The sequence below is a fragment of the Dryas octopetala genome, chromosome 1 (genome assembly GCF_963921425.1).
Source record: "Dryas octopetala chromosome 1, drDryOcto1.1, whole genome shotgun sequence".
Taxonomy (NCBI): Eukaryota; Viridiplantae; Streptophyta; class Magnoliopsida; order Rosales; family Rosaceae; genus Dryas; species Dryas octopetala.
Window position 1 is genome coordinate 15353150 of NC_141366.1, and position 69209 is coordinate 15422358.

A 69209-nucleotide genomic window follows, 5' to 3' on the forward strand; every position below is an offset into this window, starting at 1 on the left:
AACAAACAAACAAAAATTAAAAGACAATAGATTATGATGCATTTCAATATTTATATTAAAATGTAATTAAAATATATGTCCAATTTAAAAAGAAAATTCAAAATATTAATTTAAATAACATTTAGAACCATACCATCTCATACCATTACCATAAAAAAAATCTAGAAAAGAAGGAAAAAAAGAAAAGAAAGAAAGATGCAATTTAGCAAGTTTTTCATTGCTAGATTATGTATGTTAAGAAATAAATTATGTATGATATATATTGTGTATGTTTAATGGTATATATTATATATTATAACATACATATTATATAAGAGAAATAAATGTCACTATGAATGTATAATAGGCTTAATAGCACATATCTTAGAGGTGGGGGATTAATCTTTGGAGCTCATTCAACATTGTTAGAATAAATGTTATTAGTAGATACATGTTACTCACATATATATATATATATATATATCATGTTTGAAATTTTGAAAATAATAAGCTTAAATATTTAGTAATTAATAATTACAATTTGTGGGATATTCCAGTTGGAATAACTGTAGAATTGCTCCACATCTTCAATTCCCCTCCCTAATAAAAAAAAAATAGTAATTACATGTACGGAAAATGTGGGTGCATGTTTGTGTTACCAACTTACCATTTATGTTATTATAATACACATATATTTATAATGTACATATGTTTATATTAATAGTATTAGTCATCTTTTTTAAAATATATGTTATATGTATCATACTAAATAAATGATAAAATATATAATATGGAATAAATTGGCATAATTTTGGAAATATTGGATCGAAATGCCTTCGGAACATTTCGGAATTTTTTGGATCGGAATTCGGATCGGAATCAGAATCAGAATTTACATAAACAATCCAATTCCAATCCAATTTTTTTCGGAATTTTCGAATTTCGGCATTTTCGGATTCGGCAATTTCGGATTCGGAATAAAATTGGAAATTTTCGGATAGGAATCAGTCGGATTCGGATTTTCCAATCCAAATCACACCCCTACTTGGTCCAATTAATGGTTCCTATATTGGACATATTGGTATTATTATCAACTTAACTATTTAAGTTTACATGCGTAAAACATAAAATCTAATACATCTCTATTTATCAATTAGGTGTAAGATTTTATCTCAAAAAACTTCAATATAACTTAAAAAAATATTTTACTTAATATATCAAACGATAAACAATCACTTATTATACGTGGAACAATTACATTTTATCCTCAATCACTAACAAGGCGGAGCTAGGCAATCATAATTCTCGAAAAAAATTCTCATTTTTTTTCAGCTGACAACCAGCTTTTCCCTGCTTTCTGCGTGTAGGGAAAGTAGGTGGAAATCAAGGACAATGAGAAACTTCCTAGCTAGCAAGCTGCAACTTCAAAGTTCAATTACTTTATGTTTGTGGATAAACCCACACCAATCCAGTAGCCAACCAGGGCCGGACACGTGGCTGGTCAGACCTGACTTCAATGTTTGACTTCCCAGTGGTCAGACTTTGACCTCCACATCATCACTGCTCAGCACTTCCTCCGCCAGCTCAGGTCGGATCTCCATGCCGAGTCCTCCATGCTCGGTCCGAGCCGAACCGATGATCTTCCAAGGGATTGAGTGTTCATCTTTCCATGGTCATCCCGGTTCGGCTCGGCTCGGCACAGATATAATCTTCTTTCGAGTTCTGGCGTCGACCAGTCAGGGCTCGGAGGGACCCCAATCTACTGGACCGGCTCGATCTGGAATCCCATGCCCGATCCGATCACATATGGACTTCATGTATACGCATAAAAACATGCGTTCGGTTCGGCTCGGCATCCCGCCGCCACTCCGAGGAAGATCACGTTGAGACGAAACCGCCACACTTAAATGCACCTGACACAAATCCTCTGACAGATGGAATATCCAGCCTGCATCCATGACTATTGGGGTAGTTTGTCTGAACCTTCCAACCTTGCATTTAATGGAGCATTCAATGCAGCATTGAATACTGAGGAGATGAGTAGCTGTGCATGCAACTGGTTCTGACCAAGCGCGTGGGTCTCTGGCAACCATTCATTCATATGCAGGTAACTTACTCATCAAGTCTTCCTAGCCTATATAAGGCACCATATATGCACAAATGGGGGGATCAATCCATAAATCTAGCTATCAACTACTCACCAGACAAACACTTACTAAAATTTCCACTCACCCAAGAGCATACCCCACTTGCTGAGAATAAACCCATAACATTTGCCTTGTTCTTCTTATTCTCCCAAGTTCTTCCTTTGTTCTTCCTCACCTACCATCAAACACCATCACTGACTTCATCATCGGAGCGTGTTTGGCTGGTACCACACCGGTCCGTCTCCTTTGATCTTGTTTCTCTTGCAGGAAGATCTCAATCAACATCCACATCATCGTCCAGCAAGGCTTCGGATCAGCCAAGTCACCATCTCTAAGTTGTTGCATCTACCTCACGAGAATTTGCATCAACACTTTACATATAATATATCATGTCCCAAACTCGCACTCGGCATTTCTACAGTCAATTGCAAATACTTTTTGTTAAATTGATATCATGCTCTAATGGGGTGCATGATTAATTAACCAAATGAGCCCACCCACCAAACCATTGCTTGTCAGCTAGCCATCCTTAGTTTTTACTTTTTAGAATAGGGTTTAAACTTTTCTTTTTGGTGAAAAAAATGAGGTTCAAACTCTAAAGCTTGTTCATTGTATTGTATCACATTGGGTTTTTTTTTTTTTTTTTTCTCTGTTCAAAGAAAATTAGAAATGAACAACATCCAGCACCTAAATTATCAAAGTGGATCAATTAAGGGCAAAACTAGGAGTGCATTGTAGCCTTGTAGCTAGGTGGACATGTTATCAACCACATTCCCCTGAATAGAAAAAACCATCCATAAATAGGATTAAGAGTAAATGATTCTATTGCTCCAACAAGCCTCCAACACTTTGGCTGTTTTAATATTGGAATTCATGTGTTTTGACCCGACAAAATGAATATTAAGCTGAAGTGATCGATGAGAGGCAGAATCTCCCTTGCTTAATTTCAGCAAAACATCAACAAGTCTTTTTAGCTGGATATAATCATATATGCACTCGCACCGAGCATTTTTTCTACAATTAATTGTGAATACTTTTTCAAATAAGTAATGTTAGGGAGATCATCTTAAAATTTGTCCATTTAAAGAATGACACTGAAGACCTCCATTGTGTGGCACGTAATAGTATTTCTTACCAATCAAAGGTTATGCTATTGCTAGGTTTCGGCAAGGCTCCACTTAAGGCTTGCTTTAATTTATATAGCTAAAGGTATCGATCAGCTATAGCTGTACACGAAAGCAATTATATGTCAGCTTAATTCTCTCACTTAAATTTCTGTGTTGATGCAAATTTCCGTAAGAGAGATGCAACAACTTAGAAATGGTGACCTGGCTGATCCGAAGTCTTGTTGGATGATGACGTGAGATCTTCCTGTAAGAGAAACAAGATCAAAGGAGATGGACCGGTGTGGTACCAGCCAAACACGCTCCGATGATGAAGTCAGTGATGTGTGTTTGATGGTGTTTGAAAAAAGATGAGAAAGAACAGATGATGAACTTGGGAGAATGGGAAGAATAAGGTAAATGTTCTGGGTTTATTCTCAACAAGTTGGGTGTGCTCTTGGGTAAGTGAAGGCCTTTTGTGTAAGTGTTTGTCTGGTGAGAGATTGATAGATAGTTGATTTTGCACATATAAGCTGGTATATATATAAGCAAAGGAGATTGTGATGAGTAAGTTACCTGCATGTGGTTGGCTGGTTGAGAAAGATCCACGCGTTCGGTCGTGAACAGTGGCATGCACAGCTACCCACCTCCCTTGCATTCAATGCTGCATTGAATGCAAGTATGGAAGATTCAGGTGAACTGCCTCAGTAGTCATGAATGTGAGCTGGGAAGTCCCATTTGTCAAAAGATCTTGTTAGGTGCATTTAAGTGTGGCGGTTCGTCCCAACGTGATCTTTCTTGGAATGGCGGCGGGGAGCCGAGCCGACCCGAACGCATGTCTTTATGTGTATACATGAAGTCTATGTGTGATCGGATCGGACATGGAATTCCTAACCGAGCCGATCCAGTAGATAGAGATCCTTCCGAGTCATAACTGGTTGACGCTGGAACTCAAAAGGATATTCCCTCCGTGCCGAGCCGAGCCGAACCGGGACGACCGTGGAAAGATGAACACTCAATCTTTTGAAGAATCATCGGTTCGGATCGGAGGGCACGAAGGACTCGGCGTTGCGATCCGATCTGAGCTGATAGAGGAAGTGCCGAGCTGTGTGATGATGTGGAGGTCAAAATTTGACTACTAAGAAGTCAAACACCAAAGTTAGATCTGACCGGCCACGTGTCCAGCCATGGTTGACTATTGGATCGGTGTGGGTTTATCCACAAACATTCTGCTTTTAGTGAAAGTAGGTATATATTTGGAAAAACGTACAATATATGACAAGTTCGTAGCAATTAATTAAGCAGCACTTCTCGATGATCGTTTTCCATGCTTGATCAATAATTTTCTCTGTGGAAACTGGAAAGTGGAAAGGGAATTTCAACTTTGCATTATTGCACCCAACTGAGTGGAAATCATGACCCAGAAAGAGAAATGACTACAAAAAGCCAGAAAGAGAAATGACGGAAATTAACGATCCCAATAAAATTAAGAATCCTAGCTAGCTCTATTCATTCGGAACACCCCTAATACAAAAGAATCCTTATTAATTTGCACGTTACATAGACTAAAAGAAAGAGATACATCATGGCAAAAAATATATATGATCACGGTTTTATGTGCCTAATGTATTTTTTTTTTTTTTACTTAATAAGTTATATGATAAGAAAGATAAACACAATAAACCATCAAATAATGATATAAATTTTTACTCTAAGTACTGGGTCTGATGTTCATGTGAAACCATCAATTAATTGCAATTATTTTGGGTTGGTTGGTTCAAACTTCAATCCAAGTCATTATCCGAATTGGACTTAAACAAAAAAACAAAAAACCTTTATTAAAGCGGATCTTATCGCATTCGCATCTATCCAAAAGGAAAAGAAAAAGACTTGACCAAAAAAATAAGGTGACTTTTATTGTTAGTGTGGAAGAATTATGTTTGGGAATTGGGGCATGTCTTGGTCCAATTAATGGTCCCTATATTGGACAGATATTATTATCAACTTAAAATCTAATACATCTACTTACCAAATTACCAATTAGGTGTAAAATTTTATCTCAAAAAATTTCAATATAACTTAAAGAATATTTTAATTACTTAATATATCAAACGATAAACAATCACTTAATAGTTATTATACGTGGAGCAATTACATTTTAATATTTTATCCTCGAGCACTAACAAGGCGGAGCTAGGCAATCAACTTCTCGAAAACATTTCTCACTTTTTTTCAGCTGACAAGCTTTTCTCTGCTTAATTTGTGTCTAGGGAAAGTAGGTGGAAATCAAGGACAATGAGAAACTACCTAGCTAGCAAGCTGCATCTTCAAAGTTCAATTACTTTACAATTTTACATATAATAATCATGTCCCAAACTCGCACTCAGCAATATTTCTACAATCAATTGCAAATACTTTTTCTTGAATATGATGCTCAAAGTGCGGTACGTGCATGATTAATTAACCAAATGCACCCACCTACCAAACCATTTCTTGTCAGCTAGCTATTCTTAGTTTTTACTTTTTAGAATAAGGTTTAAACTTTTCTTTTTGGTAAAAAAAATGAGGTTCAAACTCTAAAGCTTGTTCATTGTATTGTATCACATTGGGTTTTTTTTTTTTTTTTTCGCTGTTCAAAGAAAATTAGAAAAGAACAACATCCAACACCTAATTGAATTATCAAATTGGACTCAGTTAAGGGCAAAACTAGGAGTGCATTGTAGTCAGGTTGATATGTTGTCAACCACATGCCCCTGAATAGCAAAACCATCCATAAATAGGATTAATATTGGAATTCATGTGTTTTGACCCGAAAAAATGAATATTATGCTGAAGCTGAAGTGATCGATGAGTGGCAGAATTTCTCTTGCTTAATTTCAGCAAAACATCAACTAATCATATACGCACTCGCACCGAGCATTTCTTTCTACAATTAATTGTGAATATTTTTTCAAATAAGTAATGTTAGGGAGATTATCTTAAAATTTGTCCATTTAAAGAACGACACTGAAGACCTCCATTGTGTGCCACGTAATTTGTTTTCCCTTTTGTTTTAGAGCCATTTACAGGCCGGTCCAATTCTTTTAGGGCCAGTTTGGTATTGCTGTGTGAAAAAACAGCTGTAAGGTAAAACAGCTGTGAAGTAAAGTCAGCTGTAAAGTAAAGCAGGTGAGTGTTTGGTAAAGTATGTTTTCAAAAGTGCTGTGAGTGCAAAAAACAGTATCAAAATGTTTGGTAAATGTTAATGTAAAAGTGTTGTGACTGTGTATAATTACTAAAATAGATATGATACTAAAAGTGTCTTTCACTTATTTGTTTGGTAAAAATAAAATGTTTTTTACTTGTTTTTTAAATTTTTGGCTACAAATTTTTATTAGCATTAATTTTTCTAAGAATAAAATTATTAAATAAGTATGTGTATTATTTTTGTAGGTATATTATAATTTAAATCGTGCAAATAAAATATCATAATTAATTATCACAATATAAAATATAACTAACAATGGACATATTTTTTAATTTAAAATAAACAAATTAAAAATATAGAAATTAATGAGGATATTATGGGTAAAATAAAATATTCATTGTTGCTGTGATTCACTGCAACTTTCAAAAGCACCTAGAAACCTGCTTTCTGTTTTTGTTGTGGGGAGTTGAGAATTGTAGGAAAAATCAGTTTTTAATTTTTTTACGAAACACCAAAACTGCTGTAGGTGATTGAGAATTGTCATCCACAGCAGCTTTTAGGTCTTCCACCGCAATCCCAAACGGGCCCTTAGACTAATACCTTAATGCTTTTTAATTTTTGACTGAGATCCAAAAATATTGTTAAGATGTTTTTAATTTAAAAAATGTCTAATATTATCCTAAAATTAATAATATTTAAATTTTAATATTATCTTAGTTTTATATTATATTAATATTATAATATTAGTATATTATCATATTATCATATTATCCTAAAATTAATTGTGGAATTTAAATTATATTAATCTAATAAAAATGCATCAGTCTAAAAAATAAAAAATAATCAAATAAGGAAAAAAAAATTTTATGGATACATTTCAATTGTACCAATCGATCAATGATTTGTTGGCATTTATGTTATGGTTTAGCTTCGAAATTTTGGACTCTGCTCAAAATCTCAAAGCTAAACTCTAACATAACGCATCCACAAAGCTCATTGTATACCCTAATGGTGTGTTTGGATGAAGAAAAAAAATTTGGAATTTAAATAAAACTCAGCATTTAAGAAACTACATACTCTAATTTCCTTGTTTGGGTCCATAAATACAGAATTTTGTAAATTCTATGTGGAAAAAAACTTGAGATTTGAAGGCTGTAAATTCCAAGTTTAAATTTCATCTAAATTAGTGTCATTTTCAAAATTCCAATTTTTATAAAAAAGAAAAAGTCGTGTCCACCCATCATTTTGCTAATTAATTATAATACCACCACCACTACCACCATGCCGCTGCTACCACCACCACCACCACCGTCACCACCACTGCCACCGCCACCCCCACTGCCACCACCGCCGCCACCATCACCATCACCACCACAACCACCGACACCACCTCCGTCGCCACCACCACCACCACGGTCGCCACCACCACCTCTGCCACCACTACCACCGCCACCACCACCACCACCGACACTGCCACCACCACTACCACCGCCGCTGCCACCACAACCGACACCACCTGCGCCGCCACCACTGCCACCACCGTCACCACCACTGACACCATCACCACCACCACCGACACTGACACCGTCGCCACCATCTCCATCTCCATCACCAATGTCATCACCACCACCATCGTCGTCGCCGTCGTCACCACCATCACCACCACCGCTAATGTTGCCATTGCCGCCACCTCCAATACCCCAATTTTTGCCGCCACCATTTCTCCCACCGCCCATGGGACATCACCCCTACTACTATCGTCAACTCACCACAAGCATAATTTTTATTGTTGCCACCATCACCATCACTCTTTTATAAAACTACTATAAATTTTATATTTAAATTTCATTATGATTACATTTATCCAAACAAGAGAATTTACAAATTCTAGAATTTTAAATCACGTCATTTTTAATTCCGTCATTTGTGAATTCCTTAGTAGTTTCAAACTACTTCATCCAAACGCACCATAAGAGGGGATTAGGTGAAAAGATGAAGATTTACCCTTAAAATTCGATGAAGGAAGCAGCATGGCCGAGTGATCGGCAGCTGAAACCGAGCGTTCAAATCAGGTGCGCACCTAATCGAATATGTATATATATATATATATACCAACTTAGGTATTAGTACAATTGAAATGTACCTATATATATATTTATATAAACCTAGGTATTGGTACAATTGAAATGTACCTATATATACTTTTTTTTTACGTTTTTAATTATTTTCAATTTTGTGGGTTAATGCATTTTTGTGATATTTGTATAATTTAAACGGATATTATCTTTTATTATTTTAAATTATAAAACATAAAAACTAGATAATCTTGAATATTTTAATTAAAAAATGTAAAAATTAAAAATGTCCTAAGGAATATTATCTTTCATAATTTTTAAATTAATTCATATTAATTCTCTTAATTTTAAGAGATATTATGAGTCAAAATTTTAACAAGTTCATTTTTACGGAGGTCCAAGCCCAAAGAAAAGCAAATAACTACCCAGCAATAGATCTGGGTCAGGGGGAAGTAAACATACAACCCAATTTCAGCATGAGCCAATAAGACGTCAGCCCATCAACCACTCCATTTGTTCACGAAAAATGTGCTTTCAACTTGCAGTTCCAATTTCTATCTAACAATAGCGGGAAACTACTCAAACTTCTCCAGTCTAACAACTCAACAATAATGATAGAATAATGATATTCTATTCAAATTTATTCATCAAATAATCTATCAATACATCGGATGATAACATTTAGGTAATCAAATTTAGTGAGTATAGTGCTCAAAATCAAGAATGGAAGCATGAAAGGAAAATTTCTGCCAAATCGTCATTTTTGTGACATACAGCTATTTTGTTATTCTTAAATTTCTACCATTAAGGTATAAATTTTGTACTATTGAATATCATTGTATAGCATATACCAAAAATGAACTCCTATAAAAATGTATATTAACTAGTTTTATTTGCCAAAAATGTTGACCTTAACAAAATCCAACATAATTGCATACTCTCCCATAGCCTTCTCAAGCACACCATTTCTCAATAACTGAGGGAAGAACAGCCAATTGCCAGTCACACCCAAGAACACCAACGTCAATGATCTCGAAACTGCTCTGGGCGACCGCCACCTTCCGGCGGCTGCCTTCTTCACCTCCGCCTCAATTCCCATGCACACCCCTTGCACGACAAAGAACCACGTCACCTCCCACGTGGGTGGCACGCGCGTGAGATAATAATAAAGCAGCTCGTGCATTAAACCCGAGACCACAAAAGTGGAGATCACGGCAGGGAGTTTGGCCCATCGAGGCCCAAGTATACTCATAGATATGCGGTGCACGGGGTCGTATGTGGTGGGCCGTAGAATTTTTGAGACCATGAGGTTCCAGCGACGGCCCCAAAAGTCTTGAAGTGAGGTGGAAAGGTAAGGCGCCCTGAACTGTGGCTCCAGCCCAAACCCAAAGATGGCTCGCGCTGGGATTGCACTCAGGGCTAGCACAATTTCTAAAGCAAGGTACATGTGACAACAGTACAAGGCTAAGATCACGAATGGGTGTAAATATGGTCTATACTCATATGTGCCTATCACCACAGCCAAAAGGAAGACCTTCATGGCAAACAAAGTTGACTTTTTAGGCCCTTTTGTGACACTTCTACCAATTGGGTGCACAGATGTTCTGGATTTTTGGGTGGTTTGGTGAGATGGGATTGAGTCATTTTGTGATTTTAGAGGTGGGTTTTGTTTGATTTTGATGGGAAGGCAAGCTATGAAAATGAAATGAGAAAGTGATATTGGTGGGTGTGGTGATAAAGGACCATGGCCAAAGGAGAAGAGGAGGAGCTTGAAGATGCCAAGCCAAACTAGAAATAAGGCAGTGGATGCACCGAGATGGAATGAATGGAGATTCAAGGGGAGGATGATGAAGAGGTAGAAGATGGGGAGGAGAGAGATGAACCTCACCATTCCCTTTGGGACCAATCTTGCTACTATGTAGTAACAATAACATAGAGATGTGATTGTTAGGATCCATACCTTGATGAAGTTGTTGATTTCACCATCATCCATTTCTTGATCTCCTTTTTCCCTTTTCTGTTTTTTGATATATGCTGGCTTCCCTAGCTTAAAGATACATGCATGTTGAAGTTGTATTAGTTTATAGCTTTTCTTCAGCAATGTTGTGCCTTTGGCTTAGATGGTAAACCTTGTCGGTTGGGCTTTAAGGTTAGAGATACCCATGGGGAGCTTGTAATTGTTCTCTTGTTTGGCTTAAGAACTCTAGATGGTTAGTGCATGTGCCAAAGTCAAATTAAGTTACCATTTTTTAATAACATTGTTGAGCCAACAATATCAATCCAAGGACTTCAAAGAAACTTGTCAATCGCAAATTTTTGTATGCTCTTTATAATATGTCATCTTAGCTATATTTTCTAATTGTTCCATTTTTTCATCATTGTTCATAGTGATTTGAGAGTTTATCCCGACAAAAGTATTGAAGAAATTAAGAAAGCTGTACTAGATTGTGTGCAATAAGTCCAAGAATCGGATACAAACCTATTAACCCGTTCGTCTATACAATATTGGATATTTTCAATTGGAATTAAAATAAATTTTTCACTCTCCTCTTCCTCTCCCCCACATATAGCTTGGGAAGGAAATTAATGAAAATACCCACCTTCCACGTACTAACAGGATCACTGAATAATTAACCACAGAGGACCACCTATTAGGAAATCGGTTTTAAACCCTTATCAAGTTATCAATCAGATTTTTCATTAAAAGAAAAGAAAATTAAGACGAATGCATGAAAAGCACACAAACAGAAACAAAGATGACACGCGAGAACAAATTAAGCAGTACAGTTTCAGAAGTTTCACTTCTTAAAGCATCTAAAGTAGTAAAGTGGCATTAGCTAAGACATTGCAAAAGATTTTCTACAATACAACAGTAGCAGCATCCATAACTCTATACACAGATAAGGCCAAACCTACAGGTAATGTAGCCACATTTACTCAAAGCAACATCCAAAAGATATTTCATGTTACAAGAATTATAAATTACTTCACAAAGATACGAATATACATAGTTACCATATCTCCATCTTTTAAAGACCAGATAAATTATAAATGGTAAAACTGTCAAAAAGAGAGGCAAAATTGAATAATTATGTAAATTCAGAGATTAATTGGCCAAACAATATACGAAAGAGGGCCGGAGTACTTAAAACCAACACAACAGAGTCTAATTTCCAGAGTCTGTATCCTCAATCAGCTTTTATTTCATAGCATAATCAAGTTCCATGGTAGTAATACCACAACCACAACTCCACAAGACACATGGAATTCCATATATGCAACAGCTACCCCCCATTTGTGAAATAACTAGTCCCCATGTCTAAACACAGATGCAAAAAGATAATCTGTATTTAGAGACATTTCTTTTTCATTGTCATTAAGACTGGCGTGCAGCAGTTTGTTGAATTTAGAGGCATGTTTTAGGGATTCTGAGTGTAGCTTGCATGCCCTTAGTTTAGAGGGAATCTTTGTACTTTTGTCTAAATGGTGGACCTCTTGTCCAAGATTGGACATCATTTTGTAACTTATTCACTTTGTTTCATATAAAAAAAATAATAAATAAAAAAATCCAAAAGTCCATGCAGTGATATCATCATCTTTATTCACTATTGAAACCAAAACAAACCATGCAATTCTTGCAACGTCAAGATTTTCTAAAGCATATGTGATCGATCCATATCAACATATATGAGTGGGCTGGACATGTCCATATCAGAATAAGAGCTATAATTTTGAAATAGCTGAGACTTGAATACAATCAGATTACCTGTTCTAGTTTTTCCACCTTCATGCGGCGCATTCTGTCCATATGTATCAGAATAAGAAAAACACTTTCAGCTTGTTCTGCATCAAAGTAAATCAATAACCTTAATGGGAACCAAGAGCACATAACTGTACGTTTTCTAATGAACCATTAATACAAAAATTACATGAAAGTAAAAAGAGGAACCAAACCCCAACCAAGGAAAAAAAGGTAACAAAGGAAAATTAAGACCAAAAGGCAAAAGATTGATAAACAGATACTATAGCTCACCGTGCATAAAAGTAGAAGTGTACTCTATTCCTGAGGCACAGTAAACCAGATGGACGAAGCCAGAGCCGGCCCTGAGCAAGGGCCAGGGCGACCGCTCAGGGCCCACTTTCAAGGGGATCCAATTTTTTTTGATATATTTATATATATGTATTATAAAATAAAAAGTAAATAAATTTAAGGTTATAATTTGTTTAGTAAACTATTCATAACCCCCTGTTTAGAGCTTAATTAATTCAAAACCTCCACCCTTAATAAAACTAATTCAAAATCCCCTATTAGTCATTAAAACTCTCCCAAAACCCCCTAGTCAACTAACACCCAACTAGATTTGACCCCTTTTATTTTAATTTTTCGATTTTAACCCTAGGATTTAATCTGATTCATTTCTCACTCTGCCTCACTCACTCACTCTCTCTCTCTCTCTCTCTCTCTCTCTCTCTCTCTCTCTCTCTCTCTCTCTCTCTCTCTCATTCTCATTTTCTCTGCGTGTTCTCTGTCACCGATGCGTTCTCCGTCGTCTAGCGACGGTTGCCGGCGAGACCGGTCCCATCCTTCTTGCCTCGCCTCTCTCTTCCTTCTGGTGCACTCTACTAGCCGTGAAAGCCAACGAAGACGGTGGATCGAGCCCAGGCAGAACGAGCTCCCTTGCCGGCGATTCGCCGTCGCCTTCACTGACACCGAGAGGTTGATCGGAGATGCTGCTAAGAACCATGGATAGCTTCGGTAAGATTTGAACTCCTCCTCGCTTATTTATCTTTCAGTAGCTTGTAGATATGTATTTATGCATATTTTGGAGGGAATCAGATTACATACTAGCTAGCATACATGATTTAAGAAGATGACTTTTGGACTCTTCAGAGAAGTTCTCAGTGAATTTCTATTTTAGAAGATTATGCTGTAATGTTAGTGGATCGATTTTCTTCCCTATTCTTCTATTTAGAAAAAAAAAAAAAAAAAAAAAAAGTCCCCCCCAAAGGTGCAGATATTGGGTGGGTTGGTGTACACAAATGATGGACTCTAAACAAGTAGACCACATAAAGGCATTATATTTTTCTGTTTGTAGCTGAATAAAGTGGTATTATTCTGTGTTGTGATGTGTGTATCCTGGTGGACTTCTTGTCCACTATGTATGCACTTAAAAGAGAATTAATAAAATTGTTCTCTTATAAAAACAAAAAACAGATCTTAACTTGTGAAGAGGCGTAGAATAATCTTGAAATCATTTATGGAATGACAAGTTCAAAAATTTATTGCTCACTATTTAAGCAAAGTGTGATTTTAATTGATTAAACAGTTTCAGTGCGTGAAACAGTTTCAGTTCGTGAAACATGAGTTTTAGATGAATTTTAAATAAAATTATGGTTCTAAAATATGATGAATCAAATTTGCAGGTAGAAACAGATCGAGGCAGTGGCCACTGTCTTGTACTCGTCCCGTGTGAGGTGATCGGACGACGTTGTCTAGGTGTAATTGTTTTTTAATTAAGGTGTAATTGCATTTTAATGAATGTGTAATTGTTTTTTAATTAATGTGTAATTGCATTTTAATCAAGGTGTAATTGTTTCATCACTTAATTCAGTTTCAGTAAGTGGATTCATAACTGAATTCTTCAATTGAGTGTAACTGAATTTCTGAAATTCAGTTTCAGTATAATTGAATTCTTGAAATTCAGTTTCAGTGTAACTGAATTCTTGAAATTCAATTTCAGTGTTTGATTTTAGTTTTAACGAAATATTGAGTTTTAGCAAAAACTTCAATTCCAGAAAAAAAAAAAAAAAAAAAAAAAAAAAAAAAACAGCTTCACCAAAATTCAGTTACAGTGACGTCAGCGTGCATCAGCACGTGTCAGCATGTGTCAGCGCACGTCAACGCACATCCGAAGGGTAGGGGTTGGGCTTCCAGCTGTCCTGTGGACTTGCTTGGATGCGGTAATGGCTAGGTTCTAATGGCATACATGTAAACTAATGTAATTAATAAGCCTAAATTATTAGTAGGCTTATTATTGGGTGCTTCTGGTGTGTTTGATTAAGGGTGGGTGCGGCAACAAAGTTTTCTCTATAAATGGGTGCTACAAATTACGGACTATAATTTGTTCTGACCCAGTAAAGTGTCTAAGCTTATTTCTAAGAAGTCCAAGTTTGTAAGAGGCCCGAACGGAATTTATAATAACTAAAGTAATAATTAAATTTAGTTTTAGACTTTTAATTCTTTAGTGAACAGCTTAACGTCAAAAGGGATTTTTTTATATTAAACGAATAAGGTTTTTTTTTTTTTTTTCTCTCTCTCTCCCTCCCGACTCTCTCGACTCTCAATTACTTTCTCTTCCTCAGTTGAAGTTCCTCCATAAATCATAATCCATTTGATTCGATTTTCAATTCTCAAGGCTTCAGCTTGGCGCTCTGGGTTTCTCTTAATCTCTTCCTTAGTCCTCATATCCTCCCTATTGTCTCCAAAGAAATTAAAGTTTGCAGTATAAAGAAAAAAATTCAAAAGGTAATTTTTTTAGTTTTTGTATTTTCTCCTTCTAATTTATGTTATGTCTTATTAGACTATCATATCAATTAGTTGTTTAGTCATTAATTTTTATTTAATTGTGATTCTTTGTTTGATTCTTGAAGATTTTAGATTTTGTTTGGCTTAATCAGAGTCAATTTTAGGATTTTTTAGTGTTTCTTCTTGAGTTTAGTTGTACTTGTGGTTGGATATATTTTATAAATTTTTTTTCTTTGTGTACAAAAGGGCCCATTTTATATTTTTACCCGGTACCTCTAAAAAATTAGGACTGACACTGGATAAAGCTCTGTGTTGAAATGAGGTGGAGAGGTAAAGCTCCTCGAACTGTGGGTCCAGTTCAAACCCGAAAAATTGCTCGAGCTGGGATTGCACTCAGGGCTAGCAGGAGCTGCATGACTTGTAAACCAAGGCACATGTGGCAACAGGCCAAGATCACGTATGTGCGCAAATGTGGTCTATACTCATGTGTGCGAATGACCACAGCCAAAAGCAAGGCTTTTATGGCCAACACCATCGACTTATTAGGCACTTAGTTTTTTGACAGTTTGACGAAGGGGGTGCATCGGTATTATAGGTATTTGGTTAGTTTGGTGAAAGAGATTGTGCGAAAGTGATTTCATCTATAGTCCACGAACTTATTAGTACAATGACTAATATACTCCGGGCCCCAATGAATTTTTAAACTCTAAATGATGGTCGAGAGAAAATCAGGCTGGAGGAATGGTAAAAATTAAATGGGCTCTTTAGAGTTGACGTATGAAGTTGATTTTATGTAGCTACATATAATCCACCGTTATGCAAGTTTGTTTTGTCTCATAATGAAGTTTTCTTTTGGCCTGATCGCATAGTAAAGGTAAATACTCTCTGTAAATGCACAAAGACCACTAAATAATTACAACAGCGCACCACTTATTAAGCGATATTTGTTAAATACGCATCAACTAGATTTTTCATTAAAAAAAAAGAAAAGACGAATATATAAAAAGCACCATGAACAGAAACAAACATGGCAGGGAAGAACAAAGCAGTAGAGTCTTAGATGTTTCACTTCTTGAAGCAACTATAGCAATTAAAGTGGCATGAGGTAACACATTGCAAAAGATTTTGTACAATACAGCAGCAGCAGCATCCATTACTCTATACACAGATAAACCAAAACCTACAGGTAATGCAGCCACATCTACTCATTCAGCCAACCTGCAGAATTCTGGTTTGAGTAGCTTTGGTAAGGACCAGAAGCAAAACCCATGGGGCCACCAGCCCCACCAGGAGGGTAAACTGGTCGGGGTGCCCTGGGATCAAAAAAGCTACTGCTACTGAACCTGTGCGGGTCATATCCTGAAGCAGGTTCCGATCCCAAGGCACTTATCCTTGGGCGATTCGTTTCATCCAACCGAGGTGCATATCGCTCCATAGCTGATGTGTTCATTCTGTAAGATAATCCAGCTGTCAGAAAACCATGGCCATAAGTAGATGAAAAGGATCCAATCTGGCCATGTGCAGAATCCTGGCGCATTGGATAAGTACTTCTTAAAAATTCAGGATCCTGAGGCCCAAAAAGGCGAACCTGTGAGCGTATGTCAGACTCCCTCCTATTTTGCTCTTCTATCTCATTTGAATATGGTCTGCAACCAAGGCTATCTGACCTCTCTCTCATGCGACCCATAAAAGGATCCTCCAAGTTTGTAGCTCCATAACCAGAACCAGGACTGGCACCACTTGACCATCTATGGGCCACACTCGAATAAGGCTCATCACTGCTCAAGTTGAAGCTTCTGCCTGTGTCATCAGGAGTTCCTAACTGCATACTTGAACCAGAATTGCTGGGCTCAGAGTGCTCATTTCCTTTTTCACCACACTCATCACGTAGAAGCATGCCCTTGTGTATCTCACTAGCAGAAACCCTTCCACCTTCTAGTTTGTTGTCTGGTGAAATCTGAACCGACCCTCTTCCATGCTTTGGTTTGCCACCACGCCGCAGCCTCCCTGACTTCTTATTAACCTGGTTCTTTCCACGGTCAGGAGTCTCATGGCATCCTCCGTCACCATTCCTCTTAGAGGAGCTCTCTTTATGCCCCTCGGTCGCAATGGCCCCACCTACGAGATCTTCGGGACCACCAATCTGTATGGGATGGTCATCCATCAGCAGGGAAGTTTCACCATAATGATCCTTATCACCTACTGAAATATCACCAATTAAGGATTCAGAATTATTTTCTGCCATAGACCCTTGTAGAGTAGAAACGTGACCATGATTTTGAGCTATAGCCTTGTGCTTGGCAGAAAAATCAGGACGACTCCAAAGATAGAGTGGAGGTGTTTTCACATTCCACTGATCCAATTGTTTGTCATTCTCATCAACAGATCCAGGGAGATAAAATGACTGAAACGAGACAAAAGGAAGAGGCCACCATTAAACTCACATCCTAAGATATAAATTCAGATAATTAAGATTCAGCTAATAGGGGACTGACAAATACATCTCACTATACCTTTCCTGACAAAAGCTGGTCATCCTCCCAAATCAGATCATAAGGTGACTTCTTTTCATTTAACCTGATGTAAGGCATAAATGTAACAAACTATATTACAAATTCAAGTACAATTTAACAAAAGCAACGAGCACATTGCACAGGCATGCACTCATGTGCATGTGTAGGTGAGAGAGAAAATGAGAGATGAACAACTGAAAGCAGCTACCTTTGTGTTTCTGGAGGACCAATAAGAATAAGGATCTTTGGGGAAAACTCAAGAGCCTTATCAATAAACTTGTTTACCAAACCAGCTTTAATTCCAAAAGGAGGGTTCAGCCCCATGATCTGCTCAAGAAGAAAAATTAGAGAACAATAAGACAATTTCCATAGGGCTTCAGGCACCCAATCATCTTGATACTAAAATAAAACAAGCCCCAACTTCTTACCAATCGTTTCCCATTTGGTAACTCCTTTGGTTGAACAGTCATCCAATCTCTCTGCTCAAAATTGAAATCATTCTGCCAAATGAAAATGTACATAAAAAGATAACGTTTTCGGATAATAAGCCTGTAAATTAGGAGACAATGGCCTACAACCCAACATTGAATGTAACATATGAAATCATAGGAGACAAAATTAACCATAATAACTTTTGGAAGCCAAAATGACAATGAACAGAATCAAGAACCAGGTCAGGAGGGAAAAAAAAAAAAACAAGAATCAAGATGAAAGGGAATGAAACCGATAAAACAGCATGTTTGGAACAACAATCAAAATGGTGGGGAATGAAACGGCATGTTTTGCCAGCTAATGTTGATGTGGGGGACCCGGTGGCCAAGTAGGGGTCACTAATAAGTGTAGTATGAAGGGCAAGCAGTTAGTATATTTGAAACGTCTGTAATCACTACTTTTCCAGAAGGGAAAAAAACGTTTTTGGTCCTTGTGTTTTACTCCGAAAACAGATTTGCTCCCTATGGTTTCATAACTCCACATTTGGTCCCTGTGTTTTATGTTATTTGGCATATTTGCAATATGAGGACAATTTTAACAAGCTCAAATTTTCGATTTTTGTTTGAAATCAAATCGAAGATTACATACATGATTTTTTGTCATTTTTTGAGTAAACAAGTTATTAGTTAATTTGAAAAAAAAATAAAAAATTCATGTTGGTTGCAAAATGTCCTAAAATTGCAAACAATATAAAACACAAGGATCAAATGCGGAGTTTTGAAAAATCAGGGACCAAAATTGATTTTTTCCCTTTCCAGAATTAACAAATTTCCTATTCAGCATTACTAATTGTGTTGCCTTTAATCTTTAGACATTTCCCATATTGTCCTTAAGAAATCTAGGCTCTGACGATGTTTGGAGAATCAGCAGTTTCACTGTGCATCCTTAACTGAAACATTTTCTACTTGCACCATATCCCATATGCAACTGTGTTAAAACACGTGTCAGTGTTGATCACAGTGGCCTATGCAACCATGTTCACATATCATTGATGATATGACATACGGGATTGAGCAATATAAGAACTTAAATTAATGAATATTACCTTTGCTTGAATAAGGTCATAGTTTTTATACAAGCACTTCTTCCCTGCCTCTTCAAGCTTTCTCTTCATTATGATACTGAAATCATTAGCACCACAACAGAAGTCCACTATCTGTTCATTGGAACCATAAGTGATCATGTACTCAAAAAATTTTTGATGAGGAGGTACTCAACATTAAAAAAAAGTATATATATAAGCTTAAAAAAACCCAAGACCACTAGCAATTATAAACAACATCCTAAGCTCATGATCCAATGTTGATCATTGATATCCCATTTAATATGAAAGCACAACCGCCAGCATTTCTCTTTTCACAATATATGCCTACATCCTATGCATATAATATTTACTTACAACACAAAAACAACCTTCCAAAAAGTTAACTTGCTTATGACTTATGTGGTAAAAAAATGTATAGCACCATGAACTGTGCAAGTCAAACAAAAGTTCATAAATTATCATGATAACTTTTTCAACAATAAATATTTCTAAGGAAGAATAAAAATACTTGTATTTTTTCAAAAACTGTTGCTATGTAGTCAGAATGCCAACTATAGAACACATCTTTAGTTGAGTTGTCTAAGTGAGAGAACAGTCAAATACTTCAGGTTCTACGAAGATTCTAAAAAAGGAATACACACTCAGGCAAATGAGAAATTATGCATGTGGCACTAACATCTGCTTGCAACTTGGACCCATTTAATTGATTCAGATCATTAAATATCAGGAAAACATACAAGAATATCATTTGATGATCTGCTTAACTCAAAGCAACGTCCAAAAGATATTTCTGGTTACAAGATATAGAGTACATCCTTACCATATCTCCCTCTTCTACATACCAATGAAGCCTATCAGCAATCTGCACATTCAGAAATATGCTTTTAGCATTCTCCAAGGCTTCATGGAGTTCATAATACAAGCTCAAGTTTAGTAAAGAGAACATATGCAGTGAGATGGTAAAATCATATGAAAGAGGGAAGTAAAATTATATAAAAGAGGGAAGCAAAACTGAATAATTATATAAATATAAGTGATTAATTGGTCAAGCAATATACAAAAAAGGAGGAGAGTGTAATACAAAATCCACACCACTACCAAGAAGATACTTTGCAACTCTAATTTCCAGTGTCCGTATCCTCAAATCATGTTTTACTTTATGGCAGGTACATGATATTCATACCATAACCACAGGACACATGAAATTCCACACGAACAACAGCAATCCCCCATTTGTGAAATAACTAATCCCCAGGTCTAATGACAGATGCAAAAATATTATTTATTTGTCAATCAACGCAAGATTACAAAATAATTTTATTCTATTTGGTTTTATTTAATAGAATTTACACCATAATATTATTGCTTTATTTGCAATAATTAGGGGCTTTAGTTAACATTATTATTTTAGGAATTTTATAATTATTAGAAATTTTATTAATTTATGATTTTGTTTAAGAAACATATAATTATTAGCTCAAACCATATTTAGAAATATTATTAAAATGGATTGCCTATATAATGTAAAAAGGTTTCAGACTTTGGCAACTAAATACAATTAAAGAATTGAGCTTATGCTAAGTCTTTGTCCATCTTCTTCTTGTTCAACTTCTCTACATCAATGTCTCCCAACAAATGAACTATATCACAAACACAAGAATTTTGGCATTTGATTCCCCTATCACTCTTTAAATACAATAATGTGGAATAGAGTACTTTGACATTGTTTTGTAACTTATTGACCCTGTTTACTAATAGTCGTTTCATATCAAAAACAAAAAAAAAAACAAATCCAAAAGTCCATGCATTGATATCATCATCTTTATCACTATTGAAACCAAAACACAACCATGCAATTTTTTACAATGTCAAGATCCTCTTAAGCATAATGAATGGGCTGGAAATGTTCATAAATGCATTTGTCCTCTACAAAAATCAATTTCATTAAAAGAAATATGAAAGCCAAGATAATAAGATAACAAAAAAAAAAAGTCAATGAAAATTAAAGTGCAATATAATTTTGAAATAGCTGAGACTTGAACGCAATCAGATTACCTGTTCTAGTTTTTCCAACTTTGTAAAATGGCGACCAAAGGATGTGTACCGCATTCCGTGCAAGAAAGGTGCAAGATATACTTTCAGCTTGTTCTGCATCAAAGTAAATCAATAACCTTAATCAGAAACAATTAAACATACTCGTTTTCTTATGAAACAAGGGAGCAAAACAGTTTTCTAATGAACCAATAATACAAATGTTACATGCAAGTAAGATGAAGTACAATCCAACCAAGAAAAAGAGGTAACAAAGAGAATTAAGACCAAAAGATTGACAAACAAACACTATCCCTATGATCATTGGCTCAGGTGGACTACTTTTCCGATAATTGAAAGAAACAAGAGTTTGAGAAGTGCTAAGGATGTTGGCAGCCCAGAACATTGAAGCATTAGATTGAGTTTTAAGGGGAGAGAGAGAGAGAGAGAGGAAATAGGTCTTAGTATAGACTATAGAGTGGGAGCATGCAGGATGCTACAAATAGCTCGTCATTAGATATTTCATATCTCAGGCAAACATGATCACAAACTTAAACTTGGATTGAGCTTGACAAATTTAAATCAAACAAAGATTGAGCACTAAGATACTCAGCTTAACTCGGCTCATTTGCACCCCTATACCCAAGCCACAACCCAAGCATAAGCAGAACAACTAAGAGAATAGGCAACAAGCTGAGATATGCAGGTCTAGCATGTCAGCCGCATAGACCAATAAGCATCAATATAGGATATCTACAAATTTTTATGAAGAATATCAATATGACTAATCTTTTCCTAACCACTAAACTTGAGAAAAGTTATAGGATAATGAAACAAGAATAGGAAACCACCTTCCACTTATAAATCTGATTAAGAATCTCAGGTGCACAAACAGCCTCTGCATCTTCAGTACTGTACCCTTCCTCTAGTTTCCATAATGCCGTTCGAACAGCCTAATATACATAGATGACAACACAAAATGCATGATAAGAGAATCTTTTTTTTTTTTTATATATATATATTGGAAGCAAGAAACTTGCATTAATAAGGGAAAAGAGTACAATCAAAAGTGGCCCAGAAGTCCACAAAAGAAACTACCCTCAACCTACAAAAACACGACACAAAAGCTGACAAGCAAGGAAAGAAACCCCACAAACACAAAATTATGAGAACTTATTACAAAATCATAATAATCATAGTCCAAAATAACAGTTGAAATTGTCAATAATGTACCTCGATTGAGCCTTCCACCTTTCCCAGTGTAATGTTCCTGTCCACGGCATTTCTGGACGAGGCATGAGTCGATGAGGCTTTGTGCTTTCGTATAACCTCTTCCATAGTTAATGAAGATGCAGCATCTTTCATTAAAGCCAATAATCTGAATTGCAAGGAATAAATCAGAGGACTATACACAAAATCATGATTGTATGAAACCATGATAGGTCCCTTGTAAAGTTATCCAAAAAAAAAAATGTGTCAAATTAAGGGTGTAATAATATATATATGTCAAATGAGGAGTGTAATAATATAACAGTAGAAATGAAAAAAAAAAAATTTTGTCAGAACAGTAGAAATAGAATTGGTAAATAGTATGTAGTGAAATAGAGTTACCTCCTCTCTGTAGCAGCATCTAAAGAAGGTGGTGTACCGCTCAACGTTTTTGAGGCAGGCTTCACTATTCCAGACTTAAGTTCACCATCAGTTGTACCCTGCTTCCAAGATTTCACTTGCTCAGACTCCTTCTTATAGGTAAACAGCTTCTCACCTAATGAGGTCTTTTTTTCCTCAGCCATGGAAGTCTTAACTTCCTTTTTCGCATTATTTACCTTCACCTTTCCTGATATATCTAACCGAGAAGGTACTTTTCCACTACTTCTGCTACCAACCACTTTGGCAGCAGATGACTTCAGCTTCTGTTTAGATATTGCAGGTGCAATTTTCCCCCTATACAATTCTTCCGAGGAAAGATTTCTCTTCTTTGTCACAATTTTCTCTCTGTCTACAAGGGGATCTGACACACGTTTTCTCTTCTTCTCTTCAAAACTGGTCTTCTTTTTGACAACAGTAGTCTTCTTTTCTTCAACATCAGGGAATTTTACGTGGTCCCTTATTGGAGTTCCAATTTTTTGATCTATCTCATGTTTCCTGATCAGAAGAAAAAGAAGATGCATTCAGCAAAATTATAGCCAACAAAATAATGAACATAGGCAGGTCGTAGAAACTAATACTTACATGCAATATATTAGTATACGGTTAGGTAAAAGACCTTCCCAAGCTCTTATTACTATATTTTCATCCTCTATGTCTTCCTCCTCAACATCTTCCTCTGTTTTTTCAAAAACAATCTCCCTGGTACAAGCAATTCAACCATCAACCATCAACCATCTAACAGATAAAGGATCATGATCTCATAACAGCATGTTGAAAGGAAAAGAAAATTAAAGACAATTAAGAGTACCTTGGCAAGCATTTCCTGTGGTAGGATTTAGGACAACGCCTGCACACAGCAAACCGCAACTGAGGATCCTTCTTATTTTCTCCTTGTTTACAAACGCAGCACTTGTGAATTGGACAGGTAAAAGATTCCCCCATAGAAATTTTTTTCTCAAGTTCTTCCGCAGAAACTCCATTGTCTTGATAAATTAGTTTTGCAATACACCGTGGATGGTAAAATTGACCACAGGTTGCAGAAACACAAGGGAAGACCTAAAAGATGTTGGTAAGAGTTTGTTAATGATGACAATATTGATGATAACAATATGAAAGGCCGAAAGGAACATACTAACAATTTCTGACAGATATAAAAATAAAATAAAAAAGTTGACCATTCATACCACCAAACAATATAAAAGAAGAAACCCCACAAAAACGCCAGACCATTGGCAAAAGAAATTCAAATTTGATACTAAAACCAAATTTAACCAATAGTTTCTAGGATGCCGCAGCAGCTATTTGAAATGATTGTTACCTTGGGTTGGTTCCCCATTTCTGTGCATCGTTGGAAATCAAAGTTATGAGCTCAAGCATTACAGAGGTGCACAGGGATGACCATTCTTTGGGTACTATGGATACATAGAAATGCAAAGATTTCCAAGTAACTGAATGGGATTTGGTATAGAATTTCCGTTTTTAGCTTCTCGTCAGGTTTCCATTTCCAAGAAGTTTGAAGGAGCAAAGAAGCACCACATTTTTTATTTTATTTAATCAACAACTTTCGTCCATGAGATTTGAACTCAGGACCTCCCTCCTCCCACCCAGAAGACTGGGTGCCACTAGACCAAATGGTCATTGGCTAAAGGAGCACCACATTCTTCATTTATGGTAACTGAGCTCCTATTCCTAAAAGGCTGGTCTTACATTATTCATCCTGTATGGCTGAAGTTTGATATTTTTGTTTTCTTCCGGTTCATGTAAGGACAACTTGTCCTTCTATGTGTTTCACCTTCTCTTTATTAAAATTTTGCTTCTTATCCAGGAAAAAGAAAGGTCAAAAAACAAATTTAACCTAAGAAATAAATGAATAGAGAACTAAGTGACCAAAATGTATGAACTGAGATTTTTATCAGCACCAGGGCAATAATGAACAAAGAATAAAACATAACATAATATAAGAAACTAAAAGAATGCCTAGAAGATATTGGGTCGACTACAAGCACACTAATTAGATGATGTAGGTCATGTGGAAGACAACATCTCAATAAGCAATTCCAAGGAGAGCACACAGGAAGTCTAATCATAGAGGAAAGAGCAGAGTGCAAGACCATGAGCAAGAAGACCTAATACACTAGAAAATGATTCCAAGCAGATCATTTCTGAATAACTCATCATGTTCCACACCAAAAAAACAAAAATTTACAACACCCTTCCTATAAATAAAAAGAACCAAAATAACAGAACTGTACTTCAGTATTGCTTCTTTGAAAAAGGGAATAAAGTAGAATAACTACCAAAAGTAGAAAACCCTAGTTATGAAATTACAAAACTCCTTCATATTAGAGTAAGACTTGCTAAAAATAATCAAGTGGGCACTGCATAGAGCTATATATAAAAATCATTCTACCTCAGCACCTGACGATTTATCAGATGATCCTAACTTCCCACAAGCGCAGCACTGATGCTGTTTATACTCACAGTTCTTGCAGAAAAATTTTTGTATCGCCTGCCAAGTTAAAAACATAAATTAAAATAATAATAATAATACTAATAATAACAATAGCAAAAAGACACAATAAAAAAAGAAAAACAGGAATTCCAACAAAAGTAAATAACAGGAGCGTACATCTACTTCATCACGGGTAAAGCCAAGAGATTCACAGATAGATTCCTCGCCATCCTCTACAGTTGCATGAAAGGACCTTAGGCATCTCCCTTCACAACTGTATTAGAGAACAAAACTATTTAAACCATAAATTCTAATAAATGAATTTCTTTAAAGAATGCCGAGATTGTCAAAATTATCATAGGAATTAGCCAAAACAAGAGCATACCACAAAAGCTCGCCACCATTATCACAAAAAGCACAAACAGAATCAAAAAGGTTATCATCGTCATTGGACTCATCTTCATCATCAATCGCATAATCTTCCACATCATCATCAATCACATAATCTTCCATATCATCAACTATAAATCCGGGCTTTGTTGTAGCTGGTATGTCCTGAAAAAAATCCAACAAGGTCAATAGCTCAAAACACTAGGAAAATAGATGAAAAATTGAAGAAATAATTTACAGAACCTAAGGATAAAAGGGTATTATGAAAAAGGTAAACAGATAGCAGGAGAGTATGACCTCATCAGGTAATTTCCTCTTTGTGGGCTTCTCTTTGAGAAAGTTGAGTAAAAACTGTTCAAATCACAAAACTGTCAATAATTAACTGTGCATAAGCATAAAGATAGTGTCTATATTTCATGCAGAAAGCTTAAGTTATATGATATTGTCTTCAAAAAATTACATATAAATCAGCATAATAGCCAGTGGATCAGATAACAGGAAATAACAAGAGTGAAAATAAAACCAAGTGAAAGAACAACAATTAAAGAGAAAACTTGAATCTTAATAAAATTAACATAACAAAAATAAATAAAACAATTTGCCCCTGTAAGGTTCATATATTCAATTAAAGAATAACCAAGTACTTATAGCCTAATATGTTAGCAAAAGGATTCAGAAATGTATAATTTTTTTATCTTTAGGACTTATGTAAAACAACAAGAAGAAACTCCTGGGGAGTAGGATGGCACAGTTGTCATTTTCCGGCTCCAAATTTAAATTAATTATTAAAAACCTAATCTGAAGAATGCCAACCATGAGCACTTCAAGAAAAAGGCATATTTTTCAATGGAATAAACAATAACATAGTGTGCCACATCAACTAATAACCGAATAGAATTTCTTTAATCAAACAATTTGATATGATCTGACATTAATGAGAAGTTTCCCACAGCTAATCTCAGGTTACAATCCATACACATTCGTTCAGGATGGAAAAACTTGCAATGGAACTAGGAAATTAATTACCATAATAAATGCATAAGAGCATTTAAGAAAAATCAGGTACAGCACAATTGTAGTGATCTTTCTGGTAGTGGTTCTAAGCAATTTTGAAGGGCATGGCCCACATACTATGCATCCAACTGGAGGGTGGTGTCTAATGTAAACTAGGTACAGTAATGTGAATTTGAATTTCATCCCAGACATGCTTTGGAAATTAGGAATTAGGACAAAAATTTATTTTCAATAAACAGAAGCCCAACAGAACACTCTGGATGATAAAGTTGAGAAAAAAAAACTCTGGAACATCTCTTAGATAATGATATGAAGTGCTAGAAAGAATGATAAGGAGCCAGACAAACCTTGGACTTTGCCAAGGCATCATCGCATTTACTAGCTTCTCTAATTAGAGGCATGTGATCCACCAGGTCATTCTGAGAAGGCCTGACCTCATACAAGCTGTAAATTGAATGAAACTATAAGACTTTGCGCTAAGAAAACTAGCAAAATAGAAGTAAGAGATTATTAAAACTTCGGAAGATACCTGAAAACTTTAGATAAGTGATCCCACAAAGATTTGCTGGATGTTTCAGGATTTCTCTTCACATAATGAAGGTAGTGCACCGTTATCAAGATTGACCTTATTATGCCCTCATCAAAGCTCTTCCTCGGTTTCTGAAGCTTGATCCAATGATTTTCCTTGGAGAGCACCGATATCTCGGGGTTTCTATTGGAAAGGTCAAACTTCCATGCGATAACCTTCTTATATATTGTCTGAAGCCCATTATCAGACTTTCCATGCAGGAATATCTGTGCTTTCTCGCCATCCTGTTTCCTACCCTCACTCCATTGAATTGGTAAAACATGAAACGAAATAGGTTCGCTCTTGTCATCTACAAAATCGTAGTCTGAAACGGAATGTGGCAGAGCCTCGGCCTCATCATCAGACGATGCCATATCCTTCTTCAACTCACACCGTTAATCTCCACCAAAGGATGAACTCTGCAGTAACAATAGTATGAGCAATCCATGAATATCACACATTTATATGGCATCAACCAAACAACACCTTTGCTGTATTGGACAAGTTCTATTTATTTAAAAAATTAAAAGTTTAGCTGAGAATAACTATACAATGTATCAGTGAATTTTCAAACTTTTACTAAGAAACCAAGACAAATTAGACAATGCGTAATCCCCAGTTTGATTTCTCAGAAACCAAACAAATGCCTAGGGTTTCGAATATTACATATTCAAAACGAATTTTATTTCAAAGAAAAATAAAATATTAAAAATACGAAAGCAAAAAGAAACAGGCAATTGAGCAATGTCTACCTGACCAGATTCGCAGAAAACCCTAGCTATTCCCTAAAGTGCTTTGTTTCTCGATCGATGAGAATCAGCAAACAATAAGGGGTTCGGGCGGTTGATTTAACTTTCATTCCTTAATTTGCTTCGAAATTCGAAGATATATGTTGCAAACTTGCGATGTGGTTCAGGAATGACTCACCGCCTGGCGAGTGGCGCCTAGTCGAATGTACCTGTTTTATGTGGGTCGTTCGAGTCGTTCGCGCTTTAGCGGGCTTTTATAATACTACATGTCGTTAATACACATCATAGGAGTGGGACCAACACGTACACTTGGGGAGTTGGGGTTCTTTTTAGTTGTACAGAACTCAGAAGTGTACAACTATGAGTTCAAAGTGCAAGGACAAGATCAATGTCGATCTTCTCGAACTCTTGATTCTTAAGAAAATTTATCTTCTTCTAAAGTTACAAGTGTTTAAAAAAGCTTGTGTGAGAATTATACCAATTGAATAAATGACAAATTTTTAGTGGGTCGTCTTGACACTCAGCATGATGAAGTTGCAAGTAACTTGTTGATGCAAAAATCTGTAAGAGAGATGTAACAACTTAAGGTGAATGATCTGGCTGATTGAAAGCCTTGTTGGATGTTGATTTGAGATTGTCAAGATTTGTTGAATTGCTGGTTGAAGTTGATGAGATCTTCCTGCACGAACACAAGATCAAAGGAGAAGGACCGGTATGGTACCAGCCAAATATGCTCCGATGATGAAGTCAGTGAAGTGTATATGAAGGAGTTTGAGTAAAAACAAGGAAGAACAAATGATGAACTTGAGAGAATATGGAAGAACAATGCAAGATTTTCTGGGATATTCTCAGCTGGTTGTATGTATTTAGGTGAGTTTTTGTGAGCAAATTATGTGTTTTTTCTTTGTGCATACAAGTGAGTTTATATAGACAAAGGAAGTTGTGAAGGTTAAGTTACCTGCATGAGGGTGAATGGTTGAGAAGTGGTCACGGGTTCGGCCATGAATAGTAGCATGCACAGCTACCTATCTCTTTTACATTTAATGTTGCATTCAATGCAAGTATAGAAGATCAAATGAGATGCCCTAATAGTCATGGCTGTGAGTTGGGATGTCTCATCTGTTAGAGAGTTATGTCAGAGATATTCGAATAAGGCGGTTCGTCCTGACTCCAATTTTCTAAAACAACGGTGGTATCCGAGCCGATCTGATCATAGATTTTGTATACACAGGTATGAAACATATCCACGTTCAGATCGGTCATAGATGAACTGGTTCAGACGGGTCCAACGCATAGTGTAACGACCATCATTCGACGGCAATTTGTTGGTCACTGGATCTTTCTGAAAAGATGATCACTAGGCGCCGAACCGAACTGGGATATCCAAGAAAAGATGAACACTCAATTTCTTAGAAAATCCTAAGATCGGCTCGGATCGGATTTAGGGGATCCATTGAGATGAGCCGATCCGAACCGACAATGAATGCGTTGCCGAGCTGGTATGATGACATGAAGGTCCAAGTTTGACCCATTTGACCGTTGAAAAGTCAAAGTTTGAAATTGAATCTGACCAGCCACGTATCGATCCATGATTGGTTGTTAAGTCCATGTGGATTTATCCACAAACATAACTCTTTATACAAATTTTTTTTTTTCTTAAAAAAAAGGCCAAATATGTTTTGTTAGAGTGACATGATTGACAAATCAAACACTCCATTAGATAACTTGCATCCTCATGACCAATAAAAAAAAAAAAAAAAAAAAAAAAGATAACTTAGCACCCTCAATATTATTCCTAAGGTATCCCTAATACATTAGTTCAACCACTTCAATGATGATCATCTCACCCCATTTATTGTTAATTCCATATGTTCTTTATCCAATAAAAGCCCAACCCTAAACACTCATCAAAATTTAAATACATCTTACAAGCTCCTACTTCTCCTTCTTTGTCATTAATCATATGTATAATTATTTCATGGTTCTTGATTCACCATAAGAGAGGAACATTTTCATGGGTGTTTCATCCCAAAGTGTGGAACCTTTACTTCATGTTCCACCCAAAGAGTGAAATATGTCACCATTGTTCGTCTTTTCAAATGAAACATTTCATGAGTGTTTCGCCCTAATTGACCAAACAAGACTCGCACTCCTGGAAAAAAAAAATTGCAAAAAAAATGATGGAAAATGGCTATTCTATACTTACCTTTTTCATGAGAGACATCTCCAACATTCTCTTCCTTTCTTTCACGCTAAAAAACAATATAATAAAACAGGATTGACGACTATATTACAACATTAAAGATGATGAATTTAAGGCTTGGTGGGCTTAGGTGGATGCAAAGAGGTCCAAGTAGTGTTTTTAATCCAGCGTTCATGGATGCAATATTTTACAGCTTCCCATTAGGCCTCAAAATGGCCCAAGACCAGCCCGGGCCTATGGCACCCCACTTTACGAGCACCAACCAGATTTTTCAGCAAGCATACAACGGGACAACACATAAGAGCATACCATAAAAAATTGCCACAGAACACAACACAGTATTACCCACTTAATGAAGAAACTAAAGCAGTAAAGTAAAAATAACGTAACGAGAACATCCTGCAGTACAAACACTGGGATGTCATATAAATACATCTAATAGTAGATGATTTATACCCTAGTAATGGAAGGTGAACCCGTCAACATTCAAGAGTTAAAACAATATCTACATGACATGCAGTGTTTGTATTGTACAATTTTTCAAATGTAGCATAATTGTAAAAGACCTTTTATAATACAGCACAGCATCCTTTAGCCTATATATGCACAGATAGTGAAAAATCTACAAGTGGCAACGCAATTACTCATCCAGCCAACCTGCTGAATTATGGAGTGAAAAGTCCAGGCGAGGACCAGGAGCAAAACCCATGGAGCTACGAGGGTAACCTGCTCTGGGGACATACCTGCTTATACTAAGCTTTATTTGGACAGAACTGTTTATACTAAGCTTGGGCGGCTTAGATCCTAAAGCACTCAGCTTTGAGTGTTCCAATTCATTCAATGGAGGAGGTGTAGATGCCAGCTGCACGGCTGATGTGGTCATTCTTAAAGATGAGTCAGCTGCCGAATCTGGATGGCCATAAGTAGATGATAGTGACAAATCAGGATCTTGCTGTTCAAGATGGCAAACCTGTGTGCATATGTCAGAATCCCTCCTAAGTTTCTCGTTCAGACTGGCACCACTCGACCGCCTATGGAACACACTCAAACAAGGCTCACTACTGCCTGTGTCATCAACACTAGCAGTTCCAAACTGCATACCAGACTTGCTGGGCTCAGAATGCTGATTAGCATGGTCATCACACTCATTAAGTGAAGGCAATTCCTTGTGTATCTCACTAGCAGAAAGCTTTGCACCATCTTGTTTGCTCACTGGTGAAATCTCAACCATTACTCTTCTGTGCCTTTTCTTGCCACCACGCTGCAGCTTCCCTGATGTCTTAATTCCCTGGTTGTTCCCATCGCCAGAACTCTCATGGCGTTCTCCATCACCATTGCTCTTTCTATGTCCCTCCATTGTAACTACCTCACCTACAAGGGAGTACAAAGGGCAACCCAAAATAATAAGATTCAAGAGCTGAACAAAACCAGATTACCTGTTCTAGTTTCTCCTCCTTTATAAAATGGCAACCAAAGGTTTAGCGCATACCATGGAGAAAAGGAGCAAGATATAATTTCAGTTTGTTCTGCATCAAAGTAAGTCAATAACATTAAAGGCAAATCAGAGAACATAATATTATGAACTATTAGTACAAATGTTACAAGCAAGTGAAAGAAGCTAACTACAGAAAATGAAGACCACAAGATTGAAAAATATTACACAAGCGCGTACACATGCACATGCTCATGAACAATCACACGCACCTGAACTAGCACCCCATCCACACAGACACTAACACAAAAACTTTATATTTCTAAAACTTAAAATGTTTTCAAATATTGTGTAGTGAGTATGTCGGTAAGTGTGTATAAAATGACCAAATAGGAGTTCCATTTCACATTTTAGACCGAATACCGATGCATTAAACCAACTAAGACTAATCCTAGCACCCAGTGCATCAGGCATAGGAGCACACGCTATTCCTGTACCCCTGCCACAATCCCAAACATACCCTGAACAAATAAAAGAATAGGCAATAGAATGAGAAACATATGTCTAGTATACGAGGCACATAGACCAACAAAGCTTTTACAACGAATCTAGAATTTAATACCCAGAATATCAAGATGAATAGTGTTTTCCCAAGCACTAAACTTAAGATACATGTAGGATCATGGGACAAGAATAGGCAACCACCTTCCACTTAAGAATCTGGCCAAGAACCTCAGGCTCACAAACACTCTCTGCATCTTCATTACTGTACCCTTTCTCTAGTTTCAGTAATGCTGTTCGAATAGCCTAAATATACAGAAATGGCATCACAAATCCCATGATACGAGAAATTATTCCAAAATAACAGTAATAACAGAATGAAATAAGACTTGAACTTTTCAATACATGTACCTCAATCGAGCCTCTAACCTTTCTAAGTGAAATTTTCTTGTCCACAACATTTTTTGATGAGTATGCATGAGTTGATGGAACTTTGTGCTTTTGTGTAACATCTTTCAAAGTTATTGAAGATGCAGCATCTTTCACTAAAGCCAATAACCTGTATTACAAAAAATCTAACTTAGACCCAGAAAAAACCTACAATGATATTAAAAACCTCCAATCATGACTGTTATGCAGCCATGATAAATCCTTCTAATCCAAAAAAAAAAAAAGATATAAAATGAAGGGTGTAATAATATGCAAATTTAAGTATAATTGGAGAAGTGAAATAGATTTACCTCCTCTCAGTATCAGCATCAGGTGTATTTGGATTTCCCAGCTTCACTTGCTCAGACCCCTTCATGAAAGCAAAAGGCTTGTCAGTTGTCACCCAGTGAGATATTATTTTCTTTAGACATGGAAGTGTTAAGATCTTTTTTCAATACATTATTTACTTTTTCCCTGCTTCTGTCACCATCCTCTTTTGCAGATGAAGATAGCATCTGCTTCTGCTTGGTTATTGAAGGAGGAGTTCTTCGCCTATATAATTCTTCCAAGGAAATCTTTTTCTTCTTAGACACCACTTTCTCCCTCTCTACAAGAGACTCTGATGTCTTTTTTCTCTTCTCTTCAACAATAGCCTTTAGCAATTCAACAATAGTCTTTTTCTCTTCAACAATAGTCTTTTTCCCTTCTACCATAGTCTTTTTCTCTTTAAGGTTAGGGAATTTTATGTGGTCTCTCATTCTAGTGTCAATCTCATGTTTTCTGGTCAGAAGAAAAGGCAAAAAGCATTCAGCAAAATTACAGGCAACAAAGTAATACATAAAAGCAACCCATGAAATCAATAATACTTACGTGCAATATATTAGTATACGGTTAGGTAATAAACCCTCCCACGCTCTTGTTATTAATCCTCCTCTTCTCTCTCCTCCTTTCTTTTCAAAAGCAATCTCCCTGATACAAGCAATTCAAGCATCAGCCATCTAGACACTACACATAAAGAATGATTATCTCATAACCGCATATTAAAAAGAAAACAAAATAGAATACCATTAAGAGTACCTTGGCAAGCATTTCCTGTGGTACGATTTAGGACAACGCATGCACACAGCAAACTGCAACTCATGATCCTTCTTATTCTCTCCTTGTTTACAAACAAAGCACTTATGAATTGGACATGTAAAAGATTCCCCCATAGCAATCTTTTTCTCAAGTTGTTCGGCAGAAATTCTAATATCTTGATAAAGTAGTTTTGCAACACAACGTGGATGGTAAAATCGACCACAGATGGTAGAAACACAGGGAACAACCTAAAAGAAATATTAATGCAAACCAAACATACAAATTATACAACTAATAATACTTATGATTAAAATATGGAAAAGCCATAAAAGAACACACTGAATACTTCTGAATTATATAAAAGGAAAATTGACTAGTTTTCAAAATAAAAAAAGAAACATGAAAAAGGCGGATCTTTTACAGAAGAAGAAATTCAAGTTTCTTAGTAAAGTGAAATTCAATCAGATCTGCTATAGCTACTCGATCTTAATCAAATGGCTTTGGATTTGTCTCCACAAATAAATGTGTAGAGAACTCTAAAGTGACCAAAAAGCGTGATTGAAATTTTGATCAGCAGCAGAGTGATGCACTAAAGGGAATGTTAGGAAAATAGGATATTCCAGATCAAACAGAACGAAAATCAACAGAATGAATCACACACACACACACACACATATATATACTTACATTAGGAAACGATTACTTCATTAAACAAGTAAGAAGGACAAGTAGTCCACTATTACAACAGAACTAAAAGAAACGACATTCTATAAAGAGCCAAATTCCAATTTATCCTTCCTACTACGAAACTATCACAGCAAGCATAAGCCAAACAACAATAATCAAAAGACTACAGGTCCCAAATCACCGTGATAAAGAGCCTAAATTCCAATTTATCCTTCCTACTACGAAACTATCACAGCAAGCATAAGCCAAACAACAATAATCAAAAGACTACAGGTCCCAAATCACCGTGAAGAGTAAAACAGGAATATCAATAAATTCTGCAGCTATTCATGCCCACAAAGAAGCCCAAAACAGGGCTCTACCGACAATGAAATCACCTCCTCCTCATCTTTGAAAATTCTGGCATTTCTTTCTAACCAAATCACCCAAAAGATAGCAAAAACACAACATCTCCAAAAAACTTTTGCCTCGATACCTCCACCAAAGGCACAATGTTTCTCCCCAAGTAGATACAAGATGCTGGAACAACCCAGCTCAATCTTGCCTCCTCAAATAGCTTATGCCACAATCTATTTTTGCTATTGGGCAATGGACAAATAAATTATTGATATCCTCTGCTCCACTTTTAAACATAATACACCATGCGGCAAACGACACACACACTGAGCCTCCTACGTTGAACATTATCACAAGGGAATTAGGTACCTTAGCCTTTCAAATTAATTGGAATGGACTGAAAAGGGGCAAACACAGTTCACCACTCAACCAAAAATTTGCAAAGAAAGGTTTTAAAATATTCTAATTGTCATGCCCTTCTACCGACCCGCACCAAATTCAAAAAACATTTTCAATCAAGGACAACAAAAAAATAAAGCTCGTTAATTTCTGAGGCCTATAGGTTTCTTTGGAAGTTACAGTTTCCAACACATTGGGGACTAGGATGAAATTGACACATTGGCAACTGAAACATTTTGAGAAGACGATATTCTATAGTGACATGGAAAGAAACACAATGGAAAGGCCTCAATCCAAACATTTTTTTAGAAGAATATCTTTCTAAAATCTAATTATCTCCCCACTCCCTCCATATGCAGGTTTTGAGAAAAGGATTGAATTACCTGTGAGATATATCTCCACGGGCTTCTGCAAGAACCTGTCAGTACCACATTGGAATCCTACCAGTTAGCATCAAGTTCATTTCTATTATCTACTTTGAATAACAATCTGCTATATGAACCCCCTTTCCAAAGGAAATCTCCACATATACTTCTAACAGAGCCACATTCCTTTTAATCAGATTCCCAACTACTAAACCTTCTTTTTCCTTTGATCTTGAAACTAATTCCCACTTCACCAAATGCTCAATTTTTCCTTCACCTTTGCCCTCCCACCCAAAATCCCTCATACGCTTCTCAATTCTTTTAGCCACCTGACTTGGAATTTTAGAAAGAGACAGAAAACAAGTAGGTAAACTCAGCAAAACCGGCTGCACTAAAATCTCTGCCGCTCTGGGGTTTCATCCCAAAGGAAGACCCAAATACTTTAAAGGCATTACCCCCACATGACACCCAATTCTATTTGCCAACACCTCCAACTTACCCTCATGAGAGTTGATCCCTGCAACTGAAATTTTACTCGTGCTAACTTTCAATCCTGATAAAGAACTAAAAGTATCCACCACTAACACTAAATTAATGAACTACTCATCCCAATGAAAACAATAAACAAATAATGTGTCATCTGCGGAAAGTAAGTGAGTTATCCCGATTCCTTCCCTTCACACCAATGCATCTTTTACCATTGATAACCATTAGAACACTCCACCAGCCTGCTTAAGCATCAACCACCAAAGTGAACATGAAGGGTGATAATGGGTCTCCTTGTCTAAGACCCCTAGACCAAAGAAGCCCCAAATTTCCCCTGTGGCCTACCATTGATCATCACTGAGAAATTAACCGAACTTAAACAACCTCATATCCACTTCTCCACCTCACACCAAAACTTTTTGCCTCTTACCAAAAAATGCAAAAAACCTGAATAACCATTAACAGAAAGAATAAAATATAATAAAATGAACTTTAAGAAATGTCAACCAGAAACAATGCCCAGAAGATGAAATGGGCACAAAACACAATGAAATTAAAGATGTAGGTCCGGTGAAAGCCAACATCACAATAAGTAGATCCAAGGAAAGAATAAGGGAGTTCTACTCAAAGAGGAAACAGCAGGAGGAAGACTATGAGGTAGCAGACCAAACACTAAATGATTCCTATTGCCAGAATATCTTGTTATCAGCTTGTTATCGCCAGAATCCCCAGTCCCATAAAACAGCAACAAAAATAATAATTTTTAATTCAAAATATTGCTTCTTTAAAATGGGAAAAAGTTAAGTCTGAAATTACAACACTTTTATTGGTTATGACTTGTTAAAACTAATCAAGTGGTACTTCATACAGCTATTTATAACAAAAATCGAAAATCAACATACCAGAATTTAAACAGTAGTTCAGTTTCTTATGGAAAACTCATACCTCTGCACCTGAAGATTTATCAGAGGATCCTAACTTCCCACAAGCAAAGCATTGATGCTTTTTATATTCACAGTTCTTGCAGAAAAAATTTGGTGTTGCCTACCAAGTTCAAAACATTTATATATATTGTATAATTAGTGATGATGATAATGATGATATAACAATGAAATGACAAAAAGAAAGAAAGAAATATAATTTACAAGATAAATATATAACAGGAGCATACATCTACTTCATCCTGGGTAAAGCCAAGTGATTTGCAATTGGATCCCACAGCATGCTTTACAGTTGCATGAAAGGACCTTAGGCATCCCCCTTCACAACTGCATTGGATCACAAATAGCATTCACACCATAAATTCTGAGAATAAGGTACATTAAAGAATCTCTGAGATTGGCATCATTATCATATGAATTAGTCAACACAAGAGCATACCACAAGAGGTTGCCACCATCATCACATAAAGCACAGACAGAGCTAAACAGATTGTCGATGTCATCGTACTTATCTTCTGCATCATCAACCATTAATCTGAGTTTTTTTGCAGCTTGAATGTCCTGAAAATCCAATAGTTCACAGGCTCAAAATATTATAATTTGAAAATAAAAGGAAAAATAAATAATAGAACTCAAGTGTGCCAAAGAAAAGAAAACAGGTAGGCAGGAGAATATGACCTCATCAGATAGTTTCCTCTTTGTGGGCTTCTCTTCAAGAAATTTGACTAAAAACTGTTCAAATCACGTGTTATCAATGTAGTTAATTGTGCATAAACAGAAAGATAGTGTCTATATGGATCAGATGACAGAAAATAACAACCAAGTGAAGATAAAAAAAGCAAGTGAAACAAAAACAAGTGAAGAGAAAGTATGTATCCTAATAAAGATCACATAATGGAAAACTCAGTTCATGCCAGTAAGGTTCAGACGTTCATTAAAGAATAAGCAGGTACTTAGAGCTCCATATGTTAACATAAAGGTTTGGAAATCTATAATTCCTGACCCTTGGAGGATTTTATAAAAATTAAAAAATATATTTAAAAACAAAAAAAACAAAACCCATTGGAGAGTAGGACGAAACAGTTATGATTTGGCTGCTCCTATAATTTCTAATGTTTTATTAGAAACTTAAATCTGAAGAGTAGCAACCATAAGAACTACAAACACTGAAATGATGTACTGTGCCCTCTACCAATCACTGCAGTATAATTGCTCTACTTAAACAATTTGATATGATCTGGCCTTGATAAGTTTCCCACACCTTATCTCAGGCCACAATCCATATGTACGCAAGCAGAATGGCAAAAATTTCAGTGGAACTCTGCAATTAATATAAAAAAAATGCATAAGAGCATTTTCAAAAACAAAAATCAGGTACAGGCTGTACAGCACAATGTTTGTAGTATAGTTACTTTGCATCTAACTGGAGGGGGTGGTGTCAACAAAATATTCACCCGGGACATGCTTTAGGCATTAAGAATTATGACCAAACATTCGTTTGCAATCAACAGATGTCAACAAAATACTCAGGATAATAAATTACCTGGAAAATAGATAACGGTCTGATGTGCTAACAAGAATGACTAATTACATGTTACATTAAAATGTTAAGAAAAGAAGCTAGACAAAAAACCTGGGATCTCGCTAAGGCATTGTCCCGTTTAACAGACTCCCTGATTAGAGGCTTGTGATCCACCAGGTCATTCACGGAAGGCCTGACCCCATACAACCTGCAAATTAATAGAGTGAAGCTGTCAAACTCCGTGCTAAGAAAAAAACACAAGTAACCCACAATGTTTAAAGCTTTGCAAAGCTACCTGAAAACTTTAGTAAGGTGAACCCACAAAGATTTGTGGGATGTTTCAGGGTTTCTCTTCACATAATGCAGGCAGTGCACTGACACCAAGATTGACCGAATCGTGCCCTCGAAGCTCTTCCTCGGCTTCTCAAGCTTGATCCAACTATTGTCGTTGGAGACAACCAATATCTCTGGGTCCACTACATTGGAGAGGTCAAACCTCCATGCAACAACATGCTTGTATATTTCCTGAAGGCCATTATCAGCAGTTCCACGCAGAAAAACCCTTTCTTGCTTGCCACTTTCTCTCTCATCCTCACTCCATTGAAGTGGCAGAACATGGAAAGAGATGGGTTCGTCCCTGTCATCTACAAAATGGTAGTTCGACACAGAAAGTGGCAGGGCCTCGGCCTCATCGTCTGACGATGCCATACTCACAGTCACACTGCATAAATTTACGCCTAAACATGAAATTTAAAAAAAAAAATGTGAAAAACACTCTGATCGAGCAATCCATGAAATTCACCAATCTATACGGCATGCATCTATAAATTATAAAAATTTTCAATTTTTTTTTTTTTTTTTTAAAAGCAATGAACAATGTGTACCTATAATCGAATTCACAGAAAAAACCCTAGCTTTGCCCTCACACGCTTCGTTTGGCGATCGATGAAAATCGCATGGGTAATACAGAAGGACTGGCCAAGTGTATCTGTTCATGTGCCGCGAAATTTTTATATTTGTACGTTGCGGTCCGGTTCAGTAGTGACTAGTGACTTAGTGAGAGAAAGGAAAATATAATAAAAATATATATATTTTATTGGATTTTTTTTTTAAAAGTCCAGTTGATGAAATTGCCACCGTTACAGTCCTACAATAACTATTTAAATTGTAAAAATACCATATAAATTAACATGGTGTGACAGTGGAAAATGACAATGATTGCCACTAGTGACAGACTGACAGTGGCAATTTTCCTACTTTCAGAAGAAAAAAAAAAAAAAACTCACTAAAAGCTCGGCGCCAAAAATATTGAATAAAATATAACGTGAGCTTTATTTGTACAAAATGAACTTATTCATCATTCCAATTTTTTAAGTAAATTTTTAATCATTAAATACTGTAAAATAAACTTTAATTTATCATATTTTATCTTGCTCATTTTAATGCCCTTATAACTATTTTAACCTTCACCTCTCAAAATACACATTTTTGACCTTTTCAGTAAGAATGGCAATGGGATGGATATCATGATATCAGGATATGTGTATATATATATATATATATATATATATATAGGCCCTATTAGGTGTGAAATATCACATTTAAACTTATTTGTTAGATTTCTAATAAGGCTCACTTCATATAATATTTAAACAATCCGAACCGTTTATTTTTTAAGTCTATATTCAAAAATCATCTTTGCAAAAAGATTAAGCAAATCGGAAACCATTAAGCTATCAAACTCTGATCAAATAAATAGACAAACAAAATATTTTCGATAAACATTTATGATGATCATTTAATCAATGGTCAAATAGTTTTCGATTAACCTAATTTTTTGCAAGTACGATCCTTCAATGAAGACCAAAAAAGTAAACAATTCTAATTATCAAAATATAATGTGAAGTAGACCCATGAGTTTGTCAAAGACACTAAAGGTAAAGGACAAGTCTGAAACCACCTCATTGACCAAAAACAGTATTAAAATAGGTTATTTTACAAAAAAATTTTACCACCAAAAAATGAACCATAGAAATATAGAGTATGAACCATAGCTTTAGCAAACAAAAGGAAAAATAAAAAGAACTATTATCTTTTTTGGGCGAAAAAGAATTATTTTGGTTACCAGAAAGAAGGCACTATAGACCTTAGTATATTGCCAAACACCAAACCATTCATCACATTCACAACTATTTGTAACACAATTTTTCATAAGTATCACGGCCCAATATATAAGTGGCCCCCGACATATACAACTGGGCGACCAATAAACAAGTGGGTTTCACTTCTAATAAGTCTTCTACTACATGTATAGTACATATGTGGTAGCAAAACTGTTTTACAGTTAGCATTACTTTAAATCTTAAGTTCTTAACCTTATTAGAATTCATAATAATATAATATAGAAGCTAGGGTCACCCAAATTATAGCATTAATCCTATGATCAAAACTCTAGATTTGATACACTTATTAGCTAATAGACTAAAAATATTTTTCTCATTAAAAACACTCCAGATATGATACGTTATTAGTGGACAGAAAGCCTATCATGATCTTGATGAGAGTTGCAGTAATAAAAGCTTTTGCATCAAAAAGACTCCAAAACAAGCCCTAAATTACGAAAAATTATAAAATATAACCGATATATCGATATGTGGTATAATTAATCTAACGTGTAAGAATATTATTAGACGATGTATTTATATTAATAAGATATAGTATTAATAATCAGGGTCGGTCTGAGGATTTAGGTGGCCCTGGGCGAGAAAAAAATTTGAGGCCCTTTGCCCATTCAATAACTAAAATTAATTGACCAAAAAATCAATAAGCAATTTCTAACTTGATACCCATCAATTTAGTAAGAGAAATTAAAAAAATAGAACTGATTTGAATTAATTGAAAATCTTTAAGTACACAAAAGCTGGAGTTAGTTTTAAAGATAATTAATACATGTAGCAAGATTTAGGCTGTAAGCAGCAAACTTTTTGGCAATCTATATTTCAAATTTTCTGCTAACAAACCTTTGTTACCAAATTAGAGAGCTTCCATACTCCTCGATATTAATGAAAGGAGGCAAAGTGCAAAGCAATTAAGAGGAATAGTCAAATGGATGAAAAAGACCCTGGACTGTGAGACTGAGAGTGATGAAGATGAATGAATAGTCAACAAGGAATAGTTAGAGAAGAAAAATGATTAGAGAAATAGTCAATAGATGAAGGAGGCCTACACTAAAAGTAGGAATAGTCAAAAAAATTTTGTTTTTTTTTTAATTAAAAAGCCCAACTTAGAAGTTGGAGGCCCTTTGAGTGGGTGAGCCTAGGCAGTCGCCTAGCTCGCCTACCCTCAGGGCCAGCCCTGTTAATAACATCCACTCATATTATAATACATAAACTAATTATACTACGTATCAATATATCAGTTATACAAAATAATTTCTCTTAAAACACCATGACACATAGCTTGGCCATACTTTTCAGCTCTCGCACTTCACTTTATGGTAACTTGTAGAGTTTTTTTATTTATCTTTTTATCAATAACTAGCCGTTCATAAATTATGAACACAAAATCTACTCTCATAAAAAGGAAATTGAGTGCCCCCACTAGACCAAATGCTCATTGGCATAGTAATTCTCATTTCTTTGATATTCCAGCTATAATGCCAGACTCACCAATTTGTTCACCAAATCTACTTAATAAATAATGCATGTTATGTGTTATATACATTATTGTCTTTTTTCTTTTCACTCTATGATTCTAACTCTCTGTACAACCATATTTTTATGGAGCGGTTATGCACTCATGCTCGAACCTACTTCACAGCTATGCAACCTTTCTCTTCTACCTGATCCCGTCTCCCAAAGGAGTGCCCTTATTCTCAACCTGTGAGGACACTGTTGTGTCCGAGGCAGTGTCATCAATAGTTTGAAATTTCACCACCAGGGGATGAGCTTTCATCTTTGCCGCTGATAGATGTTACTGGTGATGCATTAGGAGTGGCAGTAGTAGCTGTGGCATCTGCAGGGGATGGGGATCTTTCTGAGTCATCAACTTGTTGTTGCAGGCTCCAAAACATAATGCTGGCTGTTAGGGTCAGAAGCATCTTCTGGTTCACCTGCCATAGCATCACACAAATGATCTATTAGTGTTAATTGAAACTGTGCAGTTATGAAAATATATGAACCCCATACCTACTGCTACCATTAGCAGTCGTTACTACTTCTATGTGCCAATCACTGCCATGTAGCAACACATGCACTGCTCGTGTGTGTTTCTTTAAGTAATCAATTTTGGCTGTTGGCAATGCCAGACAAGCATCTCTTTGTAGTATTAAAGATATCCATAATGCAAGTAATTTGGTGTTATTTTCCTGACCAAAGGTGTGACAAGATCATTCCTATAATCATACAGGTTATCTGTAAGGGAAGTCATCCGTCAGCATGGAAGTTTCACCACAGTGATCAATATTACCTGCTTGATGATGCCCTTCTACCATAGAAAGGTGACCATGATTTTGAGCTACTGTCTTGTGCTTATTAGTCCAATCATGATGACTCCACAGATAGAGTGGAGGTGGCTTCACATTCCATTGATCCATTTTTTTGTCATTCTGATCAACTGATCCAGGGAGATAAAAAGACTGAAAGGAGACACAAGGAAGAGCCCAACATGAAACTCACATTCTAAGATACAAATTCAGATAACGAATGTTCAGCCACTATAGAGCTGACAAAAACATCTTACTTACCTTTCCTGACAAAAACTGATTATCCTCCCAAATCAGATCATAAGATGATTTCTTTTCATCCAACCTGATGAAAGGCACAAACGTGAGAAACTATATAACAAATTGATCCAATTTAATCGAAGGCAACAAGCACAGGTGAGGCATGACCATAAATGTGCATGCATGCATGTGTGTGGTAAAGATCTGATAGATGTGGAAGTGTAGAACTGCAAGCAGATACCTTTGTGTTTCTGTTGGAACGATAAGAATAAGGAGCTTTGGTTTAAACTCAAGTGCCTTATCAATGAACTTGTTTGCCAAAGATGCTTTAACTCCAAAAGGAGGGTTCAGCCCCATGATCTGCTCAAGAAGAAAACATAGAGAAATAGTGAAACAATTATCATAAGGCTTCATTAATCCAAATATCTTGATCCTCAAATAAAAACAAACCTCAATTTCTTACCAATCGTGACCCTGTCAGTAACTCCTCTCTTTGGACAGTCATCCAATCCCTCTTCTCAAAATTAAAATCATTCTGCCAGAATAAGAATATACATAAAACTACAATTTTTCCCACTGAGCATGTAAATCACATAACACTCTGCACCCGAAATTAAAATAAAAGTTCCACCAACTTTATGAAAAAAAAAAAAAATGACATTATCAGAACCAATGCATTCAATACCCGAATGGACAAATGGGTTGTCTCTTGTTTGGAAGGAAGGAGAGAGTAGAATGAAAGAAAAGTAGAAGGGAAGCAGACCTCTAGGCCCACCAAAACCAATGCATTCAATACTGGACAGGTTGGTGGGATAATAGATAGAAATCTTTAAGGAAATCTATAGAACTACAATTTTGTCCCAAAGGCGGTTAATTTAGCAAGGTACATGTAATATATGTCTTCCTTCCTCCATTCCTTCCCTTCTACCAAGCAATAGGAGGGAATAATCATAACCTTTCTAGCCCTTTTATCCTTCCTACATGGTTTACCTTCTCCTTCCTTCCAAACATGGTTTACCCCCACACACGGTCTGTCCCCAGTCCCCTACTGCTGGTAATCCAGAGCTATTGGGACACCACCCCCCCCCCAAATTGTAATTGTACCCCAAAGAGAAAATTCATCTTTATATACACACATTCAGGCATTGACCCCATGCCCAACAGCATTAAAATGTGTCAATGTTAAGGCAGGTGACCTATGCAGCCATGTTTACAGATCATTAATCATATGATGTATGCAATTCATCAATATAAGAATTTAATTAATGAATATTACCTTTGGTTGAATTAAGTCAAAGTTTTTATACAAGCACTTCTTCCCTGTCTCTTCAAGCTTTTTTTTCATTATGATACTGAAGTCATTAGCACCACAGCAGAAGTCCACTATCTGCTCATAGGGACCATAAGTAATCAGGTACTCAAACTCAGCAATCAATTTTTTTTGTTTTGAAATAAAATATATAACATATGTATACATAGAAAACTACACTAGCAATTATAATAATAGGCTAAGCTCATGATCCAAAATTAATATCCCATTTACTGCTTATTATATTGACTCAAAACAATCAACAACTTATTTCCACTTTGGGGCTACATGCCACATTCATCTTATGCATATAACATGGAAATCATTTTCGTTTATGATTTCTGTGGTAAAAATACTTACAGAGTACCATCCATTGTGTAAGTTGAACACAAGTTCATAAGTTATCAGGATAGCATTCTTAATGACAAATTTTTTTTTTCCAATTTTTTTTTCATGCAATCTGTACTGTCATAGTAATAAATTGGTTTCCCTTGCTAAGAACTCAAAGATGAAAATCATGAATTTTAAAAATGCTTTGAAAATTAGACTGTCATATGCGGAAGTCAATTCTTTAAACCCAATGAGGATGGATGCAAGGAAAAAAAAATTAGGTTAACCATTGCAATGTTTTGAAGCTTAGGAACCAAGGGCAATGTCACCCAAAATAGTCACTAGTCAATGACTATCATAGCTCTGCTTTAATCAGTAATCACTAGTCAGAATGCCAAAATGCCAAAATGCATCAACCAACCTTACAAACTAAGAAATTATGCATATGGTTTTGGTTGCAATTGAGATTATTTTAAGAGATTCAGATCATCAAATATCAAGAAAACATACAAGAGTACCATTCGATGATCTGATGCACAAAGAAATGCCAAAAGATATTTCATGTGAAGACAAGATATACAGCCTACTCAAATATACCAAAATACTAAAAGTATTTCACAAAAATAAGCATACACATTCTTACCATATCTCCATTCTCCACATACCAATGGAGCCTATCAGCAATCTGCACATTCAGAACTATCGTATAAGCATTCACCAAGGCTTCACGGAAATAATTATACACCCTCAAATTTGATAAAGGGATAACTACAGACCAGATAAATAAATGGAAACAACTATGAGCAAGAGGGAGGCAAAATCCACATTACTATGAGTCAATGTGGTGTTTAAGTGGCCACACAATGTGGGAAAGAGGGAATAATATAAAATCTAAACCACAACCTAGAAGATACTTTGCAACTGTTTTTTCCAGAGTCTTTATCCTCAAATCAACTTTTATTTTATGGTAAGACCAAGTTACATGATAGTCATATATATGACGCAGGAATTCTACAATCATGGATTGCCAATATAGAGTAATAAGGTTCTGAATTGAAATTGTGTTCACTATTTACACGTAAAATGGTTCAAATTTCTCAAAATTGGCAAAAATTTTGGCCAATGTCTCAAAATTATCAGTTTTTACTCCAACAAAGGGTCCCCAACCTATGTATGATGTTGATGCTGGACCTGCTGCCACTCAGTGCAGCAGCTAGGAAGGTCCACAACCAGTCTTCTCTCCTCTTCCACGCCTCATGTTTCACCAAAATCCATCTTCACAGTAACCAGTTCCAATAAAGACCATCACTCCCTATAAGCGCTCAACTTGTTCTAGTGCAAAGAACCAATCATTATCCTCGCCAAGAGCAATATTCATCAAGTTCTTGTATATTTCATTACACAAACCGCTCAACTTGAAAGCTGAGGAATTGATAGACACAGGTTAGTGGTTCTAGACTGTTCATAGAGGATTTCATGGTGGCTTGGCTTAATAAGACAGGAAAGAATATCACTTTCTGTGAGTCTTGCTTTTTCAATTTTGGTAGAGGTCAAGATTTCACTCTTTCTTGCCAGATACGTGACCCAATAATCATGTGGTTTTGTTAAGAACCAAGTGTGCTAATAGTGACCAGTATGTACATTGGTTCATTTGTTTCCAAAGTGGATCCCACTCAGGATGTCTTATTTGCAGCTGTACACACAGTTTTACAAATTTATTTTCATAAAATAAGGACAAATAATGTGAAAATTGTAGAATTCAAGACCTTAGTGGTGTAGGATGATAGTAAGAGAAGGACGAAAAGAGAGATCAGGCTCACTCTGGCTTTGGCATCACACCAAAGATGTATTGGAATTACCAAAAGAAATTCGAAAATCGCACCGGCCTTTGGCATCACACCAATGGTGGCTTGGAGTCGCTCCAAGTCAACTTGTGCTTCACGCACAAGCGGGAACTTTGATGTCTTTCACCAATATTAACTTTTTTCAAAGCTTACAAAGTAGACCTTTTTATACAGACCATAGGTACATGAATCACCAAGAAGACCCAAACTAATGCACTTAGGAATTCTAATAGACATAATTCATGACACAAAATATATTGAACATGTGACATAGAGTGACTCAAAGACAATGAATACAAGACTCTAGACCTAATATAAATGCGAAAACTGCTTTTATTTAGTACAAGACTTTTTTTTTTTGGCCAGGTAATAGACTCTTAATCATGGGTGCTTGGTACTTGGATGGACATATTTGTTATTACTTTGAACTTGGCTCCTGCATCAACAAATGGTCCAACTCAAGCTCAGGGTCATGTCCAAAAGTCTACACAGTGATCATAACCCATTTAGCCCGTCATCAACACAACCATGAAAAAGAGGGCCAATAGAATTTATGCATTGTCAAATAAGTGTATATTTTTCTCAGTAAATAGCAATTAAATTATTTATGTAAAAAGAAAGCAAGGGAGTAGACGGGGCAAGCAAAAATAATAAGATATAAGAGATGAACAGAATCAGATTACCTGTTCTAGTTTCTCCTCCTTTGTAAAATGGCGACCAAAGGATGTGTAGCGCCTACCATAGAGAAAAGGAGCAAGATATACACTCAACTTGTTCTGCATCAAAGTAAATCATTAACATTAACGGCAAACAATAGAACATAATCGCTTTATATTATGAACCATCAGTACAAATATTACACACACCCGCACACACACACACACACAACTTAACATTTCACTAACATTTAAAAAGGTAATATTTCAAAAACATAAATGTTTGAAAGTTATTGTCTATTGTTTGTGTCTGTAAGTGTGTATAAATGACCAAATAGGAGTTCCATTTTACACAGTAGACCAAAATGTTAAACCAATTAAGACTACAGCTAGGCAGCTAGCACCCCGTTCCATAGGCATAGAAGCATACCCTATTCCTGTACCACTGCCACAATTCCCAATCATACCCTGAACAACTAAAAGAATAGGCAATAGACTGAAAAACATGGCTACTATACAAGACACATAGACCAACAAAGCATTAAGACAACGAATCTAGAATTTTATACAAAGAATATCAAGATGAATAGTGTTTTCTCAAGCACTAAACTTCAGATAAATTGTAGGATAATGGGAAAAGAATAGGCAACCACCTTCCACTTAAAAATCTGGTCAAGAACTTCAGGCTCACAAACAGCCTCTGCATCTTCAGTACTGCCCCCTTGCTCTAGTTTCAGTAAGGCTGTTCGAACAGCCTAAATACATAGAGATGACATTATAAACCCATGATATGAGAAATTATTCCAAAATAACAGTAATTACAGAATGAAATAACACTTGAAACTTTCAACACATGTACCTCAATCGAGCCTTCAACCTTTCCTAGTGAAATTTTCTTGTCCACAACATTTTTTAATGAGTATGCATGAGTCGAAGGAACTTTGTGCTTTTGTATAACATCTTTCAAAGTTATTGAAGATGCAACATCTTCCAGTAAACCCAATAATCTGAATTACAAGAAATCTAACTTAGAACCAGACAAACCCTAAACTAATATTGAAACCTAAAATCATGATTGTCTGCAGCCATGATAAATTCAAAAAGAAAAAAGGATATTAAATGAAGGGTGTAATGATACCAAGATAGAAACATAATTGGAGAAGTGAAATAGATTTACCTCCTCTTGGTATCAGCATCAGGTGTATCCGGATTCCCAAGCTTCACTTGCTCAGACCCCTTCATGAAAGCAAATGGCTTGTATAATTTTTCTAAGGAAATCTTGTTCTTCATAGACTCAACTTTCTCCCTCTGTACAAGGAACTCTGACGTCCGTTTTCTCTTCTTCTCATCAACATGAGGGAATTTTATGTAGTCTCTCAATCTAGCTCCAAGCTCATGTTTTCTAGTTAGAAGAATTGGAAAAAAGCATTCAGCAAAATTACGGCCAACAAAGTAATAAATAAAAACAGCCCATCAAATTAATAATACTTACGTGCAGTATATTAGTATACGGTTAGGTAATAGACCGTCCCAAGCTCTTGTTATTAATCCTCCTTCTTTTTCAAAAGGAATGTCCCTGATACAAGCAATTCAAGCATCAGCCAGCAAGACACTACACGTAAAGGACTGTGATCTCATAACTGCATATTAAAAAGAAAACAAAAGAAAATACCATTAAGTGTACCTTGGCAAGCATTTCCTGTGGTATGATTTAGGACAACGCACGCACACGGCAAATTGAAGCTCGTGATCCTTCTTATTCTCTCCTTCTTTACAAACGCAGCACTTATGAATCGGGCAAGTAAAAGATTCCCCCATGGCAATCTTTTTCCCAAGTTCTTCACCGGAAATTCCAATATCTTGACAAAGTAACTTTGCAACACAATGTGGATGGTAAAATCGACCACAAATGGCAGAAACACAGGGAACAACCTAAAAGAAATTGAAAAGAATGTTTTAGTGCAAACCAAAAATAAAAATTATAAACTAATAACACTTATGATTAAAGGGAAAATCCATAAAAGAATACACTGATTTTTCTGAATTATAGCTGACTGGTCTTTCCAAATAAAAAATAAAACATGAAAAAAGTCGGATCTTTTACAGTAGAAGAAATTCAACATTCTTAGGAAAACGAAATTCAATCAGAGATATAAATGCGTAGAGAACACAACAGTGACCAAAAAGCATGTATTGAAATTTGCATCAGCAGCAGTGTGATGCACTAAATCAATGCTCTTACTTTATAGGAAACAATCACTTTATTAAACAAGTCAGAAGGACAAGCAGTCCACTATCACAATTCACAACAGAACTAAAAGAAACAAACATACTCTAAAGAGCCTACAATTCCAATTTATCCTTACTACAAAACTGTCACAGCAAACATAAGACAAAACAATAATCAATCTACTGGTCCCCAAGCACCATGAAGAGATAAAAAGGAATATCTCTAAATTCTGCAGCTATAAATGCCCACAAAGAAGCTCAAAACCATGCTCTACTCACAATGTAATAACCTCATCCTCATCTTTGAAAATTCTGGTATTCCTTTCAGACCATATCACCCAAAAGATAGCTGAAACACAACATCTCCATGGAACTTTTGCCTTGATACCTGCACCAAGGCACAATGTTTCTCCACAAGTAGTAATATACAAGATGGCAGGTTAACCCAGCTCAATCTTACCTCCTCAAATAGCTTATGCCACAACCTTTATGCTATCGGGGATTGGATAAATTTTTTTTTTTTTATTAGAAACAAAACTTTCATTAAAAGAAAAAAAGAACAATACAACATATGATGCAGTGAACAAGACAAGTCCACTAACCTACACCTTCCAAGATAATAAACTCTTGGATGATAAAACACCAAGCATACAAAAGTTATGAGAAAGTCTCCCTAATACACAACAGCCCCCCAATTAGACAGGATTACAGAAAATGAAAAATCCCTAAAAATTGGAGTAACTGATGCCCATAAAGAAGTCCATAATCGAACTCTCTCCCACAGAATATGCACCTCTTCCTCACTCACATCATCAAAAATCCTTTTATTTCTCTCCACCCAAATTACCCACAAAATGGCCATCATAGCACATCCCCCCAACCATCCCCTTCTTTTTCCCTTCAAAAAACTTAAAACTCTCTGACAGCAAGGCAGTAGCAGAAGCTGGAACCTCCCATCTCAGCCCACACTCTCTAAAGAGTCTCTGCCACAACGATGAAGCGACTGGGCACTGCAGCAATAAGTGATCCAAACTTTCCACCTCTCGTCTACACATCATGCACCAATGAGGAGATAAGCAGGAAGCAGGTCTTCTTCGCTGAACCAAGTCACAGGTGTTCAGCCTCTCATGAGCAACAATCCAAGCTAATACTCGTACTTTAGGTAGTACTTTGGCCTTCCAGATTACACGAGAGGGAGGAAAATGAGAAAGAGAAGGATTATCCATTAAGACCCTCGAAAAAAGACTTACACGAAAAAACCCCTGCAGACTCTAAAGTCCAAATTCTCCTATCTTCCGTTTGTGGGACCAGCACAATATCATTTAGACAAGACAATAAAGATGTTAACTCCTCCACCTCTAGATCATTTAGATTTCTCATTTTTCTTCACCCCTAAACACTAAACCCTAAACCCTATTAATATGATAGTCTTTGTGGATAAATAAATTATTAATATTCTCTGCTCCACTTTTAAACTTAATACGCCATGCAGCGAAAGACACACACACACTGGGCCTTCTATGCTGAACATTATCACAAGGGAAGTAGGTAACTTGGCCTTCCAAATCAATTGGGATGGATTGAAAAGGGGCAAACACGGTTCACCACTCAACCAATCAAAATAGGATTTGCAAGAAAAGGTTTTAGAACATTCTAATTGTCATGCCCTTCTACCAACGTGCACCAAATTCAAGGAAACATATTCCATCAAGGACAAAAAATAAAGCTCGTTAATTTCAAATTCGTATAGGGCTCCTCAATGCATCAACCACCAAAGTGAACGTGAAGGATGATAATGGGTCTCCTTTTGTAAGACCCCTAGACCCTAGAATCCCCAAATTTCCCCTGAAGCCCAAGCCCCCCATTGATCATCACTGAGAAATTAACAGAACTTAAACAACAACATATCCAATTCTCCACCTCACACAAAAACCTTTTGCCTCTAGCACAAAATCCAAAGAACCCGAATACCCATTAACAGAAAGAAAAAAATATAATAAAACGAACTTTAAGAATTGTCAACCAGAAACAATGCCCAGAAGTTGAAATGGGCACTGAAGCACAGTGAAGTAAAGATGCAGGTCCTGTGAAAGCCAACATTACCATTAGTAGAACCAAGGAAAGCATAAGGGAGGTCCAATCAAAGAGGAAACTGCAGGAGGAAGACTATGAGGTAGTAGAACAGCACAACACTCTTTTCTTAGTATATGACTTGTTAAAACTAATCAAATGGTACTTCATACCGCTATATATTAAAAAAAAAAAAATCATAAACCAACATACCAACATTTAAACAGTAGTTCGGTTTCTTACGGAAAACTCATACCTCTGGACCTGAAGATTTATCCGAGGAGCCTAACTTCCCACAAGCGTAACATTGGTGCTGTTTATATTCACAGTTCTTGCAGAAAAAATGTGGGATTGCCTACCAAGTTCATGACATATATATATATATATAAAAAATTAGTGCTGATGATAACAATGAAACGAGTCAAAAGACAAAAAAATAAATAAATAAATAAATAAATAAATAAGATTTACAAGATAAATATGTGACAGGAGCATACATCTACTTCATCCTGAGTAAACCCAAGAGATTTGCAATCAGATCCCTCACCATGCTTTAAAGTTGCATGAAAGGACCTTAGGCACCTCCCTTCACAACTGCATTACATCACAAATAGCATTCACACCATAAATTCTGAGAAACAAAGTTGTTTAGAGACTCTCTGAGACTGCCTCATTATCATATGAAATACCCAACACAAGGAGCATACCTCAAGACGTCGCCACCATCATCACATAAAGCACAGACATAGCTAAACATGGTATCGATGTCATTGCACTCGTCTTCTGCATCATCAATCTCACCATCTTCTATATCATCATCCATTAATCTGAGCTCTTCTGTAGCTTGAATGTCCTGAAAATCCTAGGAATTTACACGCTCAAAATAGTTTAAACTTGAAAATAAAAGAAAAACAAAAAACCAATAGTACTCAAAGACAAAAATGTGCCAAACCTCGTCCTCCATACTCTCTTCTTCAACTCTCACGCTGTCAGTCACACTATAAATTTACGCCTAAAACACAAAATTTCAAAGAAAGAATTGTGGTCAAAATAGTATGAGCAAATGATCATCCATGAAAGTCAGTAAGTCACTAATCTATACAATGTCAATAAATTATGAAAAGCAATGAAAAATGTCTACCTCTAACCGGATTCACAGGAAAACCCTAGCTTTCCCTTCGTCTCGAGATCGATGAAGAACTTCCTTGTTTATGTGCCGCGAAATTTTTGTTTTTGTAAGTTCAAAAATAATTTTTTCTTTTGCGCTTTTTCTCACGTCCTATTTATGTGCGTTAACAATAGACTATAGACCATAGTTCGGTTACCAAACAAAAAATAACTATGGCGCACTCACTCTCACAACTATTTTGTTATACGAGCACAATAGGACTCCATATTTATAACTCAAATTTAAATTTCAAATAATGTGTCAGTATTTTATAAGCATTCACAATGATTATTTAATAGTTCAGTTTAATAATTCAATTTTATGAACTATTTTGGCATTTATTAAACTTAACTGTAGTTTTAGTTGCAGTAGTACAATTCAAAAAGAAGATAAAGGAATTTAATATGAAAGACAATAAGATATAATGTAGTCCATGTGTCAACACTAGAGAGGTTATAGATATATATTTTTTTACATAGTAAGCCGCCTTATTGAAATGAATTTCACTCAAGAGTTCACTTTTTTTTATCTTTAAAATGAACTTTGATTCCCAATTTGAAATGAACTTTATCACGGCAGATCCTTTTTTTACTTTTAGTTCAATTTTTGCAATAAAACTAAAATGAACCTCACCATTGCAGATGCTCTAAACTCACATATGGGTTTATCTATTATGAGGCTCATTTAATTTATAACAAGGGAAACACTACCACATGTATTGTAACATCATTTAAGATCGCTAGCGTTATTCTTTTTATATGTATTACATTTCTAATAAGGTGAACTCACTTGTATAAATGAACCTCAACCTATACAAGTGGTCTCACCTCTATTACAAATATAATACACATGTAAAACTCTAGTATATGATAATAAAAAAAAAGGATTGGGAGTTAATTTTAGACAAAATGTGATTAGCCCACAGAAAGCCTATCCTGGTAGGAGGTGAAGATACTTGTAGTCATTGTACTTTTGGAAGGCTTAAAATAGCTTAAAATAATGTTGACAGAAATAGCTAGAAGTGCTTCAAAGCAAATAGCTAGAAGTGCTTCGAAGCACTTTTTATTGCTTTGTGGAGAAACACTTCTCAAAGAACATTTAGATGAAACACTTTCATTTCTAATACAAGTTTTTATGTGCTTCTGGTACAAACGTTGCTGAGTTCAGACAGACTCTCAAATAAGACCTCACCACACCACAACTCTCAGTCCTCTCCAACACATAAGGCCTGACCAAACATTTCATCCCTCGCATATCGCTTCCTGGTAAAATTTGTTTTTTTATTTCTTTATTACAAGTAAACAAAAAAAATGAAAATTTATTCTCATTCCTTCAATATTCCAGCAAAAATGCTAGACTCACCTATATTTGTCTTAGTACATGTCTGTATCATCAGTTGATGAACAAAATTTAATAAATAAATTTAATGAAGATACCAGTACTCATTCCAAGTAAACATATCATTAGACTCCACTGACCTTCTCAAGGCATCCCGCATTAAAACTTACAACGAAAAAGACGTGGAATTTGCCACTTGACATGATGCGCTCATTACCAAACTGCCATCTTCTTTGATTGGCATCATTATTGTCAAAGAAATATCTCTCTCTATCTACAAACTAAAAAGTAAATACTTTACAGTGCTGTCTTTTTTCTTTTCACCCTGTGATTCTAACTCTGTTTACAACCATATTTTTATGGAACGGTAAGTATATGCTTTTGCTTGAACCTACTTAACAGCTATGCAACCTTTCTCTTCCACCCCAAACCCGCCTCCCAAAGGAGTGCCCTCATTCTCAACCTGTGAGGAGACTGTAGTGTCAGAAGCAGTGTCATCGATACTCAAGTTTGAAATTTCACCACCAAGAGAGGAGCTTTCATCCTCGCCGCTGATAGATGTTGCGGGTGATACATCAGGACTGGCAGTAGTGGCTCTGGCATCAGCAGGGGGTGGGGATCTTTCTGAGTCATCAACTGGTTGTTGCAGGCTCCAATACATAATGCTGGCTGTTAGGGTCAAAAGCATCTTCTGGTTCACCTGCCATAGCATCATACAAATGACCTTTTAGTGTTAACTGAAACTGCGCAGTTTATGAAATTATATGAACCCCATTCTTCTCCCAATTAACAGTCGTTACAACTTCCTTGTGCCATTAGCAACACATGCACACCTTATTTCCTTCTGTGTGTTTGTAAATTTCAAACGTAGTGTGCTCACGTGTATTTTTTTGAAGTAATAAATTTTGGACCTCAGTGATGCCAGATAAGCATCCCTTTGTAGTATTCAAGAAAGCCAAAATGAAAGTGATTTGATTTATTTTCCCAACCAATGATGTGAAAAGCTCATTCCCATAAATCATGTCTGTTATCAAAGTCATGATGAGACAATGAGATAATGTCACTTTAGTCTCTATGCATTAAATGAGATGGATAAACAAACAAAACAATTCCAGTTGGAGTCTTTTTACCTCCATGATGTCCTCAGGCAATAAGAAAATGGAGCAACCAAGCTTTCGTGCAACACTGACTATGTATGTAGCATTCAACTTCTTCTCATCAGCTATCATTGCAACAAGAAAAGAAGCCCACTTCTTTCATCAGTACTTTCCTCAAAATTGGTTATTCAGTCAAAGTCAATTTCTTGTTTAATTGTAAATGATAATGCTGCAAAGAATCTTACCACTTTCACCCTTGGTAACAAGGTTCCAATTGACAACCCTAGGCTCTACGGCGCTGAGAAGCTCAAGGAAGAAAATCCCACTTGACAGGCTCTTATCCTGGAGAGAAATCTCAGGTTTCAGAATACTACATGTAGTCATCTTTAAAATTATGATAGCAAATATAATAAATGAAAAAATTTGGTCTGTTTGAACCTTAAAACTCTCCATTTGAGAAGTTCTGCCTGTGCTTTTGACTTTGTTGTTAGCCCAATTTAAAATATCAGCATCTCTCATCTCTTTTCCTTGGGAGTGAGATCTGAGATTCCTCAAAAGTTGAAGAATATTAAACCTCATCAACTGCCAAAGCAAAGCTGAAACAGATGAAAACAAACTTTAGCATTTAGCGACAAATTCTAACTAACATCAGATATACAACCAAAATTAACTTAGTAAATCGTCTTCAGGAAAAGGGAGAAAAACATTTTGACTTAATTGGGAGTAGCAAACAACTAGACAGCATTTTATTCTTGACAAGAGAGAGAAGAAGAAGAAGAACCTTTAAAGTTAGATCAGATTCAAAAATAAGTTATCCTCTCAATGCAGATTTATGTACTTTATCAATAACTACATCTCCATAAAAACAAGGCTTTCAGAACTCTAAATAAAGCAGAAATTGTCCAAAAAATAATAGAAGATAAATGAAGCCAGTATGGGAAACAAGCATGAACAGGAACAGGGTGCAAATAATTGGACTTGGTACTAGATCAGTTAAGCTCAAAAACTAAGGGACTAAGAAGGCATGCAAACACACAAAACATTACCAAGTATGAGCTTCTTATTTCCCTGCACAATATCATTTCCAGCTACATTCACGAGTGAAAATTTCAGTTGCTTCCCAATCCTTACAACTTGATTGCAATTCTCTACTTTTCTAAACGGCATTTTAATTGGAGGCTTTGATGCTTGCTTCCAGTTAACTGATCCTGGAGAAACCTTATCAAGTACTTCTAAGAGTATCCATCTGCATACAAGCAATTATGCAAATCAAACCAATATATAAGAGGCTATGTGAATTGAATGCCAGTCATAAAATCAGAATTAAAAAATTATACTAGGAGAAACGCATGTATATTTGCACCAAATAAACTTTAAAAAAAATGGCAATTGACTTGTAAATATTTTCAAATGTTTAACTCATAATTAATAACTTTTGAAAATATAAAGAATTGTTGCCTGTTGCTAAATTAGGAACACACACCCATTTCTAACATCCTCAAACACATTATTAACATAAGTAGCAATGCCTAGACTGTTGATCCACAGCCGGAAACATCTCTCTTCTCTTGATGTTTGCACATCATCTGTCATCATCTCTGCAAAAGAAATCTTTTTGCTGTCTGTAGAGAGGCCGTTCCTGTACACAGTATACTCTTAATTAACAAATACATTTTACCAAAATTTGGTACACAAAGCAAGTGAAAAAAATTACACACACACACACACACATATATATAGAGAGAGAGAGAGAGAATAACCCTCTCTTGTCAGAGAATTTGGCATGATAAACGATATTGCTTGAGAATCTAACATAGCATGTTAAATTGCGTTATAAGGGAGAATTACTATATATGTATGCAGGTACGCATTAGTATGTATATAAAGCAAACAAATACCGAAAAGCTAGACTTCTACTAGAAGGAAATGATTTCATCAAATTCTTTTGGCAAAGTATCATATGCTGAATCAGATGCATGCTAAGCTTATTCTCAAACATCTCCACCTCGTTAATTCCATCCCACATAATACATCTTTTGAACAACAAGAAAAATAAATCACAAAGTTATCTTCTGACTATAAAAAGTAGTGATAGTTCATTTCCCACCTTTCATGGAATATTTGAGCCACAAATGCCAGATTTAAGTTTGTAGAACCCTCAAGAATGTCTTTTGGGGTTAAATATCTTTTGCAATTCATTCTCTCAGCATGATCAAGAACTAATTTTGCCCTTTCATCAGGTTTCGCATCCAATGTGGCTGGATTGCAGTGTTCCGGAGCAAGAACATTAAGTAGGTAAGCATAAGCCTCTCCGTTCTGTGCATGCATTACAAATAATGCAAAACATAATCAGTTGCTTATAGGGTCAATTCAATTTAATTTTATGAGAAACCAATAATGATGCAGTGGTAGCTAGTAGTTAATGCAAGTCCTGATTTGAATAAAGGAGAGGAGATGGGAAGGAATAATTTTTTAGAAGACTCGGGCTATCACTTGAGAATACCGGAAACAGTCTCATTAAATCAACACTAGTCCTTCACACTCTCAATTTTATGGTAGACTAATATATTCTATATTATATGACCTGTTCTATATATCTATTTGATCATGATTTTTCAAGTCCTTTATATGCTCTGGCCAAGAATGGAGCTCGAATCAAGCATTGCACTCCAAATTCCCCATCTCCCACATGCCCCAAAAAGAAAGAGAGAGAGAGAGAGAGAGAGAGAGAGAGAGAGAGAGAGAGAAAAAAAAAAAAAAAAAAAAACTTGCATCCTAATTTCAAGTCATTTATTGATATCCCACTATCCCGGGAAGATCATAACAACACTGCTACTATGCTGCTATGCTACATGCTCCTAGGTATACAAAGGAATGAAAAAATACCTTCAAATCAGAGGAAAAGTTTGTAACAGGTTTCTTGTAGCCTGCTTTCTGAAGATGGAAATTCATCCATTTCAATAAGACCTTCTCAGGGGGTAAACTCAAAAGCTCTTCAACATCCTGTGAGATAAATATGTCATTATTAACAAGGTTATTTTTTTAAGAGACCAAAAAAAAACAATATTTTATGGACTAAATTTTTTAAAAGATAAAAGCCATGAAAAAAATCTCATTACCTTGCTATCATCCACCAATTCCACAAGCTGAGGTGTCTTCTTAAGGTTGAGATCTGCCAACAGTTGAATCTGGAGTTGCCATATTAAATTCATGCAAGGAAAGAGGAGAAAGAGACCACTAAATCAGTCACTATAGCAAGTAGCACAATTTCCCTATGATTATGCTTGAGTTAATGTCAAAACTAAACTTTAGCTGCCTACCTTTATAATTTGGGAAATCAACCCCAATACCAGATGAGGCTGCAAATAAAAAACAAAAACGTAAATTTATGAACTCCCAAAGTATTATATCAGACTAATTTCAGAATCTAAATTAATTAAACGTACTCTGCCTTCAACCAGGTCCTGTGTGCCAATGTTAACCACTGTGCAGCCAATGGCCTTGGCAGAGTTGAGGCAAAGAGTATGGTTCTCATTCCTCTCCCATGGGTTGAGGACCCGTTTGGTGTTAATTGCTCGTTCATCTATTGTCCCAGGCACAGCAACATTTATAAGTTTACTGCATTTAATCCATTACATGAATCAACAAACAATCAAAAAACATCTTTAACTGACATAATTGGGTAGACAATAATCAAACAAACCCTGCTTGAATACCATAGAAGAACTCCATCTTTTGCAAGATTAAATAGGTCATTTGTAGCTTGGTCTAAAGGGAGATACTGCTTTAGAAACGGGTCATCCCCAAGATAACTGTTTATGTGAACAACATAAGATGCTTTCTCTGATTCACTGATTGTATGAAGGAGGGTGGTTGTGGTGGCCTTCAAGAATGATGAAGAGTTCTTTGAACCACCCAATTTTCCTGTAGTTTGACCTTGCAAATTTAAGTATGCCTGTGCATTTAATGCAAAAAATTAGCATGTTATCTCCTATCAAACCCCACTTAGATGCAAGAAGATTACATGCAGCATCCATACTCCTAAGTCCTAACTCTAGAACAATGAAAATCAAATTTAAGACATTAGTACTAATTTTGGTAAAGGATGGCCTAGCATACGAAGCTCCTTTCAATGCATAGTCTAGAGAGGGCAATACATATACAGCCACCCCCCCTGCTTCCAGAAAGGCAGTTTGTGCAACTCAAACCCATGACCACCAGATCAATTGGGGCAAGTCATATTGTTATGCAAGACTTACCTTTAATTTGATACTTCATTAGATGCTATGATTACTTCATTCACCAACGTGTGTGCGTGAGAGAGAGAGAGAGAGAGAGAGAGAGAGAGAGAGAGAGAGAGAGAGAGGAAAAGAAACAAAGACACAAAATGACTCACCTTAAGGAAGGATTCAAAATCAATCTCATCACTGAAGTTAGAAGTACCCAACCCACTTAAGATTCCCCTAATCTCCTCTTCGGAATACATTTCTCTAAATGCCTTTAGTTTCACCATTAAAGATGGTAAATCTCCAACCGTAACTTTACCATTCTGATTCTTCACTGAAATAAACTGAAACCACAAAAAAATTAAAAATTAATCAAGATTCAAGGCCACAGATTGGAGCAGGACCGAACCGTCACATAACATCCTTGAATGTTTATATGATAACAAAAGTCAGATAAACCTCCCAGTACTTCAAACAATAGGTGGCTGAGGAACGAAATATACGTACTTTGGATTTTAGACTGCGAAGCTCAACCTGCATGAACTGGCTTTGAAGCCACTGATCTGAAATGTGAACTCCCACATAACTCGACATCTCCACCAATTTCCAAGTGGAGAAGAAAACCAATTACCCTCTTGTTAAAATCTTCCTCAAGTTTAGTAGTCAATACCAATTTCAGAATCAGAGGCACATCAATAAACATACGTAGACATAAAGCAATGAACACAAACCAACCGAGGAGCAGAGTGGTCGTGAGTGGTCGTGCTCCTATAAAATCACCAACCTCTCGTACTCTGTCCCTAAAACTTATCATAAAGAAAGATGCAAAATAAGTTCCTATAAGTGCAAACATATGGAAATTTAAAAAGAAAACAAAAAAGAAGAAAAAATCCAAGTTTGTAATAAATGAGTTTCTTTCTTCAAAGATTGACTCTAAGGCACATAATTCAATGCAATACTGGAAACCGAATCAGAAATACATGATATACATATGAAGCACCAAATATAAATGAAACAGTAAAACACAACATGAACAAAAACCAAAAGTCCATACCAGCAATATCAAAAAACACTGAACAATATGATCAATCTTGCGTGTGCTTTCACCCTTAAACAACTTTATCATGAACAAAGTTTGCAAATGAATCAAAACCCAATAAAGAAAGCGTGAAATCTAAGCAAACCCAGAAGTGCATACCTCTAGAAAATCTAAGAACATGCACTGAAAATGGATTACTTCCCCTCAGAGTTCCGGTGCCCAACAACTAACACATAATGCAGAAGAAGACAGAGATGGGTTTTAGAGAGAGATGGCTTTAGAGAGAGAAACGGGATCGATTTCTTGGTGGGAGAGCAAAGTGAGAAAGAAACGGTGTCTGGTATAAGGACCCGCTAAGACCATACGAAGACAGCCGAGGCTTACTGTCTCTGGAAGACCCAAAATTCACTGCGGGTTCACGTACGCGCGCGTATATGTTATGGCTTGGTGGACTCGCTCTTTCTGTTGTCCAACGCGTTGTGCAAGTGTACACCTATTTGGTTGATTCTGAAACCAATCTTGTTTCCTTTTGGAGACTTTAACTCACTCTCTAATCCATAGGTTCTTCATTCCCAATCTTCTTTTTTTCTTCTTTTTGTTTTTTTCTTGACAAATTTTTATACCATACATGTGTCTTTTGGTACAAACATGTGTCATTGGAGGTGTGGTTGTGTTTTTTAGAAAACAACTTCTCATAGTTAAGAAACACTACTTACTCATTGGCCAAAAAAAAAAAACACTACTTACTCTATTATTCGTTAATTTGTAATGTGTGAATAAGAGAAAGGATTAGTCGGTTGAATTTTAAAAAGTTGTTAGATATACGAGAAATAAGTTTTATCACTACAATCATTTGTATTTATCACAATTGAGGCTTTAGGTACATTTGTCTTTCTTGTTACTTATTAGTTGACAAAACCAAGTTCTTTTAATACTAGTATAGATTAACAAGAAAATGAAATTCTCTACTTATGTTTTATTGCACTTGTATGGAAAAATAACATCGATTTATAATTTAAGATATATTACACATTTTGGAGTCAAACAAAAAAAAAACACTATCAATACGTAAGAAACAAGCATAGTATTCAAACTCATTCAGAATATTTATATTGCAATTTTTATGAAATATGATACTCTGCTTTTATAGAACAACATTGTTTTGGGTTTAGATTATGTTGAAAGTTAAGCATTTTACGGCATAATTTTCAAGTACATAAACGCAATATCATACATAATACGTGAGTAAAGAATCTTAACCCCGTTTTGATGTTTGTTAAAAAAAAAAAATTATTATGGAATTTTTGAAAAAGAAAAACAATTTTGGGTTATCAGAACCTGTTTTGGGATTGTTGTTAAAAAAATAATTGACAAGGTAAAAATGCCATTGGGTAGCTTGGTCATCATCTTGGAACCTGTTATGATTCTGATTTCTTTAATCATCTTACTTGGCATTCCCTAAGCTTGGGGACAAAGAATAGATCAGTAGGGTGGACCAAGGCATTGTGGTTACATCAAAAGTAGATCCAGAGATTATTAGTATAATCGAACTCATATTACAAATGAAGCATGTAACATGTTGCCTGGCAAATTTATAGTATTATATAACATACACATTAATTTGGTTAGATATGAATTGATGATAAAATGACCCACCATGTCTGCATGTCAACTCTCTACCAAAGATTTGGTCTGCTCCCATGAAGTGAGTAATGAGTAATAAACCAGAGAAGGAAATGTGTATAAAATATGGTCCAGGAAGAGTGGGTCCTAGACTCCTAGGTGATAGAAGCAGTAAAGTACTATGTGAACTTTCTGCCTTTAATCACTTTTCTTGTTTTGGAGTAAATTTTTGTTAATACAGTGATGTAAAATCTCTAAAAACAATGTCATTCCCAATTTTTTAAGCAGAAGCAGCATGTTTGAAGTAATACTTTCGTATAATAGATATGTATATTTTATATATCTATCTCTTTCATTCACTACAACAATGAAGTTAATAGACAACGGTGAAAAACCGTTGTCTATTTACCCAAAATTCCGTCGTCGTCTAGGCGAGTGACGACTATAGTATATTTAGACAACGGTAAAAACCCGTTGTCTAAATGGATTAATACAACAGTTATAATTTAAAACTGTTGTCTAGTATCCACCAAAATGCCCAATATTCATCTTAAACAGTTGTGTTGAAACCCAATACACAACGTTTACAGATACAAAACAATTGTATTAGTAAAGATTAGACAATACTTATATGATATAAATGTTGTCCAAAGTATTATTAAACATCCGTTTTAAGAAACACCGTTGCATAATTAAGTATAAAACCGGCATGATGTTTGTACATAAGAAACTCAACAACAGTTTTTACTAAAACATGTTATTTTAATTACTTATACATATCATTTTATATCTTAAAACCGTTGGGTAATCATTTTTTCCACAACTTTTTTTAACTATATGTGATGTTAAGTTATGTGTTTGACAAGTAATTTTTTTTCAAAAATGTTGTATAGATAGATGATACACATCAATTTTTTGGTTAATCGTTTTAACTGTTGTTAGTAGGTGTTTTATACAATGGTTATTTAACTAAAACCGTTGTCTATGATTAATTAACATAATTTTTTTAAATTTAAAACTGTTGTTTGTTTGATTCACATTTTAATATCCCTGCTTACATCCAATTGAATCCCCATTAATTCCCTGCTTGCATATCCAATTGGAATTAAATCCCACTAAATCCCTGCTTGTTGCATCCAAAGTAATCCACAAATATTGGTAACTCAAAAAGATCCATGAATTCATTAAATTGGAATTGGAGTTTACAAAGTCGATCATGATAACAAACCCATTCACACATTCCTTGCCAATTAATGTACAGCCCAAAAAATTATAAGTAACTTGATAACTACAAAAAGTACTTGTTGATTACAAAAACTATAAAGCTAGGGATGACATGGTCTAACCTAAGTAATCGTGCAAAGTCAGCCATATAAATACCAAAATATCTGACTTTGCAAGATTAGCTAGTCAATGAACTGCTCCCATCATAATATTGCATGTCTACACAGCCTAGCCAGTTAGCTATACAAAATATTTACCAAAAAATGCTTGTTAAACCCAGCCAGCAGATTTAGGGAAGTGAGGAGTACGTATTGGATCTACATATAGCGCACCAGAAAACCTGCCCATTCAACGCGTACTTCATCAATCTGGTCCTGTGAGTAGGTGTTGTCCTTTCTCCTTTCCCACTGAAATTAACCATGGAGTAACAAAGGGATTAACATAAGGGAATACACCAATAAGAAATTCAACATTTTTGTTTAAATAACCTTTTTTTTTAAGTAATTGAATGAATCAATAAAAAAAAGGAGCAGGAGAAACCCCTGAACCAAAGAACAAACATACAAAGCAAGAACAAACCATCAAAATAATGATCTAAGTGACTTAAAAAACAATTAACCTGCCATAACCATCAAGTTAATCATCAACCATCAAATTAATGATCTAATTGACTTAAAAAACAATTAACCTGTCATAACCATCAAGTTAATCCATCATCATCATAATTAACAAGGGTTTTTACACAATTGATCCAAACCACATTTTAAACAAAATGAAACATGTCCTAAGTGTAATGAGGTTGCAGCCAAACCATCATGTTATCATGACACTATGAAACATGCACACTGTAACACATGCAGTATACCAACATTCAACATTCAAACCTGGGCAAAGTTTAGTAGACAGCAGGAAATTGTTCAAAGGTCTATTTTGATTTGGTAAGATTGAAATAATTCTAGCATGCAAGCTTAATTAGATGAAAGAGCTTAATTCCACTTATGACGACTACACAAAAAAAGTGAACCCCAATATCTGTTCAGAAGTTACAAAAATTCAGGAAATTTGCTAGCCAATTAATCAATTTCATCAAAGTGCAAGTCACCAATCAATTGGTCAACATGACAAAACAAACAGGCTAAATCTAAGCATAGGTCCAAGAAAAGAGTTGCATGACCCAAAGAAAGGTGAGATTTTCAAAAATAAACTATCAAAGGTGCACAACAACTCAACAAATGATAAGCATATGTAAAATGAGTAACCTAAATACACCAAAGAAAAAAAATCAAAAATAAAAGAGAACAAGCGACTTCCAAATCACAAGGCAATTCAAATAACAAGAGCCACTGAGGAATACACATGCTTTTCTTGGATGTATAGATACATATGAATATATATATATATGGAGGTATGACCTTTCACTTTAAATTCCAAAGGAGATATGGCTTGCTTCGGCACCTTTCCTGCAGGAAAATAACACAAGCTAGTCTTGTGATTTGCTAAAAGAAAAAAAATAAAATAGGGATTGCAGCCATCAAGATAAAAGAGGAGTGACTCATTTTCTTTCTGCCTTAAGTCTTGATTTTGGAGTGGTTTGCAGCAAGATGAAAGAGCAGGTTTTCAACAAAGTCATGTGAAAAAAAAAAAATAGCAAAACAAAAAAGAGGCAGTCGGCACCTGGAGAAATAAATCAAGAACAGGGTCTCTTCTCTTCCCTCCCTGCCGAAACAAAAAAACAGTATGTATTAGAGAATGGGGAAAAAAAAGACAACAAGAAAAAAAAAATGGATGGAGAAATTATGTCCATTATAAAGAAAAGGAACCTCACTCTTTGAAGTCTCACGTGGAGGACTATGGGGGTATTGAATTCCTTTTGAGTTAGTTGACACCTGCAAATTAATAAAAAGGGTCAGCTACTGTTGGTATAAGACAAAGGAAAAGTATGGAAATCCAAAGTCAGCAAAAAGAGGACATGTGAAAGGGATTAAACTACCAAAGAAATAAACAAATTATTTCTCTTGCTCCAAGCCCCACGTAGCAATGTTTGCTGCAAGTTTTCTTAGATGCTGCAAAGTCTACAAATACACATGGCAAACAAGTTCAAGTCAGCTCAAAAGTAGATACAAGATCAAGTTAACCCAAAAGAAAATAGTCTAGCTTGCACATGAGACAGCTAGTAAGTGGTTGCTTTCACCAAATATTTATTTTCTGAACAAAGAGATAAGAAAGAGAGATCAAAAAGATGCAAAAATAGACATGCGTAAAGTGATCTTGCCTACGCCGATTGCTTTGTTATTGTTCTTTGCCTCCAGTCAAAAGGAATTGGCTTGTTTTCAAAATTAGAGGAGAGGGGTTCTTGCTGCTTCCAATTAGTTCAGCCAACTATGAAAAAACACACCTAGAGATTCTCTCCTAATTACAAGGCCCCGGATGTTTATTAATAAAAATGTTGTATATCAAGGGATTCAATCTAGTTTTAAAAAACTAAAATGCTTTGAGTAACTTAATAGTGATAAACATATACAACTACTCGGTGTTCTGTTTATTATCGACATAAATCATCAAGAAATGGATGTCAATATTCATTACCAATGCATACACAGCATGTACAAGAGCAGAACTTTGGTTTTGAGTTTCCTAACACCATCTGGCTTTCATATTAAATTAATAGCCACAATGATGCGAAACAAATAATATAATGATAGCTCTATACCTGGAAAGCTGCAAGATTTGCAGAAATTTGATTCAAGGCTTGCGCGTTTTGCTCCAGAAGCTCTCCTGTAATACCACCAATTGCTGCAGACAGAACAAGCAAATTTTAAAAAACCATTACAACAATTCCTCTCGAAAAGGAAGCTCTAGAATTTAGAACTCCAGAGCATTTTAATTGCAAAGTAAGCCACTTCCAGTCCGAATGCATAAGATCAGCAGCACACAGTGGCAATACATAAAATTAATATATGTACTTATCTTAACATGAACATGTCATTGCAACTTCTATTCAACTAATACTATCATGACAAACCTTTAGGTTATATATACACATACCAAGAAGGTCAATATCTTAAAAAATCCTCCATTTCCTCATTAGAAACATATGGATGGAGGGCATGTAGAATCCACCCCCAGACAACTACATCAAATATTGTCCAAATATCTAAGCCTAAGTTTTACCTTCTCGCAAATATTTAAAATTTAAGGAGGGGTGAAATGAAAAGGGGTCACTTTCTTGGTTCTTTGTTGATGTTCTTTTGTGGGGGAGAGGAATAACTTTTGCATTCTAAAAAGCTACAGCATTTTTCCTTTTAAAAGCTATTGTCTTCTGATATATCATATATGTGCATGAGGGAGGGAGGGTAATAGCTAGTAATTAAAGTGGGAATAGGGAACTCCACTCACCTCACTCCTCACTAGGATCCTTATAATGTCTTGATATTTGGATTTAGTGTTTGGTATGGATGCTTATTGATCATATGCTTGGACAGTGCAGTGTGCACTCTCAATTTCAGGAACAACGCTTTGGTGTCATGGCTTTAAAGGCTCTCTCTCTTGTGAATTGATGTGATTGAGAGAGAGAGAGAGAGAGTGAGAGAAATTCTTTCACCACTCACTCAGCCCTCTGTCGAACCCATTTTCAAACCTCCAATCCCCAATTGCCTCTAGATTAGATAGAGATGGAAGAATGTATTTGATTTGATGAGAACAAAGTTGTTCTGTATGTTCCTACAGTACTATACTATTCCAAAACATAATGGGAAGGAATATTTGACCCAATTTCAACCAAGGCCTCTCTCACTCTATTAGTAAACCTCATTGATTTTAATGATCCATTAATTTGGGAATAAATAATCCTCTAGAATCCTCTGTTCTTCCTCTCAAACACTCATTATTATGTTGCAAGCACCATTATTTTTCAAGACTGCTGTAAGCTCAAGGATTTCATAGCAAGACATGCATACACACCACTCTTTGGTCAAAAACTATTTAAACCTGTGCAGAATACTTCCAGAAAGTATATAACCTCACCTTTGTATGAGATGCCATCAGCATTGTCCATAGTTATCATTGGGGGAGCATAGGGAGCAACATTGGGCCGGGCAGCAAAGTGAGAAGGCTTTGCTGAAGTATCAATTACTCTCTCCTGAAAAAAAAAATGCAAAAATAATCCGTGAGCATTTGGGACAGAGGAAACAGATACACAAACAGAAATTAGAGGGGAAAAAACCCAGAAAACTAAATCACAACTTAGCCCAAAAAAAATTAAAAAAATTCACAAGATAACCATCACACCAAAGAAAAAAAAAACCCAACAAACAAAAATACAAAACCCCCAAAATTAAAACATCTAAACCGAAATTTAAACAAAAAAGGAGAAGAAAACCCTAACTTTGAAGAAGAACCTAATCAGGAAATAGACAGAAAGATAAGTAAAACCCAATGAAACTTCAACACGGTGGAAGAACAACTGTAGTAGAGGAAACAACACTGCTGCTCCAGCTTGATTCGCGCAAAAACACACAAACCCAGATGGAATTACCAACAAGCGAAGCTCAAAACTTACCGTCGGGGCCAAGACTAGAACATTGAAACCTGCCAGAGGATTGACCTTCCACTCCGTGAGCTTTTCGTGTATCCGATTGCGAATCTTACCTTAATCTTGAAGTGGGTATCAAAATCCCTAATTTTTTTGGGGTTTTCTGGAAGTGGGAATGAAATCTGTTTAATTGTAATCATGGTGGCTAAAATGAAGAAGAGAAATGAGACAGAGACAGAGACAGAGACATAGAGAGTTTGGCTGGACTAGGAGGAGGGGGTGCGACAGGACAGAGAGAGTTTGATAGTAGTAGAGAGAGAGAGAGAGAGAGAGAGAGAGCAGATCGAGAGGTTTGAGAAGGAGAGGGATTTCGACTGAGTGACAGAGGTAATGTGAAAATATAAGGAATGGGACATTACACAACCGGCCTAAGCTACAGTAATTTTTTTAATGAAATCACTGTACACCGGTTTTTTATAAATCTCGCTTACACAATGCTTAAAAATTAAAAACGTTGTTTAGACAAAACATAAACAGTCAACGGCCCAAAAATCATGAGATTTCATGTATTAAGACAACAGTTTTTTAAAAAACCGTTATGCTTTAAAACTACACAACAGTTTTAACAAAACCGTTATCTATTAAGTGTTGTCTATTTACATTATTGTAGTAGTGATTATATAATTTAACATATAATAAGATAAATAAATACAAAAAGTATAATGAATATCCAATGCATTTATATATGAGTTGAGAGGCTAGTTATATATTCCAACGTGGACTGAATCAAATCTATATTATAATGAGTGATATAGGGTAGTCACTTTTGTTATTGTTTTTTTCTTTCCTCACTTTGTTAAAAGATATCTTAAGTTCAAATATTTTGTTTTTCTAAATTAAGAAGTAATTAAAAAAAAGTGTATTGTGGGATTCTCAAATAATGTATTATTTGATACCCGTATCAATATTGGAAAAATAATAGGTCCAAACTCCAAAATAATATTGTTTGATCGATCTTATAGAGAGCATTCAATAGAGAGCTACCTAATATTGTTTGAAAGTATTTAATTATGGTGCATGTGTCATTTGGGTCCTTAAATTTCAATTTTATCCACACTTCCCTTGAATTTCATTTTGTATATTAAACCTAATACTCTTTACTGTCAAAGACTTTCAATTTTCCGTAAAGAATGATCAGGTGTTTGACACATATCCACATTTACACAATATGTATGATTGTTGTTCACACCTCAAATAACATATTTTGTTGCTACTTACACAATATGATCATGTTCGACTTTCATAGTACTTGCCCTACACTTTTTCCTTTAGTTTTTGTAGTTTGTGTGCTTTCCAGTTTTATGAATTGTACCTCCGAGTCTCTGACTCTATCTAAAATATCAATTAGGTATTATTCTTGATGGGGAACTTTTGTTATTGTTTTGTTTTTTTTCTCATTTTTTTAAAAAATGTCTTAAGTACATATATCTCGCTTTTTAATTT

The 69209-nt window shown here is 35.8% G+C and overlaps 4 protein-coding genes, 1 long non-coding RNA gene and 1 pseudogene across 8 annotated transcripts; all 6 read right to left on the reverse strand.

Moving 5' to 3' along the window:
- Nucleotides 1-9380: 9380 nt before the first annotated feature.
- LOC147298399 (acyl-CoA--sterol O-acyltransferase 1 pseudogene) lies at nt 9381-10749 on the reverse strand (annotated as a pseudogene).
- A 5222-nt stretch (nt 10750-15971) lies between these two features.
- Nucleotides 15972-28084, reverse strand: LOC147298400 (protein ENHANCED DOWNY MILDEW 2-like). 2 transcript variants are annotated; one of them, XM_086248977.1, is made up of 20 exons: nt 27925-28084; nt 27134-27591; nt 26952-27048; nt 25888-25941; nt 25586-25755; nt 25378-25474; nt 25159-25257; nt 23557-23804; nt 23331-23447; nt 22710-23243; nt 22332-22476; nt 21950-22051; nt 21123-21215; nt 19888-19929; nt 19068-19178; nt 17959-18030; nt 17739-17857; nt 17531-17594; nt 16606-17421; nt 16289-16468 (listed from the first exon to the last, which is right to left on the reverse strand). In XM_086248977.1, exons 2-20 carry the CDS (start codon nt 27544-27546, stop codon nt 16424-16426), a joined length of 3438 nt encoding a protein of 1145 aa, XP_086105103.1. In that variant the 5' UTR covers nt 27547-27591; nt 27925-28084; the 3' UTR covers nt 16289-16423. The 2 variants fall into 2 exon arrangements, with proteins under 2 accessions (XP_086105098.1, XP_086105103.1); XM_086248972.1 differs by having other exon boundaries at nt 15972-17421.
- A 2665-nt stretch (nt 28085-30749) lies between these two features.
- LOC147298401 (protein ENHANCED DOWNY MILDEW 2-like) lies at nt 30750-39255 on the reverse strand. The gene is made up of 15 exons (XM_086253845.1): nt 39184-39255; nt 38595-39020; nt 38411-38507; nt 37456-37509; nt 37217-37338; nt 37008-37104; nt 36782-36880; nt 33564-33811; nt 33357-33455; nt 32954-33266; nt 32798-32856; nt 32469-32616; nt 32262-32363; nt 31614-31650; nt 30750-31495 (listed from the first exon to the last, which is right to left on the reverse strand). The coding sequence occupies exons 2-15, from the start codon at nt 39005-39007 to the stop codon at nt 30765-30767; spliced, it is 2619 nt and encodes an 872-aa protein (XP_086109971.1). The 5' UTR covers nt 39008-39020; nt 39184-39255; the 3' UTR covers nt 30750-30764.
- Nucleotides 39256-41962: 2707 nt separating this feature from the next.
- Nucleotides 41963-52689, reverse strand: LOC147298402 (protein ENHANCED DOWNY MILDEW 2-like). Its single transcript, XM_086228987.1, has 18 exons — nt 52602-52689; nt 52413-52472; nt 52168-52313; nt 51958-52054; nt 51717-51815; nt 48846-49093; nt 48654-48737; nt 48339-48563; nt 48021-48168; nt 47815-47916; nt 47189-47281; nt 45305-45346; nt 44299-44409; nt 43486-43557; nt 43264-43382; nt 43044-43107; nt 42767-42935; nt 41963-42410 (listed from the first exon to the last, which is right to left on the reverse strand). Exons 2-18 carry the CDS (start codon nt 52422-52424, stop codon nt 42343-42345), a joined length of 1899 nt encoding a protein of 632 aa, XP_086085113.1. The 5' UTR covers nt 52425-52472; nt 52602-52689; the 3' UTR covers nt 41963-42342.
- A 1198-nt stretch (nt 52690-53887) lies between these two features.
- On the reverse strand, nt 53888-60730 carry LOC147298403 (fimbrin-1-like). Of its 3 annotated transcripts, XM_086253479.1 has the most exons (16): nt 60488-60730; nt 60344-60406; nt 59797-60095; nt 59460-59633; nt 58780-59018; nt 58510-58681; nt 58384-58422; nt 58183-58251; nt 57950-58066; nt 57171-57379; nt 56547-56702; nt 56110-56309; nt 55502-55659; nt 55309-55405; nt 55097-55188; nt 53888-54666 (listed from the first exon to the last, which is right to left on the reverse strand). In XM_086253479.1, exons 3-16 carry the CDS (start codon nt 59881-59883, stop codon nt 54358-54360), a joined length of 2118 nt encoding a protein of 705 aa, XP_086109605.1. In that variant the 5' UTR covers nt 59884-60095; nt 60344-60406; nt 60488-60730; the 3' UTR covers nt 53888-54357. The 3 variants fall into 3 exon arrangements, with proteins under 3 accessions (XP_086109605.1, XP_086109596.1, XP_086109588.1); XM_086253470.1 differs by lacking the exon at nt 60344-60406 and having other exon boundaries at nt 59797-60089; XM_086253462.1 differs by lacking the exon at nt 60344-60406.
- Nucleotides 60731-64593: 3863 nt separating this feature from the next.
- LOC147298404 (uncharacterized) lies at nt 64594-65969 on the reverse strand. Its single transcript, XR_015119939.1, has 4 exons — nt 65886-65969; nt 65166-65247; nt 65001-65061; nt 64594-64891 (listed from the first exon to the last, which is right to left on the reverse strand). It is a non-coding gene; the product is annotated as an uncharacterized LOC147298404 (long non-coding RNA).
- Between the last annotated feature and the right edge of the window lie 3240 nt (nt 65970-69209).

Bases quoted from the DNA above. Each gene is read 5' to 3' on its own strand.
- LOC147298400 (XM_086248972.1), bottom strand. From the start codon at position 27,546: ATGGCATCGTCTGATGATGAGGCCGAGGCTCTGCCACATTCCGTTTCA. The intron at 25,258-25,377 runs GTACGCTCCTGT...TTAACTTGGCAG, and splicing joins TTACCCGTGATGAAGTAGAT to GCGATACAAAAATTTTTCTG. The intron at 22,052-22,331 runs GTACATTATTGA...TATGTATATTAG, and splicing joins AGGTGGAAGGCTCAATCGAG to GCTGTTCGAACGGCATTATG.
- LOC147298401 (XM_086253845.1), bottom strand. From the start codon at position 39,007: ATGGCATCGTCAGACGATGAGGCCGAGGCCCTGCCACTTTCTGTGTCG. The intron at 33,456-33,563 runs GTACTCTTAATG...TGCTTGTATCAG, and splicing joins CACAGGAAATGCTTGCCAAG to GGAGATTGCTTTTGAAAAGA. The intron at 32,364-32,468 runs GTACATGTATTG...CTGTATATTTAG, and splicing joins AGGTTAGAGGCTCGATTGAG to GCTATTCGAACAGCATTACT.
- LOC147298402 (XM_086228987.1), bottom strand. The intron at 51,816-51,957 runs GTATGCTCCTGT...TGAACTTGGTAG, and splicing joins TTACTCAGGATGAAGTAGAT to GCAATCCCACATTTTTTCTG. The intron at 48,564-48,653 runs GTAAGTATTATT...TCTTCTAACTAG, and splicing joins CGTATACTAATATACTGCAC to AAAACATGAGCTTGGAGCTA.
- LOC147298403 (XM_086253470.1), bottom strand. From the start codon at position 59,883: ATGTCGAGTTATGTGGGAGTTCACATTTCAGATCAGTGGCTTCAAAGC. The intron at 55,660-56,109 runs GTAATGTTTTGT...CATCTGTTTCAG, and splicing joins AAATAAGAAGCTCATACTTG to CTTTGCTTTGGCAGTTGATG. The intron at 55,189-55,308 runs GTAAGATTCTTT...TTGCAATGATAG, and splicing joins TGTTACCAAGGGTGAAAGTG to CTGATGAGAAGAAGTTGAAT.